The 72,089-nt window shown below is 40.4% G+C and overlaps 3 protein-coding genes across 5 annotated transcripts in view; all 3 read right to left on the bottom strand.

Annotated features, from left to right (window-relative positions):
- IL26 (interleukin 26) overlaps positions 1–3,464 on the bottom strand; it is a gene marked incomplete at its 5' end in the record, with an annotated part of 7,448 nt that extends 3,984 nt beyond the window's left edge. Inside the window, 3 exons of the mRNA XM_082076364.1 lie at positions 1,279–1,410; positions 2,839–2,895; positions 3,294–3,464. Coding sequence (XP_081932490.1) covers positions 1,279–1,410; positions 2,839–2,895; positions 3,294–3,464 — 360 coding nt within the window. The remainder of the gene's footprint in view (positions 1–1,278; positions 1,411–2,838; positions 2,896–3,293) is intronic.
- Positions 3,465–18,136: 14,672 nt separating this feature from the next.
- On the bottom strand, positions 18,137–20,229 carry IL22 (interleukin 22; the record flags this gene model as incomplete). The annotated part of the gene is made up of 5 exons (XM_082057859.1): positions 18,137–18,250; positions 18,638–18,703; positions 18,923–19,066; positions 19,163–19,228; positions 20,029–20,229. 5 exons carry the CDS (start codon positions 20,227–20,229, stop codon positions 18,137–18,139), a joined length of 591 nt encoding a protein of 196 aa, XP_081913985.1.
- Positions 20,230–32,814: 12,585 nt separating this feature from the next.
- MDM1 (Mdm1 nuclear protein) lies at positions 32,815–59,098 on the bottom strand. Of its 3 annotated transcripts, none has more exons than XM_082055557.1 (15): positions 58,749–59,098; positions 58,142–58,247; positions 55,472–55,830; positions 54,897–55,031; positions 52,717–52,860; positions 50,554–50,687; positions 48,342–48,441; positions 43,578–43,616; positions 43,031–43,206; positions 41,333–41,611; positions 38,944–39,092; positions 38,694–38,824; positions 37,512–37,770; positions 36,391–36,459; positions 32,815–34,148 (listed from the first exon to the last, which is right to left on the bottom strand). In XM_082055557.1, exons 1-15 carry the CDS (start codon positions 58,764–58,766, stop codon positions 34,042–34,044), a joined length of 2,205 nt encoding a protein of 734 aa, XP_081911683.1. In that variant the 5' UTR covers positions 58,767–59,098; the 3' UTR covers positions 32,815–34,041. The 3 variants fall into 3 exon arrangements, with proteins under 3 accessions (XP_081911683.1, XP_081911682.1, XP_081911684.1); XM_082055556.1 differs by having other exon boundaries at positions 52,705–52,860; positions 58,749–59,097; XM_082055558.1 differs by lacking the exon at positions 43,578–43,616 and having other exon boundaries at positions 52,705–52,860.
- Between the last annotated feature and the right edge of the window lie 12,991 nt (positions 59,099–72,089).

Genomic DNA, 72,089 nt, shown 5'->3' on the forward strand with positions numbered 1-72,089 from the left:
GCATACAATATTTGGAATTTTGACAGACACAGGTAACCACAGCGATGTCTTACTGCTGTGAATAATGACCGCAAATTGTGACTGTTTAGCGTGATTTTAAATGCAGAATCCTGAAAGCTGGTGGAGCTTTCTCCCACTGAGATTTGAATCTTTTTACATTATACAAATATTCCATACATTATACAAATATTCTAGTTGTGTTCTGAGCTATAGCACTGCAAAGAGTTCCCTGAAGCTGCTTGGTTTTGCATTGCAAATATTTGTGTGCATGTAGAAACCATACAATTCAGATTAGAAAAAGTTTTAATTCATTAACATTCCATTGACTGCTCATACAGCCCTTACTTTTCAAAATTACTGTAGACATTCACCTGGATATCCAGGGCTATATTTCACCCTAAGTCATGCTTTACTTTATGGTTCATTGTGACTTGTGAGAACTGCAGGTTTAGGGGAGAAAAAAAACAGCCATAGAACATGAAGTTTTAAGGCACACCCTGTTGTTATTCATCTATCCTTAAAACTAAGAGGAGAAATAACCCACAAGGGACAATGCTGCTTTAGTACCATAATATGTTAATATGCATAATTGGATGGGCAAAAGTACGCTTTAACTGCTGTCCTGTTGTTATTTACAGGGTGGGATGATGACATGGTGTTGGTAAAATTGATTCTTCCCTAGGACACCTGGATGCCTTGTAGGAACATTTTGCCAGTGGGCAGTGTCACTCCCTGACAAACTGCTCCGACTGTGGGCATAGCCAACACGTGGAAACTGCTCCGATGTGTTTCGTTATTGCAGTTCCTGATTACTGATGAGGCACCACCAGCTCTTTCAAAATTTGTTATGGAGGAGCAGAGGTGACATGTGAGTAAAGATTACACACGTCCAGTGGTTGCACTGTTGAAGAATGAAAGTGTAACCAGTGTTACACTGCTGAAACTTGAGGAGCCACATTTCTCCCTGTGATTACCCTGTCTCGTTGCAGCTTTGGTGCTGAAAGAGCAGCACAAGGTGACATCATCAGCAGGGAAGTGGCTTGTCTCCATGGTATCTCCAGCATTTTGCCCACTACCCACAAGCTCATTCTGGAAGGAAATGAGTGGTATTACACTCCCTCATTCCCAGAGGGGAAGCCTTTGGGAACTTGGGTCCTTTGTAATGTGGGGCACACCATGAGTCTGAATACCCTCTCTGTCTGCAGAAAAACTGTGAAGGAGACTTTCCCTAAAATGTCGACTGGACAAAGTTAGTTTGTCTCTCAGGAATATACTTACACAGGCATTCATGTTTGCTTGCAGGACCTGGAAGGCACTAGTAATGTACAACCTGTCACGTGCTGCTCCAAGATGACTGAAAACATTTTTCACATAGAAGGAGAGGAGCTGATGTCGAACACTGCAGTTTGTCTGAAAACAAAACAGGTAAAGAATTTCCTTGCAAATCATCTTTGGCCAAAATCTTCAGCCTTACAAAAATATGTGTGTTTAGAAAGCGTACAATCAATAAAAACATTTTTGTGAATTTGATTTTCCCATTGGATTGCTTCCTTTCTTTAAAACAGCTCAAAGTACCCCCGTGGTTTCTGAAGGAAAGGCAGGAGGATGCTGTCCTGTCAGCCAAATGAGTATTGGTAAGATCAACCATGAACAGAAGTGACAGCAACAAATCCATTTAACACATGAAGAATAAATGGAAGATAAATTGAGGGGTTGTCAGTCCATCTTGGCCAAGTTTTAGGAGTCATTATGGGTGTCATTGTCCCATTCCTCCACATCAGTGTCCCATACCTTTTGAGATGCTGTAGGGTATCCCACCCACCCCCAGCTGCTGCTCCAGAAGCAGCCAATCATCCTGTACTCACTGTGTCATATCTACCTGTCCTGTGGGATCTCTTGGATACCCAAAGGTATTTCAAATGGCTATATGCCTGGTTTTAGGCAATGGAACCAAGTTTCAGGTTCCATTCCAACCAATTATCACCAGGAGGGTAATACAGCTACAGATTAAGCCACCCAGATGCAGGTTTCCATTTGTAGATCCCACAGACAAACAAGGAGTCTTCACTTCCAGGGTAATCAATGAGATCCAGGGGAGTTCAAAGGACAGTAGATCTCTGCTTAGGGATAAACTGACTCAGCTAGCCCTGCTGACTAGATCTCTGCATTAGGAAAGCTAAAATATCTCTCACATTTATTAGTCACAAACAGACACCCCCAGTTTAGTCTCACTCCCATGCTGAATCGCACTGAGGAACTCTCATCTCCCTCAAAGCCCAAAACAGGTCCTTGGGTGTCCTGGCTGCTCTGCAGCACCCCTGGACTACCTTTGGTGACACGCACCATCAGCAGGAAGTGTCTCAAGTGCTGGGACAACAGTGGCCCTGGCACTCATGTGAATGGGCTGGTGCCTGGAGAGCATTGCTGCGGAGGGAGACACGCAGCCAAGCGCTGGCAGGAGGAGCAAATGCTACCACGAGCACACTCCTCCCTGAAACGGCAAACACCCTTAACCCAAATCTCCTGGCAGAACACCACTGCAACCACCTAGAAAGAAGTGCATCCAGACAGGCTTCACAAATCCACCTCTTTCTCCCCATACCATGCTCAAAACCCCCCTCATGTCTCAGAGGAAAATCCCTTCTATGGGGCAGAGATAACACTCTTCCTCTAAGCAAAAGACTTCATTAAATGCATGGGTCTCATAAATTTAATGTCCTTCCCAATTAAATATAAGTTATATTTGTGTCAACTGTCATTCCTTTTGATCACGCATTCCTATCTCTGCTGACCAAAGGGAAATCAAAGAAAAGGGAAAACCAGTAGTATAAATCTTACCATGAACAGCATTTTTGTTGTCTTTTTAAGCAATCTTGTGTTCTTGATGAGATCCTTCTGTAAAATATAATGTGCTAGTATTAATTAACCTAAGCAGAGGAAGGAAAACAGAGTTTTAAGTCTGCTATGTACAAACCTCAGTAGTAATGATAATAATCATCATCATCATCACCACCATCATCATCTTACTCAGATGTAGGATGAGGACTTAGCAAACCTGTATTCCAATCCAAGTCTAGCTACAAACTCTTTCCATGGCAAACTCCGTGGCAAACTCATCCCACCTCTCTGTGCATCTTCTTTATTCCCATCTTTACAGAAGGAGTAGCAGCATTACCCTATTGCTCTCAGGACTGTAGAGATCATTCTGCTTATTGAAGTTTCCAGGTGCTCAGTAATGAAGCTGGTACAGAAGCATCTATAAATAAACTTTTCAACTAGTGGGGTGAACTTACAGGAACAGATGATTTTAAACTAGTTGCCTTGATATACAGGTTCTCTGTCACTTGGTAGAGGAGTCCTTTTCGGCAAGTATGCTTTCCTGTAGGCGACTTTTTGCCTTCCGCAGCAAAAAGACAAAGCAGAACTAAAAAACGCCCAGAGCTGAAAATAGAATATACTTTCATCTTCGCTCCCAAATCTTCGTGCCTTTATAGTCACGGCAGCATACGTGATACAGCAAGACTGGTTAGATGATAGAGGTTAACCTAATTTTGTTAACCCTCAAAGCAGCTTCTGTGCTGAGATGCTCATGTAGATAACCTATTGCTTGTGTGCTGGCTGATCAGTATTGTTGCTGTGCTTTTTTATACATCTTGCTCCACTTTCAACAAATTTGACCACAGTCATCTGTGACGTTTTTCTAAATGATATCTCCATATTTACTGGCAGCAGGGTCAAGGTTTCCAAGAAAGAACTTCCCTCTCATGTGAGAAGTCTTCTTTCATTAAAGTGGTGGTCAAGTAAGGAAAAAGTAGTTGAGTTGGTTAATTTGGTTTCTTAACAAAGTATGCCAAATGTGTGATTTTTTAATTTTCTATTTTTTTTCCCACAAAACCTTATGGTTGCACTTTTCTGAAAGGTAATGGCCCGGAGAGAAAAAAATCTTTGCTAATTTACTCTAAGCTGCGTAGTTATCTATAAAGAAGTTGGACTGTACTGCCTTTAAAACTTCACTGTCTGGCCTTTGAGAAGTGTTTCATTTCAGGGGTACAGCAGGTAGTAACAAAGGAGATTGCTGCCTACTTTGATTTCTGTAATTAGTTTTTTGCCGGGGAAGGATTTGCCCCTGTAGAAGCAGCAGGCTGTTTAGAGGGTCTCAGGAAGGGCTCTGCTCAAGGACTGGGACATGCCTCGGCTGACAACTTTCCTCATGAGCCAGCTAATAGCCACAGGCACTGGGCAATAATGTTCAAGGTCCCAGCATACCCACCATCAGTGTACTAAGAGTAAAACCATGTAGTCAGATGGTCACTCTTCTACAGAGTTGCTCAAACAGACATTGGGCAGTCTACATCTCTGACCTGTTTCTGAGACATCCAAATGCTGAGGGTTTCTCAGGTACTACTCCAGACATGCAAGGAATATCACACCAAGGGTAGACTTGGAAACGCTGAAGTTACACCAGCAATGTGAGGCTGTTAAACCAAGGACAGATGTGAGTCAAATGTCAAGACCCTTGGGACTGGCTGAGGTGCGTGCAAGAAGAGGGTGAAAACAGTTTTTGTCCTAGCATAGCGATACTTCAGCCTACAGTGATACCATTTTTGTTGAAAGCAAAAGCAAGCTCTTGAAATGTTAACCCAGGACAGAGATTTTTACTCTTTTAATGTTTCAAGAGCAAAACAGAAAAGCCTAAGCAGATCAGAGAAAATTATTTAAACGACAACTGATACCACTCAAGGGGGCCTTGAGGTGCTAGACCCAGCAGAAGAGCTGCATGTCCCTCTATGGCACCACCAGCATATCCATGCCAGGGGCATGAGCTGGCTTTAGGAGGAAGAATGGTGAGATGAGGTGGTTAACAAACTCACTTGGCCTTGATCCCACTGGCCATTTACACAAACATGCATGCAGCCTCTGGGCCAAACTGGACTGGATCAAACTTCAAGGATCCCACCTGTAACAGCCCTGGGAAATGCGTTTTCCCATAGGACCATCCACACATACCAGTAACTTCACCAGCAGTCCAAGGACAAAGAGAACCAACAAAGGAAAGAGAGCTTAGACTTTTGGAAAGTAGAGATGATGAAGACCTGGGGCCCTATGTGCATTTTAGTGCTCATTAGAACTGTGATCTGTCCTTAAACTCTCTAAATGCTACCAGGCTTGCCAGATGAGGTACACCAAACCTCAGCATACAAGGTATGTGGACAGCAGATTACCTGCTTACTCCTAGTTTGTTCTTAGAAGGGGATCTCAGGCGATAGCAATAGAGTCAAAATGCAAAACTGCCTTGGGTTCCCCAAGGTGTGGTACTCCCTTGTCAACAGTTTTCCTCTGAATGAAAGAAATGGGTCGTGTAGCCAGTCTGTAATGGCTTTTCACAAGAAAATCAATAATTTTAAACATCTCTGAAACTTCTGATGTTGCTGGAAAGCCCTTGAGCCCACAGGTTTCATTTTGTCTGTTCTGTGAGCTCTTATCGCCATGCCTTGAGGGTTGTAGCAGTGACACTGTTGTGTTGGGCTCTAGAGATGTCTACACATGGAGCAGCAAACATCTTACCAAATTAGCTAGCTGCCTAACTAAATGGTCTAAAAGGGTGAAGATGGATGCAGATGCATGGCGACCATATTAAAATATATAAATAGATAGATAACAGAAAGAGGGTTTGCTTATTTTTCCTGTCATAAAAGGTTGGTGGGTAACATCTAATATCCAGTCTTGTAAAATCAGTTACACTTCCACCTTTATTGATATGCTAACTTAATTCTTCTTAGACAACAGCCAATATTCTTTAAGTTTCTCATCTGCCCCTTGTTCAGAACAAAAATGGTATTTTCTTTTGAGGTCTCATGTAGTGCTTTGTACACTGGATTTTAATGCCACTTTGGTACTCAGATGTAATTATAGTATAAATAACACAAAATACCAAAGAACTGGTATTATTCAGTATTTTAAAGTTACACAAAGCAGAGTAAGAAATTAATTCATGGATTCCAGCTCTTTCAGTGATGAAGACAGAAAATACCTGCAAAGCTCTGTATGGCCAGTGAAATTCATATATCCAGAGCCAGTCTGAGGACAATAACAAAATACACCATCAAGCTTCTTGACCTAGGCTGAGAACCATGGGAGTTCAAGGAGTCTACCCCAAAGGAAATGGGCTCTCTCCACACAAAAGATTTTAGATGCACAGTGCATACTTAAGGAGGAATACAATACTGATAATACATGTAAAGTTCGTGTGTTCCATTAATACAAAATGTGTAAAGTTTGTAATCATGACAATGAAAGAAAATAACTAAGAAAAAACAATAAGAAAAACTAACAGAGTAGCCAACTTGGAGAAGAAAATCTTGCCTGGTTTACCCTGGCTAGGGACTAAGTTTCAAAGAAGGCTGCATGTGCACATGAATGCATGAGACCACCAGTCTGAAGAAGATAGTTTCTTCTTGTGAACTATGAAATTGTCTTGATCTATATGAGTTCAATAAATATTATTAATAATAGATTCTTGATCTATGTAGCATGAACAGATCCATCTACCACTGCTGCAAAGTTCCGTTAGTCTATTTAAGGAAACAATCACATCTACTGGTTGTTTTGCAGCTTAATTGACTTTCTGATCTCCATCCACAAAAAGCTTTCTCTAGTTTCTGACTTCTGAATCTTCTCACCTTTCACATTTTCTGTTTATTTTATTTCCTGTTAGTATAACTAGAACTTAGTCGTGTACTTCCTATAAATGTTACTCATATTTGCTTAGTTGCTGCTAATGCTGTTTTCTCTTAAGAGAATTCTCTACTATTTTCTACTATTTTGTTCCCTTATCCTGTTTAATTGACTTTGATCTCTGAAAAATGGTAGGTCTACATCAAGAGATGCAGTATTTGTGCTCAGAAACATGATTTGATGAGTAACAATGAAGTCTAGTGAGATTTTCCAAAAAATGAAGGTGATGATACTACTGTAGGACATAAAAACTTAAGATATCCTAGTGCCTCTGTTGTAAAGAGAAGTTTGTAGCAGAGCAGCTCCTAGCATCCAAAACTCATTCTGCAATTATCTGAGCATAACTGTAATAAACACAGGCACATAGGTAAGCACAAAATACCCACTAGAGTCTAAACACTGTTGTTTGTAACCTTCTGTTATTACAATAGGAAGCTTTGGAGCTGCTATAGGTTTTGTACACTTACTGAACAATTATGACCCAATTTTTCAGACAGAGGGACCTAAATTACCCTTGCAAACTCAACACATAGACACTCAATGTTTCACTGCCTTCAGCTTCAATACTTGTAAAAGGCAGGGGAACAACAGAATAACATGAACAGATGGTACTAGCAGCTCCTGCTTAAATATTGTACATACACTCCTCTTGTTAGGAAAAAACTCTACATAACTGAAATTGGAACAGTATAAAGAAAGCTAAAAACATTGTATGCCTAGGACTAGGTGTCAGCCTGTTGCCTTTCTCATCCCTAAATATGAAATCACTACACTTGTTCCCATGACACATTCACACCACATGGTGCCTGTCCAGGTGTTCCTCAACTGCATTTGTTGAAGAGCAACAAAGGTTGAAGTTGGAAGTGTCCTCTGGAGGTCATCTTGTCCAACCCTCCTGCTCAAGCAGGGCCACCTAGAGCCAGTTGCGCAGGGTTGTGTCAGGTCAGGTTTTGCGTATCTCCAAAGATGGGACTCCACAACTTCTCTGGGCAATTTGTGCCAATGTTCAGTCACCCTCACAGTAAAAACAAAACAAAACAAAAAAATCTTATTGTGTTCAGATGGAATTTCATGCATTTTAATTTGTTCCTATTGCCTCTTGTCCTGTCACTGGGCACCACTGAGAGGAGGTGGCTCTCTTCTTTACCCTCCCCCCTCTGACCTTTCCCTTCTCCAGGCTGAATAGTCCCAGCTCTCACTGCTTCTCCTCAGATGAAAGATGATCCAGTACCTTAATTATCTCTGTATCCCTCCACCACCGGGGCCACATAGCCACCACACTCAGAAATTTTTCACTCTATGACTTAGATAAACTTCAAAAAAAATGTAAAGCCTAAAGCAGAAATCAGACTCAAATCTAGATGAAGAAGACAAACCAAACCAAAAAAAAAAAAAAACCAAACCCAAACCCAATTACATTTCCTCTGGGCATTTGCATCTCTTTGCACTTTATGAGTAACAGTTTTTGAGTAAGCCTCAAATGTCAATTGCCATAAAACATACTGTTAATCTCCTTGGTTCTTCAAGAAATGGCACAGACTGGTTCACGTGGTGGATCTCCCTGTGCCGGAGGCCTGGTTCTGTGTTTTGGTTTGGTCACAGATGTCCAAGACAGTTGTCTGTCAAGATAAGTTTACTCCAGCCATTTGATCATAAGGTCTCAGCACATTCAGGCTTTTAAGAGACAAATTACAAAGTATATTCAGGGTCCAGTTTGAAATCACCAAGGTACTAAAACTAAAATATTCCCTCTGTGCACAGAAAATAGACAAGTGTTCAAGTTTTCAAAGCAGTAGTAGTTTTTATGGCCAACTATTAGCTACTTTGTAAGAATGTTCAGCATTCCCTGATTATCTTCAAATGTCTCCAGCTGTGTAATTAAAATCATTAATCACTTCAAGGCTAGACAGGGAGCAGAATTTGACATAACACCTTTACGTCTATAGCCTTAGCTAGTCACATTCTTGTAGTCTGATGAGTAAGCTACTTTTTGAGAAAAGAGATTATGGAAGAAGGAGATACAAAAAAGTATTCGAGCATATTCACATTGTTGCCATCAACCAGTCAAGTGATGCCACTTAATGGCAGTGATTCAGTCCCCAAACTCTGTAGAAAACATTTGTGTGCTACCACTAAACTCACACTAGGAAATCCCTGTACAGCGATATTACTGCAGAGTGTACAGACGTTCTCGGCAATATCAGACAGCCCAGCTCGCCCATGCAGGCAGGTGGCTATTCCAAGCTCTTAATTTTCTCTTGTGACATAGATGAGTGTTCAAGAGTCTATGACTTGCATTCTCCTGTAATTTCATCATGGCTTTATAAAAAGGTTGTACTAAAATCATGAAAGGAAAAAACCAATCTGGATGGAAACCTGGGCCTGATTCTGGGGGAGGAGGATGTCCACAGCTGCTAGGCTAGTAGAAGTGGGTCACTTTGCATGGCACCACTCTTCTACTGAAAAGCTCATCTCTCCTTCTACCTTTGTGCATCATTTTTCAATTTTGTCTCTCTCCCTGAATTTTTTAGCCTTCTTACTTGCTTCTCTTTTCAAATCTAATTTTTGAAGGTTTTTCCACTCTGTTCTCTCAACCCAGGACATCCCTGAGCATCTTGGCAATGCTGACACAGGGTGCCCATCTAGGTCTATGAGTAACATCAGATGGGAGCTGAGCTAGAAGATTGTGAAGCTGCAGAAACTACAGAGTCCACCATGGAAAGAATTCTTGGTGTTGGAAAAGGACTTTGTTTAACACATGAATTGAGCAGACCACTCAGAGACAGATGTGTCACTAATGCAAAATCCTGTGAGAAACAAACTTTGAGATGTAATTTAAAATAGTAATGACATAGAATTTCTGGACAATATTCAGAAACTCCAGGTATATGTTAGGACATACAGAGATATAAGTAACCTAGCCGTATGCTGGTGAACAATACTGGCATTGAATCTTTCAGCTGGCATGGCCATGTTAATGGCAAGCAGCAAAGCAAACTACATTAGAAAGATCATTAGTTGATCACAACATCACCACCAACAACAAAACACAAACAAACAACAACAATCACCAAACAAACAAACAAACAAATAAAACACCTATGGTCAGAAATGATGGCAGTGTATTTCCATAGTTAGACTGATGGCCACAGAGTGTCTGTGACACTGATTCTCCAACAGTAGCACCAGAGAATGAAAATGAGGGAAGCAAGAGCGCTGTGAGCAGCAAGATGATGTTCCAGAGTATTTTTCCATTATGAGCTTAAACCTATCAGTAATAAAGGGGCTTGCCTCAGTTACATTTCCCTCAGCAGTGGCCCTCAAGCCATGAGAAGTCTGTGACCTTCAGTCAGAGATTGCTGCCATGGTGCTATCTCCCCAGCTTTCATTCAGCAGCCCCTTCATGCCTCTGGACTTCTCTGATTCACACTGTGCATCTACCTTCTTTATGAAGTTGTACTTCCAACGAATCTCATCAATAGGGGCATTTTGTGTGGAAAATTTACTAATTTGATTGTTGGATATCATTATGTCTGGCACTCTTTTCCTAGAGAAGATAATAGGACCCAAATAACAAATTACTTGTGAGAAGTTCGTTTTCCAAAGCATGTGAAATCCTGTGGCATGGGCCGCATAAATGAGCACTAGAGAAATACTTGAGGGTGGAGTAAAATCTGTGTTTCTTGTTGGCAGTAATTATAAAATAGAGATTGTATTGTAAAGATGCCTAAAAGTTAGAGAAAAGCAAAATACCACAAAATATAAGTAGCACTTGGAGAGAAAGAACAGATGCCATATGTCAAAATATACATGGAGATTTTTCATTTCAGATCAGTTAAATTTCAAGGGTTTTTTCCAATTAAAACAATGGGGTTTGTGTTACCATCTAAAAGACAGCATTGCTTGTTGCAATTAATATAATTGAATCTAATTCAGCAGACGATAGTACTTAGATCTAAAAGCTAACTGCTTAGATCCAAAAACTAAGGAGATAATAATGAAGTTCACTTTTCCTACATTATTTGTGATTTATTTTAGAACCTTAGGGAAAAGTAAAATACTGGTTATACCTAACTTTGGATAGCTTGCTTGTCTGAAGTTTCACTCTTTAGCCTATTTCAGGCTTTACTCTTAGTCTATAATGCAATATGTAAAACCATGAAAAATGCTTTAAATTATGGAAGAGATGTTTTAACAAACACCTTCTTTGAGAGCTTCTTAAACAGATCAGAAATATTCCATCTCTTAATATTTATAAATTTAGTAGAGTTTTTAGGGAATCTTTATGTGCAGAATTACAATTAGACACCTGAGCACTGATTTTACAGACTCCCATACATTTGCTTAATTTTGTAACTGTGACAAGTTTAAACCATCTAATATGCATGTAGGAGTGAAGTGAAACTAATTAGAAAGTTGTTGATGGTATCCATATGAAAATGGCTACTTTTCATCTTTTAAAACACAGACCTATAGCTTCCAGTGAAAAACCAATAAAAACTATTTTTTTTTTCATCTGTACTGGGCATTCCAATTTTTGACTTTCCAGAAGTCAAGAAGTAAGAACTGGGAAAAATCACATGACAGTCTCAATTGTAATAACTATTTTCCCATCTCTAATCAAAAAATTCTGTACTCGTACCGATTTGGGAAGAAGCTTTTATCAGTCTCATTGTGAAATTTAGCGAATTTTGACCCAATACCAGACAGCAAATAACCTCTTCAGGTGTTGCAAAATATTTCTTCACATTTCCAGGTTTAGATCAGGTTATTTGAAAGCAAATTTTTCCACATGAATATTCCTTTACGTGGGAAGGATCATTTTTCTAGCACATTTCCCTTCATTCAGCTTAGTTTTTCCGTAAATATCAGAAGAATTTTTGCCTTGATAGTCAGCCAATCTGTCTGAAAACTTGCAGGTGAGCCCTGAAAAGTATTCCAGGTTTGAAGTGTTTGCCCAAAGCTTTGAATATACTGAAGTTTATTTTTACTAATCTATCACTTCTGAAAATCAAATATTTAATTTATTCTATACTCCTGTAACCACACAGCAGAGAAAAGGAGATAATTTATCAATTTGCAACCGCTTTCTTATCTCAGTTCTGATAATGAGATCGCGGTATAAACCTAACCCTCCCAGACAAAATTTCATACTGCAGCTCAAAGAAATTGTCTGTTTTACTTTCCAGTAGTGTAGAAAAGATGAGTTGCTCCCTTCTTCCTATTTTCAGAGAAACCTCACACGTTCCTCCACCTAAACACATTATTTATTCATTTCCAATGTCACTGGGTTACCAACATAAACTGAAGTTCAAAACTGCAAGTAGTGTAAGAAGTACCAATGGAAAACAGTTAAGAAATGAAAAACAAAATCGAAATTTACATTCTTGCCATTTTACATTCACTGCCAAAAGGTTTCCAAAGTAAAACGGCATAGACAAAGCTTCTTGTTTCTGGTTCTTTCTCTTGCCAGTAGCTTGACCCCTGAGCAACACAACACCCTGAAGTCTGTGCCTGGGATTCATCAGACCTAACCATAGACCACTGGAGTTTGCATGTGTCAGCCTGTGCTCATCAGCCAGGGTTGATGGAGGGGACCAGGCTCTCAGAGGACACCTCCCCTCATCTGCCCAACATCTTTGCTGCTGATGGAGCTAAAGAAGGGCTCTGCACAGACCTGTAGACAGCACCTCAGAATTTGCTAGATGGTTTTCTGGCACCGAAGCTAGGGCAGATGACTCATACAAGACTAGTATCAAAATGAGGAAAAATTGTGGTGTTTCACCAATTTGCAGGATCAGAATCTTGGTCGTTGATTTGTTTGGTGTTCGCTTGCCATGTAACAACTGAATCATTGACAGATTAAAAATGAGAGCAGTAAACCAAGGTTGAGCAGCTCCCTGTTTTGGAGGCTTCTACCTCACATGTCAAGTTAAACCAGACATTTCATGTGCAAATAACTGCCTTGCATTTTCTGAGACACACGTGGGTCTCGTCAAACCAAGATACTTTTCTGAACTTAATGAAACTTCCGTCATATTCAGGAGCAATGATTACTGTGTTGAAGTTGACAAGTTAATGCCTACAAAATAATCATATTGGCTGCCAAATGCTGTGCTTGCCAAACAAGTATTCTCCATTTTCAAGTTACCAGAGTAAAAATGAGCATTTAATCCTTAAATCTGAAATTATTTACCTAATATCTCAGTTATCCATTTTGTGTGTGTGTGTGTGTGTGATAAAATATGAAAAAAAAAAATAAAAAGAGCTAATTTGAATTTTCTTCTGTTACTCAAGACTGGCAGGAATCACATTATGAAGGATTACTAAAGGAGAAAGATTGGTCAAAAAGAGAGACATATTTGATAAGAAGTATTAACCTAAGACAAAGTCGGGATAGTTTTAGACAAAAAAAAAAAAAAAAAAACAAAAAACAGTTACTGCAGTGACAAGCAGTGTCCAATCTCCAATCTTTATTTTGGAACCTCTGCTTCACAAATCAGTGTCAATACATTGGACTTTCCAGACCAAGCCTTTCATTAGAGCAGTCTAATTCATCACTTCAATCTTAACATCTGTTTTGAAATAATTCATCTTATCTTTGTAGTATAATTAACTTGATACATGCACAAACTACAAGCCTGATCTTATACATGTTGAAGTCAAAATGAGTTTTCTTTCTATCTTCTGTGGAGCAGGACTGTATACATGATGAGCTAATCCACTGAACAGCCCTTACATGTCAAAGCTTAATGCAAAAGACAAATCAGAAAGTCAGTCTTCATTATTTCATAGATTTTAGGCTTTACCACAGATAAATGGCTGCCCCATTCCTTTCATAGTTTAATGAACATCATCACCGCTCCTTAAATGTGCTGCAGGAGTCAGAAGTGACCCTCTTTTGGGAAACTACAGGACAAAATGAACTTTAAATCAGTGCAGTTTTGCAGTTTTTGGAAAACAATATCGTTTTGTGTTCAGTCTTTCGAAAGCAGAGCTACAATTTCCATTTAAGAACCTTACTGGTTCTTGCAGAAACACACATACTAGTTTCAAGTCAGGTAGTCAAAGAGAGTTTTCAGTCTATTTTTTGAAAATATTTCAATGCATGTTGCCCTGAGTAAAACAGAAGGTTATTTTAGTTTAGAAGATTTGCCATTTCTCTTTATTCAATCCTAGAGAATAAAAATGGCCTAATCTTGGAAATATTTAATACTGTGCCTTCAACCTTCATACTCTAAAAATGTTTACATTTGGGTCTCATGAGTCAATTTGCTGAAGATAAACGGACAGTTCTTCTCAAAATATTTTTAAAAATTTCTCCTCAGAAGAGGACAGATGTAGGAATATCTTATTTTCTAAACCATTCATCAGTTAATTCCAGACTAAATTATAGCAATTGATATCTGTGAATTTGGTCAGGGATTTGGAATTCAAAGGTTAAACAGAGAGTGATTTCCTAGACTTCAGAAGAGATCTTTTCCTTTACATAGCTGTTTAACACTTTCACTAGTAGTAAAATTCATACGGTTCATTTGATAAGATCTGCAGCTGCATGCTAACCAAGAAAAGGGTGCTACAAATGGATATGGCTTGTATAACCCCAGAAATACCATCAACCTTAGCATAGTTTGTTCTTTGTAATTTCCCTAAATAAAAATTCTTAACAAATTCTTACACGACATAGAATCCTGGTCTGGATCACCCAAGAGGTTACATCGTTGGGTAGTGGACTGCCAAAAATAGTCTGGCTTCCACATTGTAGGTTTTTCTTCTTTCCATGGTCATTACCCTCTTCCTGGCAGAATCATTCATAAGCCTGAGACTGTAATGTCTCTGCCAATCCTGCTTCACATTAGCAGGCCAGTTCTGCTCCAGATTACACCAATTTTACAAACATCCATTTGATACTGATGATGGCTGTGACTGAAAAGTTTCCCAGGCACTTGATGTTGTTCAATACAGTCCATGTCTTCTTCAAAGCAGCTAACTGTTTAGCTGATTGTGCTTTAAAGCACAGACTGACATAATCACATGCTGCTGGTTTGCCATCAAGACAGCTTCAGCTCTTTGCATTATCTAGAATATACTTCCAGCAGCAAATTGGAAATATCAACCGTTTATTGTTCTAGGTTGCTAAGGAGTATATATTCAGACATTGAATATGTAAATCTTACAAATGAGTAACACTCCATGCAATGTATTTAAGAGACATTTCTTAAACTGTCACCAATACTTACTCAGCAGGATGTGGAAATTTCTATTCATGCTTTGGGTTCCTCTGTCTTCACAATGTGAAGTTTCAGAGGTAGCTTAAGTGTCTTATAATGATCTATGTAGGAAAAAAGAGTGCCTGTTGTGATCATGTAATATAAGCGGAGAAAGAGCCAATGAAATGCAAATTTGGCAGTAGGTAGCTCTGTTAATTTTTGCTCAGGAAGCGTTCCTCCAGCCTCTACAATAGAGGTGTCCTCAGTGAAGGATGTGGAGCAAGTGCCTTCTCTAACAATGCTAGGTTGAAAGAAAATGTACATAAAATTCTACACCAAACCATTTTGAAAATGGAAATATTTTATTTAGAAAATATCAGAACAAAATATTTCAGCATGGTTTTCCTTTTTTGAGATGTAACTACTGACTAAATTGAAACCCACTTTGCCTGACTGAAACTATGTCTTTATTTGATTTTGGTCAGCAATTGTTTGACCCAGAAATTTCCCCTGGTTGCAAGGGAAACCTCCTCCAACCTCTACTTCCTTTATCTGTTCAAAACTGACCATCACCCACCATCCTTCATGCACTCAAAAGTCACATGTGTCCTGTAAGAAAACCTATAAAGGAAATTCTTCAAAATGTGCTGTGTGGCATTTCCAAGGCTCAAGCTCTGAAGTTTCCATGGTAGAGTCCTCCAGCTGGTGGTTTTCAGAGTTAGAAAAGTTAATAAATAATTGAGTTGGTTTTTACACTTTTGTGGACAAAGGAGTCTTCTTCTGGATTTAGCCCCAGTATGGAAAGCTTGAGAGATTGATTTGACATTTCTGGGTAGGGCAGTTCAACAAGGACAATGTGAAAGTGGACTAAAGGAAGTAGAAGAAGGAAATAAGTTAATTATCCATTTGTCAAGAGATTATATCAACAAGGAAGAGCATGTGCGGTTCATGGTCTGGTCTCCATTTATAAGCAAGGAAAAAAAGAAGTGATTTTAGGGTGAAGTAATATTATTCTGTCCAAAGGCACAATCTTTACAAACCTCTAATGTAGATTAGATAAATGACACCTTCATAATTCCTATTACCCTCCACTGACTATAAAGGGAGCCTCATGTAGCTTAGGATAGGCTGTGTCTGTCAAAGGTCAGTGAGATGAACTCCCCATTTGGTTCTTCCCTCCCTTTGCTGTCAGTCGTCGCAAGTTTGAGTGATAAGAGAAAGGATGTGGGCCAATGGCTTTTGACAACATCATTGCTTGTCCCACAAGAAATAAAATAAATATCTTGCTGGTTAAACCCCTAACACTGCAATGTGGTACCAAACCCTGGATGGCTGTCACTGTTTGGTCACTTCTGCCTTGACTGTGAACAGGCATGTATAATAATTCATGTCTTGTGAGAGGCAAATAAGAGTGTGGAGCAAAGTAAACCATGTTTATAGCATCTAGCTTGACAAATAAAGGCACCCATCCCCAAACAGATCGTAAGCCAGTCTACCATGAGAGTTCCCACAAGAAAGTGTTATAATTTCCATTCACATAAACCTTGTTCAAATTGGGTACAGGTGGATGTTTTTATCTCAAAATTGCTCTGGTTCAGGACCAACATGGGATAGTTTAATCCCACTTCAATGCTGTCTAAATTCAACAACTAATGTAAGACATGTTGAGACTACTCTTAGACTAACTTTAATTTCTCTTTGAATTTAATTGACAAAGCTGTCAAGGAAGATCAAGGTAGATTAAGGTAGATTTCCTGCTAACATTATTCCTATATTACAGTATCTCTTCATTGACTGTGTTCTAGATATCCTTTTAGCAAGATTTTTTCATATGAATATCCCTGATATGCTGTGTTTGCAAAATTTCAGCCTCCTCACCTGCACTGCTACTCCGAGTCTTTTATTTGAGGCCATACTTTTTTTTCTTTTTTTTTTTTCTTTTTTTTTTTTTCTTTTTAAGATGTGGACAAGATGCCTGTTGCCATTATGAAGAAATGGTAAAGTCTCGCTCAAGAAGCCATCACCAGTTGCTGACAATCCACTGTTATGTATTTCTTCTGGCTTTTTCACTATTTGAATCATTTTTACGCTTAACCTTGGTCCAGCCACCAGTGTCACTGGCTGAACCAGAGCAGCTCCTGTGTCTTTGCCCAGGGGATGTTGCTGAAGGACCTGAAAATGATGGATTAAACTGTTCTTCAGTGACACTGGTATTCATTTTTTTTTATGTCTGGGAGCTTGCATTCACAGTAGGCACCAAGCACTTCTTTTCTGAGGAGCTCTCAAATCCCTGATGCTGCAGAGTGCCACTTGTGTTCAGTGTGCCTATGGGGCAGCAAGGACATAGTGCTCTGAAGAACCATGTCCCCACAGCAAGCTGCGTCTTTTCTGCATGCAAGAATACAGTCACTGGACCAGCAATGCCACAGACATAATATGTGTAATCTCCTTTGCATTTAAGTAAAAAAGAAAAGCTCTGTAAATGGCAATATTTGAGCACCAAAATATTTATTATAATAAATTAAAGGGTAAGCATTTATATAATGATTCATTTGCATATAAATATCAGCCATCAGATTCAATTTCATAGTTCATTTAAAAGCCTCTAGTACATAAATACATTTCCTTGCATATTTTTCGATCAATCTATATAAATAAAAATACTGTATAATTATTACCTTAAAATAAGTTACCATTAAATATGAATGACAAAAATAATTTCTGAAATAATCTGAAACACCAGCTTTTCAGGTAAAGGTCAGAAGGGGGCAACATATTCAAGAGAGATTTCCAAGTAAAAGGCTTAAAACAGCCTGGCTGCGCATCACTGTCTACCTCAACAAAGCTGATTCACAGGTGTCAAATCTCAGCCTATAAAACAAAGAAGTGGTTGCTTTATTCCAATGGAGATGAGAAGGACAGGAGCATGCCTTTGAAAAATAACTAATGCCTTGTGTTGAAATGGAGCTGCAAACACTGTCCTGGGGTATTCATTTTCAAAGGTGGCAGCAATATACTTCCTGTCTATGCCCACTTTGTTTGCTGGTTTTGGTATGGGTGAAACATATACTCCATTGAGGCAGGGCTGGGGAATGGGAGGAGATGGGGATCGTCATCCACAATAATTAATCAATTTGAGCTATAGCAAGTTTTTTTCAGAGACATCTCCTCAAGCCTGATCTAAAATTCTTTCAGTTTCTCTTCTTGTTCCCTCCCTTCTTTGGGGCATCAGTACAGGCATTTTCTGTGTAGTCAAACAGCAAATCCAGTTCTCCAATGGCTTTAGTCTTTCCATTCTCTCCCAACTAGAAAAGAGCAGAATATAAGTTTTAGCATCTCATTATTCCTCAGAAAATGGAAATTAGCCTTGTCATAGAAACCGAATTGAGAATTTACTCTCCTTATTCTCTCAAATCAGTTCTATTACAGTTGTTACACCATAATATATAAACTAGCTCACTCTAATCCAGTCTAGCATATAAAGTTACCTGCAACCTGATTTCCGAAGGACAATTTAAAATTACTATAACACGTGCAGAGAGAACAGGACAAGTGAAGGAGAGCTTTAATACCCCTGAAGGTTTCATCTTCTAAATAATCTCCAGAGTTTGTTTCTTAATTAGGTCAGCCTTAATCCAAGTCAATGACTGGGATTTGGAACTGCTCTTTTTAAATGTTGGGAAAAAATCTACCTGTTTCATTTTGCTCTTCAGTTCTTCCAGGTTCCTTTCAATGCGTTCTCTGTTTCCTGAGAAATTCTAGAAAAAAAGAAAACATCCAGAAATAAGATTGACAGCTGTATGCAACAATGTGCCTTTTTTTTTTCTTTTTCGCACCTTTCTATCAACCTCGAGTTTGATATCTTTGATCTGAGGTTTCCTTTCATATCACTGCCTTTTGCCACTGTTTGCATCATTCTGAGATTCAGGAACAGTGACAAGAATTGCGAGAAGGGAAAGAAATCCAGTGCTACTCACACATCTACTCAGCTCCGAGTTCAAGGATGCAAAGAACTGTGCCACCTCCTCAACATATGGATACTGGTCCTTGACCTTGGTGAGAAGGACATCTGTCACTACTATCTCCACAATCCTCTTCATCATGTAGCAGCGGTTGTTTTCCTATGTATGCAAATAAGAGGTCATGTTAAATCACAGCAAGAGATCTACAAATCCTGGAGAAGGGTGCAAAGAGCAGCCTTCTGCTGTAAGACTTACTTTGATGTTAGCATAGAGCTGCTGCCCAATGAGCCTGTTGTCTGTGTCCTGGTCCGAGACCCTGGCCTGAGAGGAAAAAAAGGAAATGTCAGGTGGGGATGGGGACCTGATCTAAAAACTAATAATAAAACCCTAAGGTTTTCATCAATAATAGTGCATGTGAGATGAGTGAGTGGACACTATAGACAGTCTGTTACAGGTAGAAAAGCTTGGACATTGTGTCTATTTGTCCCCTTAATTGGGTGAGATTCAAGGTTAGTATCACTGGAAAATAAATAAGCAGAAATCTGAATTCCTGTCCCCCTCTTAAACATCAGATGTTGTAGTGGTTATGATGACTAAACCATATGCTGCAGGTGGCCAACCTCACGGCAGCCCACAGCACTGCTGGGAGGTGCTGCAGTACTCGATGGCGCATGCTAAGGGGGACCCACCCAGGGTAGGAGCAGCCAAAAAACCTGCCTAAGCAGAGCACTGTAAGATGCCTGAGGAGCTCCTGGCCATGACTGAAGTCACAGGCAGGCCCAGCTCCAAATGGACTGGGCAAACCGAGGTGTTTAAGCTCATGTTTCACAATTTTCCCAGTCTAGCAGAAGTCATTCTAGAGAAGGAGCTATGCTGTGGCAGGGGTTGCCTTTCCCTTGGGGAGCAGGAGAAGAGAGGCAGCAGCTTCTTCCAGCTACACAACCAGAGGGCAACAGACCCACTTCATTTGTCCAAGCTCTTCCTTAATGTAAATGCTTGGTTTTTTTTTTTCTGGAGAAAGGCATGAGAAAGAGAGAGGAATGCCAAACGTGAGAAGCCAGGGCACTGACAGAGGAGGAGGTCCTCAGATCCCACCATGAAGGACACATGAGTTACTGTACCATTTTAGCCAAAGTGTAGGTGCGATTCCTGATGTAGGTCTGCTGGAAGTTGATCTTCCTGAGCCTGCAGGCATGATGGGCAGTAGAAGTCAACCCTGGCCCTCTCAGAGGCAGAGGGCTGCTGAGAAGAAGAGGGAGACAACAACAGCAGCAGATGACCCATCCTGCAAAGCTCTTGGTCAAGGTCTTCAGGGAGGCCATGGCTCACGATCCAAAGTTGTCTGTCCCAGCAGGTTGCAGTTACAGCACTTGGCACTGATGAGAGAGAGTAGTGTCAGCATCAGGGAGAGTGGGCAAGGCAAAGAGAGAGAGGCACAAAGGCTACGAGTCTTACCTTTGCTGTGATTCTAGATGTGCTCTGCAGGAGGTGAGGTGCACCTTATATAGGGCCATCAACATCTCTCTCAGCTTTTTTTTTTTTGTGTGCTGGTGATGAATTAAAAATGACATCAGCAAGTCTCTTACTTTCCAGTATCCTCTTCTGAGAACTACCTAACCACTACAAAACCCACAAATACAACTTCAAGGCCATTGCCATCTTTAGTTTCTTATAAAATAAACAAAATTTTAATGCAGAGCAAAGCAGGGGCTTTTACCAGGGCAGGATACCTGAATTCTTTTTACAAAAAAATATTTGAGAAGTTTAGGAGTTTGTGCCTTCTGTCCTGATTGTAACACACTAATTGAATTAGAAATTTGGTGGCAGATATACTAATTTATATTAATTTTTGTTCATCTTCTGTGGTAAAAGACTGGTGCTCCACTGGTACTGACTGGTATACACAGGCGGTCAGAAACAGCACCAGAACCAAAGCACTGACCACCCACAGTTCCTATCACACAGAGTGTTCCACTGAAGTCACCAGCCATCTGCCCATCTCTGTGCAATTATCTCTGAGAGACAGGAAACAGAGTAAGACCAACACTGCACTTATCACATCCCTGATCTCCAAAATCCCATTTAAAAAAAAAATTATCCATATTCCGGGCTGTAGCTGGGAATAATGACCAGAGCTGTGGTCATGCACCTACTTCTCCAGATGATTTCTACGTTCCTGACCCTGTTCCGCAAATGTAAAGACAGCACTGCACTTTCAGTCTGAAATATTATGCAGGGTGCTGAAGGCAAACTGTGCTCTCTTTAGAGGGTAATTTGCAAGCCAGCTGAGGTTGTAATGCATGACGACACAGAACTGATACGAATGCAAACTCCTTGTTGCCTAATGTCCACAGGGCACATAGGTAACAAATGTGAAAAATTGGACCTGAAAAATCAAGGCTATGGCTCTGCCTCTGAAAGTGAACAGGGACATCCCTGGGGCTGGGCTGCATTCCTCATGGCTGACGTTCTCAGGACAAGAGCCATAATCAGCCTTACTTCATGGGCTGAAATACCCACGTCTTTTGCTTATGCCTGAAACGAAGCAGTTGAAAGCTGGCTGGCACCAGGTTTACATTTTAGCCTCTCCTGATGCGTCCCCACCACGAATCTGTCTCTCCATGCCTCGGTCCTGCCTCAGTTGTCCTTGGACACCTGCCACATCAGCTATGTACAGCTCTGCACCCTTGAAGCTGCACCCTATTGCCCTGGAGCCATCATCATCACCCTGTCTCTCTCCATGTCCCTCTCAGGGCACCCACTCCCATGCTTGGCCTCCACTGCACCACTGCAGTGGGCAGCAGAAAGCAACACTGGACCCAAGATTTCCACAACCTAGTTCACACACCACACGTACCACAAAGCTATTCAAAATCATATTTATAAATTATTTTCCATAAGTTTTTCATTTACCAGGCTAATAGTCCCAGTGGGGAAGCAGGATGATGAGAAGATGGGAGGCTGAGTTATACTTAGTGAAAAGGCAGATATTAAAGACCAAACTGGGAGAAATCTGGACAGATAAGCTGTTTTGAAGGATTCATGTCCCCTGAAGTTCAATCCCACAAACTCCTCTCCAGGTGTTGAACACAGTCTGATAACCAAAGTCTGCTTCTAACTGAGGTTTCTTGCACCTCTCCACCTGCTCATCCAGTAGAAGTCCCAACCCCAGAACAAAACCATTGAATGTGCATTTGGACCCTCCCTGAGGGGGGAATGCTGCCCCCCTCCTGGCCCAGACCGCCTGCCCTCCCACCTTTCTGGATCCCACCTCTCCATCCCTTTCATCATCTGCTCTTGTCAGAAAGGGATCCAGCTTGCTTGATCTCTTCTTGTAGCTCCAATCCCATGGGAAGGATTTGTGATATGGGTAAGCAGGAGCTATGCCACTCACATCTGTTCAAACTAGTGTGAGGAACCCACACGGTTTCCAACACGTGCTGATGGATATTTAGACAACATCAGACAGAGAGATGAATTAGATGCTGAATCTTTCTTCTGTCCTCTTTTATGCAGTGATTACAGGATCTCTCTCTCTTCTCTAGTGTTAGAAACCATACACTGAGACATACTTTCATAGAAAACATTAAGTTAATCTTGATAAAGCTCTCTTTTATCTATGTTGTCAGCCACCTCTCTCAGTCATAGTACTTTTTGGCTGTGCCATGATGTTCTCCTTGTGATACTCTAAAAAAGCTTGATTTCACTTGTTTAGTTTACCTCCCTACCTCTGATATGACACCGAAATGCTGAAATGCCTGTTGTGAGGTTGTTAATTCGTATTTCACAAATTCCCTTTCCATAACATTCCTAAAGCCTTCACATTATTTAATATCTTGTTTCCAGTTGTGAGCTGGAACAACCTATCTTCCATCCCTCTAGCTTGCTGTGAGTAAGGTCCAGCCCAAAAATGAATGTTCCCAATCTCACCGGACACTAAGTTTAGCTGAATGTATGGCTCCCCTACTCATCAATCCACTCCTGACCTCTTCCCAACCACCCTCCAATAGATGAATGCTGGTTCTGGATGTACCACTGTGTTACGGTATAGCCACAGTCACAGCTGCAGTTATTCCCTATAAGATGTCAGGAGAATTTCTTTGGAAGTGGAAATACACCTCCCATTCCCAGGGTTTGCTATTCCTGTTATGAGGTTGCATTGAACAAGGATGTGACTAGTCACTGCTATCACGTTTTCTAGCTCACCACACCCTGGACAGGAGATACATGTCTGGCATTACATCCTATGGAAAGATGGAGCTAAAACTCTGCACAGTCCTACCACTGGATCTTACTCTGGTCCTCAGCTGAAGTCCAGAGAAGGAAGAAGGAATCAGAGGCTTTTCTGCTGCAGTCTTGTTTGAGGAGGAAATAAACTTCTGAAAGATAAGGGCTTAAGCCAGCCCTGGAGGTGAACCTTGGAGAAGTTGCTTACCTAGACACCCCTCTCTGAACAGGCTGCTCTGAACTGCAGAGCTGGCAGAAGAGATTAGTGGAAGGAAAGATGCATTTCATTTAAAATGTGGTTCCCTGACTGAAACCATCACCGGTGGGTCTTACTTTGGGGAGAAATAATGAAGTGGGAAAAAAAAAAACGTGTCTGAAGAACACATCTTAAAAGAGCAGCCTTCCTCACTAATAATTTCCTATGTTAACATTGTCAAGTAATCTAGCCAGTGGTATGGGAACTGGTAATGTAGTAATTTCTGTTTGAGCCTGAACTACTGATGTCTTATGATATGTCACAGTCCCAAACTTTTATTTATAAAAGAATGTTCTCTTGGGAAAACAAACCACCCCAACCCAACCAACCAACCAACCAAAAAAAACCCACCACACACCTGAAAAAAAACAAATAAACACCCCTCTTCCTCCCCCCAACTCCCCCTCCAAAAGACCTCTCCAAGCTCAGGGCAGGAGGCAGAAGAAGAGGCGGGGGGGGGAAGATAATTTTCCTTTTTTATTTTGTGACTTTTTGTAGGTTTAATGTTATTTTTAATGTTTGAGGCTAGTAGCACTGTTTAAAATGCAAAATTCTTACAAGAAAATATACACGTTACTTTTATTTTAATTAAAAACTACCAAAGACCTCTGAACTTCTATAACATATCCTCTACATTATTTATGTTTAATAATTTTTAAAAATTCTGAAATTGTTCACAAATCGTATTTTCTCCCCAGTGCTGTCCCAGGAGATAAATGTCTATCCTATCATTGGCCTCACCAATAAACTTTTACAGTGTAATCACATGGAGTTTCCCTAATTCAGTAAGAAACCATAGCGGTTTAATATTCTCGACAATGACTTCTTGACCCATATTGAGGACAGAGGATTTCTTTGAGGAGGACTGGAACACTACATCACATCTGCCTCAAAAGCCACAGACATTTCCTTCTTACTTTGAATGAGGCCACAGGTGAGTAATGAATACTGTACTTCGATGTTCAGCTGCTCTGTATCGTCACCAGGATGCTGGCATACAGGAATTTTCTTGAGTTTTAGTACGTTTTCAGTCAGCTAGGATTATATTGCATTATTAGAAACATCCTCAGTATCAGATACTGGGCTAGAAACATTGTCAAGAAGAGGCATGTGGCAGAACAAGCCTGCGTACTGTCCTCTTGCATCATGTACCTGGCAATTAAATTCTCCCCCCTTAAATATCTGTTCAAATGGACCTAAAACCAAACAGTCAATCTATGTGAAGACATCCTCAACTTTCAAGTCACATTCATCCCCCTCACTTTGTTACGGCTCAATTTTGAGCTAGTTCATTGTGTTTTGTCTCAGTTCGTCTCTGCTTTTGCCTAGGCTTTCAAGCTTGGAAAGATTAAAAGAGACTTAAAAAAAATGTTTCTAATCAAGCTCCAGTAAAGCCTTATTTTAGTCAGCTGTCTGTACAGCCATGGAGCATCAATAACAGAAGTTGACTCTTACTTAGAAAAACTTGAAAATAAGATTTTCTATAATTCAGCCATTCATTATGGAAACATCCTGGTACACAGGCAAGTGTCTTCTGGGCATGATCATTAGGAATGGCACAAGGGATCAGTTTTATATGGAGGAAATTATATCAACAGAATCATAGAATCACAGAATAGTTGAGGCTGGAAGGGACCTCTGGAAATCATCTAGTCCAACCATAACCTAGCAGAGTCACTAAACCATGTCCCTGAAAATCTCACCTATGTTTTTTTAATCACGTTCAGGGACGGTGACTCAACCACTTCCCCGGGCAGCCTGTTCCAATGCCTGACAACCCTTCCCATGAAGAAATGTTTCCTAATATCCCATCTGAACCTTCCCTGAGGCCACTTCCTCTCATTCTATCACTTGCTACTTGGGAGAAGAGACCAACACCCTCCATGCTACAACCTTCTTTCAGGTAGTTGTAGAGAGCGATCAGGTCTCCCCTCACGCTCCTTTTCTCCAGTCTGAACAGTTCCAGTTCCCTCAGCTGCTCCTCATCAGACTTGTGCTTCAGACACTTCACCAGCTTCGTTGCCCTCCTCTGAACTCGCTCCAGCACCTCAATGATTTTCCTATAGTGAGGGGCCCAAAACTGAACACAGTATTCAAGGTGGAGGCTCACCAGTGCCAAGTACAGGGGGATGATCACTTCTCTAGTCCTGCTGGCCACACTATTTCTGGTACAAGCCAGGATGCTGTTGGCCTGCATGGCCACCTGGACAAACTGCTGGCTCATGTTCAGCCATCTGTTGACCACCACACCCATTTCCTTTTCTGCCAGGCAGCTTTACAGCCACTCTTCCCCAAGCCTGTAGTGCTGCTTAGGGTTGTTGTGACCCAAGTGCAGGACCTGGCACTTGGCCTTGTTGAACCTCATACTGTTGGCCTCAGCTCATCAGTCCAGCCGGTCCAGATCCCTCTATAGAGCCTTCCTACCCTCCAGCAGATCAACACTCCCACCCAATTTGGTGTCATCTGCAAACTTACTGAAGGTGCACTCGATACCCTCATCCAGATAATTGATAAAAAGATTAAACAGAACTGGCCCCAGTACTGAGCCCTGGGGAAGACCACTCGTGACTGGTCACCAACTGGATTTGACACCGTTCACCACAACTCCTTGGGCCTAGTTCTTTACCCAGCGAAGAGCACACCTGTCCAAACCATCAGCTGCCAGTTTCTGCAGCAAAATGCTGTGGGATACATTGTCAAAGGCTTTACTGAAGTCTTAGTTCACAACATCCATAGAAGAGAGACTGAGAGAAGAAGACATACAGCATTTGACTGCTATATTTTTCCCTTTTTCATGAAACGTTTAATGTTGTGTAAGACACTGTGAATCTTTTGAAAGGAGGAGGAGGAGTACTATTAAAACTGCTTAGCCTGGGAGTGTTACATGAGTTTGGAAAAGACTCTTGTGTCAGACGGTGCAGACAGTGCTGACTCAGGTTTCTTGCAGAGGACGTGCGATTCACCTACCTCCCCTGACAGTAACACTTTTGCTACACATTGAGTAACACATTTCCTCTCACAGTAACACTTTTGCTTATATGTCTGATTTTTCACCAAACACCTTTGTTTCTGAGCTTCACTTGTTTCTGTTACATAGTTTGTGGGTCTCCTAAGTATAATAAACATCATAAGGTTTGTATTTCATATCATAAAAACTCCAAGTGGGAGGGCACTAATAGTTCATTGTGGTCTCAATTTTAAATTACATTCCCGGACAAGAAAAACGTGCTTCAAATAACTTTATTCTCATCTCAGAAACAGTAATGTAGTGAAGCTCCAAGAGAAAGTCACCCAGAGACACATTGAGACAACACTATACAGCTGCCACCAATGTTATTACTGGTACCGCAGGACCACTGATGTGGTAACTTTTATTGCAGTGCCAGAAGGATTCAGTGATTAATATGGGAAAAAACAGGAAAAAAAGAGTGTCAATGGAAGTGCAATAGATGTTAGTCCAGTGGTCCTGCCTATGCAGACAACTGCTATTGACATCAGTAAAGCATAAGCAAAAGTTTCAATAAGATTTGCCGTTAGGAGCCATCACTTAGCTCACACAGAAAACGGAATTCAGCACATGCAGCTTTATGCCCCAAAAAGCACCACTATTTACCCTTCCACCAGATGGCTAGTTCTTTTAATTTGGAGTGTAAAATCACTCACATATTACGAGAGTCTGTCACTTTATATAGTGACCTACATATATCCAGCTATGTCTTGCAAATAGTTAGATCAGGTGAAATGAAACTTCTGGGCTTCCTGTTAATGTGGTGTGGTTGCACAGCAGTGACTCAGTGACATGGCAAAGTGGAATTACTGACAATGTGTCTCAAAGAAAATCCCTCTAACTGGGAACAGAATTTTGAAAGCTGGTTTATAATCAAAAATTCAGTGATTAAACAGTTACTCAGGTTAAGAAATAGCACCAGCATTATGCACCTTGATTTACCAAGTATCATCAGTTATATAATGGAATAAATCCATACCATCTTAAGTAAAACTATTTAAGGTGCCCAGACAGGGTCCATACACCAGCACTTCCACTGAGGCTCTGAGCTCAGTATCATCTCCTGAAGGTGAGGCCCCAGATGTTCTGTTGTTCTGTGTGTCAGAGCTGCTAGAGAAGGAGGTGACAGTTTCCGTGTTGTTAACAGCAGTCTCCTAGTTAGTGTCTATCCCTAGAAAGTCAACAGCCCACACCCCAGGCCTTCCTCAGCCCAGATTATGCTATTGCCCGTCCCCCAGGAGAGCCTCTGAGTCAGTGAATTTCCTGTTGAAATGGGACTACTGTCAAGGATGTGAGATTTATGGGGCCAAAAGGAGACCAAACAAAATAGCTGTAGCCTAGCAATGAGGATGCCGTTTTCCTGGGTTGTCTGTTTTTAGCTACATGCCGTGTAAGCTGAAACATGTAAACAGGCTGGAACCAGCTTCCTACTGGAAACACAAAGAGCACACTCCTCATGAGAGCACTGTTCTGGGAACTCAGGGACCTTCTCCAGCCAGGAGGCACTGAGCCTCAGCAGGTTCCCCCCGCCTGCATGAGAGACCTTGGGGTGAGCACTGGGCACTCAGCTCTCCAGAACAGGGTGCACCTGCAGATGCCTGTACATGTATGTCACAGCAACCCAGGGACCAGAAAATGACCTAGGAAAGGAGAAATCCGGAAGTATGGGCTTTCTGTGTCCCATCAGCCATTCCTATTCTACTTTAAGTATTGAGGTAGGTACTTTGGAGAGACCCCAGCACATGACAGCACTAAATAAAGTCACCTCGAGCAAAAAAATATTTTTTATATATATACACAGAGATACATACAATATGTGTGTATACACAATTAAAAGGAAAAGCTTCGAGACCCGCTTGAAATCTTCACAGGTCACTGCCATAGTTACCTCAGGAAAGGTAAACTGGCATAAATGTAAATCAGTCATATTTACAAAGCTGACACATGGTTTACCAGGAGAGTTTATCAGGACCCCTAAAGAAAGCAGGGAGTGAGAAGCTTCAGTTTTTCTTTTCCCCTTCATTGAAGAATGATCTTCATGAAGGAGGATTTGCTGCCATGACTCTACCACCAAATTCCCTGCAAAGAGCAAGCTCATACCAGCAAATGAGTGCTTTTGCTCATACACTTTTAATCCAGTTCCATGAATGGAATAAATGATCCAACAAAAGGTGTGTAAGCTGTAGACACTATCAGGCCCTGCTCATCTTCACAAAGAACTGCCAGCCTCCAGGTGAATCTTCTGCAGTTCTCAGTCCTCCACCCTAACAAGATGCTGCAGGACCACCAAGCACCATCCTTCAGAGTTTCTTAGGACTCTTCCCACGCTCAGCACGTTTGGTGTGCTGAGTTCAGATCTGCTAGGCAGGGCTCAGTCGCTTCACGAGCCTCTACAGAACACAGCCTGCAAAACAGAAACCTCACAAGGTCAGGTCGCATCAGACACAGATAAGCTGAAGTAAATAGCAGAATATTTAGGAAGCTCATTCACATCTTTAACATGGAAGTCCAGATGTCCTTCTTCAACACAATACTAAACTGAGATCAAAAAGTGAAACAAAACTTGTATTTCTATGAAACTGGAGTTTTCTGGTTAGCTACCATCCACTGTCCTCTCTCCAGGTTTTGCTTTTGGTGTGATCACTGCAAACTGATTAACACTTTCCCACTGGGTTTCAGTGCGGAGCAAAGCCAAAGAACTGACTGCACCCCAAAGAGTTAACTGCAGCTCCACTGTCCTCCCCTCTCTTCTCAAGGCTCCTGTCTGCAAAGGCTTGAATAACTGCTGGAATCAAGACATTAATTTAGGCCACTTAAAATGAAAATTACCCTTCGGTTTGTTTTCTTTGTCACACATTTATGTGTGTCTGTGTAACGGAACAATTTTGCTTCAGGCTATGTTAAAAATTGGTCAACAAGGGCATAGCAAAACTTCCGCTTGCATCAAATAGTGATGGGGATCTTTGCTGACAAATTTTATGAGACGGTAAGAACTGCTCTGATACCAGAACATTAAGTGCCAGCTCAGCCTTGCAGGAACAGGCAGATGTAATGAAGCAATATGGCATTATGCAAATAAGCACCCACTAAATTGTTCAAAGAAGTTGTGCTTCCTGCCCCATCTTCAAGTACTACAAATTTGCTCATCGAGTACTACAGGTAGTATTTGGAAATCCCTTTTTCCCCCACTGTCTGCCAGAAAGTGATGATACCAAAGAGTCAGATAAGGAAAACACCTTAGTATGTGGACTCGAAGACTTTGTGAGTGAAGGAGCAAGCTGGTGGCTGCTAAGTTACTTCGTTTCCTTTCACCCTCCTGCAGGTCACGCTGGATTTCAGGCAAACCTGTTTTCAGCACATAGGGATCCACATGAGCAATAGAGATATACAGATCTATTAATTGAAAAAGGCTGAAAAATCTATGTACAACACCATACCCATAGTGATTTAAGCAGCACTAGAAGAGCACTGGGAAACCTTGGGACTTAAACCAGACTGTGTGTCCCCAAGAATATACCTTGTTGCCTACACCTTCATTAAAAGTAATCTAGCTCTGATGGTTAAACTACTACTTAAATTTGTAAGGTTAATGACATTTAAATACTTCACATTACCTTTTAGAACTCACCTCAGTAAGGCATTAAAATTTGAAAGTAACCTCAAAACATTATTGCAAAACTAACATATTTTAGCAGGATTTTTTTAATTGGATGATATTATCCACAATTCCAGATTTTCTCCCAAACTTACCTGCATAGCTGGTTCTTCTCCAACTGTTCAATCCAGGATTTCAGGGGTAATTTCAGCATTTTAAGCAGAGAAGGCTGATGCATCGTGAAAAGCACTGGAAATTGAGACTCTGAAAAGAAATGAAAACCCTGAGCCATAAAATGATGCAAGGATAAAAGGATGCATTCCTAAATACTACCTTGCTGCTACAGTAAGCGTTTAGCTAAATCCTCAGAAATCTCCTCATGCCCAGGGTCATGCAAACCTCCCTGGAGCAATGGCCTAAGTGCTGAGAAAGGTGCTTCATCCCTCTTACTGAAGTCATTCCACTCCAAATGATTTGGCCAGAAAGAGGAGGACACTAGATTGAGCACAGCTGTGGGAAAAGGAAGATCTTTGTTCTAACCCCTAATTTAATATAAAAAAGCTGAGAGCTCCCTCTTGCCACTGACAGGCAACAGGCTTATTATCGGGCAAGACATGGAGGCTTTTGAGAAGAGACAGAATCAAGTCTCCTCTTTGTGGGCTTAGCAGGAATACTGGGTAAAGGCCTTTTCCCAGCTGGCAGTGCCCAGTAAGGAAAAGATAGTTTATTTACTTCTTTACTTATTTACTTCTACAGCAAAATTCACCCAGCAGGCATAGCCAACTCAGGAACAGAGCCAAAGACATTAAATTCAACACTTATTGACTGGGTCTATTATTGATGTGCTGGTTTTGCAAATCTTGACCTTAAGTTGACAAGATCTCAAAACTGTTTATTCCTTAAACATATCTCCTATTGGCAACTGCCTTCCTCTTTGTTTATCTATTTGGTCTCTCCACTTCAAGGCTTCTAAGATTTCCTTGACAGAAAACAATACACATTTACTGTACAGCTCGCATTTGTAATTATTAATAAAGGGTGCACTTATGAACCTTTTTTCCATACTCAGTATGTTGGAAAACACAACAGGAAACATGTTCGAAGGTTGGTCTGAAACATTCAGAAAAACAAAACAAAAAGCCCTCTTGAAGTACATAAACAACAATAGCAGAAAGAAGGCACAAAGAATTTCATATCTGCCTTGACAACTACAGAAGAGCATCCTTCAGAAGCTTTGCACTAGCATTACAAAAAAAAGGTGTTTTGTCTACATTTCCTTTAAATACTTGTGTCCAAAAGTAAATTCAGTTAGAACATTTCAGGCAAAAGCTAAGATTTGTTCAGATGAGAAATAATGTCATGATGATGTATGGAACACCAGGAACTTCTGTTCTTATCTCTAAATTGGGTTTGTACCTACATGCAACAAAAAGGTCTCCCTCCTTTACCACTTCTGTTGTCTCCCTGGCAGAAGTCAATATACATGTACCATACAGCACACAGGTAACGAAATCAGACTCACCCAAACACACCAGACTCACAGTGCAATACTGTAAGCAAAACTGGCTCATATGCCGTTAAGGTATCTATGACTTGCAGACCTCAAAATCAGGTCTGCACAAAAAATGACAGTTTAAAAAGAGGACACCGTTCATAAAACTTGAATTGCAAGTACCACGGAGGAAAAGTAATGGGCGATGAGAGCTCTTTGCCATGAGAATCATGAGAATGTGTTGAACATGAAGAATGTAGACAGAAGACACACAAGATCACCTACCTGCAATATATTGCAGCAACATTCCCTCCTAAACAAAAATTTTCAATTTTTTAGTAATTAAATTTTCCCCTGTAAAAATGCCATTTTAGAGGAAAACTGGCAATTTCCATAAAGGCTGTTGCACACAGTTTCTCTTTCAGCAGAAACTTTCTGACCAATTATAACTTGCATATTAAGTGCATGTCACAGAATAATCCCAGAAGCCGAAGGGAAAGGGACCTGGGGGTCCTGGTGGACAGCAGGATGACCATGAGCCAGCACTGTGCCCTTGTGGCCAAGAAGGCCAATGGCATCCTGGGGTGTATTAGAACGGGCGTGGTTTGTAGGTCGAGAGAGGTCTTCCTTCCCCTCTACTCTGCCCTGGTGAGACCACATCTGGAATATTGTGTCCAGTTCTGGGCCCCTCAGTTCAAGAAGGACAGGGTACTGCTGGAGAGAGTCCAGTGCAGGGCTACAAAGATGATTAAGGAAGTGGAACATCTCCCTTGTGAGGAAAGGCTGAGGGAGCTGGGGCTCTTTAGCTTGGAGGAGACTGAGGGGCGACAGTGACAACCAATGGTAAGACAAGGGGTAATGGGTGCAAACTGGAACACAGGAGGCTCCACTTAAATATGAGAAGAAATGTCTTCTCAGTGAGGGTGACACACACTGGAACACACTGCCGAGGGAGGTTGTGGAGTCTCCTTCTCTGGACACGTTCAAAACCCGCCTGGACACTTCACTGTGTAGCGTCATCTAGGTGTTCCTGCTCCGGCAGGGGGATTGGACTGGATCATCTTCCGAGGTCCCTTCCAATCCTTAACATTCTGTGATTCTGTGATAAAATAACATACCTAGATTTGTTTTAAACATCTTCACTGGTAGGAAGCTACTGCAATGCACAATTTCTGGAAGAAGTCGATGCTGTTTTCTAACATCAGTGCTGGATTGCACTCATTCAACACCTCATGTGTTGGGGACTGGGCACTGCAGCCTCACAGCCCACGTAGCACCTACCTGCACTGGGTCATGATTCCAAGTATCTGTAGACAGTCAGGACTACAAGTGTAAACACATCTAGGTTTAGTGACTTATTCTTTCTAAAGACCAGTTCTGAGCTAACATCTTGTCTTTCAAAAGTCCACAGGTGTTCCAGCTAACCAGGTGAAACAAAGAACTAAACATCAAGTGCCAACATAACAGGTTCTACCAATTTATCTGACATAACTTGAATAGAAACAAATCGAACAACCTTTTTTTTTAATTTTCAGCAAACATATACATAATTGTATACAAAATTGAAATGTAAGCAAACGTGTACAAAATTCAAATTGTTCTTGTATAAAATTTACAAATGAAATAATATTAAAACTTGAAGCCACACAAGAAGAATCAAACTGGGTGCTAGCCACCTATTTCCTCTACTTCACCTCAACTTGTTTGCATTGCTTGGAAAGATAAAATCAGCTGTCAGCATAAATCACAAACATTTTTCACTGTGACAATCATAACAGTGCTCAAGTCTCCCAGAAACAGGCAACTAGAAGGAGATATAATTAAAATGTCAAAGTCAAGAAAAAACATTCTTCTGAGTTTAAGAGATCAACTATGCCTGAATACCTGAGTTTGAAGTGGGACCGGGGAAAGCCACTGGTTAACGTGGCTGAGGTTGCTTTATCTAGAGAAGTTGAAATTAACACTAAACATGGGTCTTACCCACAAAATGTTCACATAAGTACATCTGACAAACTTCATTAAGAAATAGTAAGAATTTTTGGTAACAGGTTAAAAGCAGTAACTAGTACAAGTAACCTTTTGTTACAGCACTGTGTTGTACTGACACTTCATACAGTAACAAGCAAATATACCACAGCTGCCTTTAAGATAGGTGGGTAAAATCAGGCAGCTGAGGTGGCTGGTGAATGATGATGTTGCCCCTGAATACTGTCCCCAGGTCACACCGTACGACTACAGCAGAATACTTTCAAAAGTAACACACAGGTTGCATAAAAAAAAAATTAATCACCTCAGTTTCAAGAAATGCCACTGTAAAAAAAAATAACAAACCCACGTGGCTGTTGTGACATAGTGAATTAAGACATAACTCTCAGATATAAAGGACATTTTCAACACTGGTTTAAATATTAACATTTTAAATTGGGATGACAAGTCCTGAAATTTGGGACACAACAGTGATAAGTGAAAAGATGCTGCTTGATATCTACAATCACTTTTTTTACAAACTATAAAAAATCATTTTACAGCACTGTTTCTATACAACAGGTGGTAGTGACTATGTCTTGCCCCAGAAATCCTTCCTCTTCTGAGCACGTTCCAGTATCTGAGATGCAAGTGAGCTAGATGCTGCTGAGCGGGCAGAAATCTGAGACAGCCTGTCATCTGTGGGGAAAGCAATAAGGGAGAAAGTAAATAGGAAGATTAAATATGCACTTCAAAACATAGTTGATGTTCATGGCAGACTATGAAAGTGCAAATGTTTTTAATGCCCTCTTTCACAGTGGATTCTAAAATAGTACCACAATACACTTTAATTCTGTTACTTGGTGACTGACATGCTGGAAAAGAATCTCACTAGAAAGCTACTGGGATGCTAGGTAAGTTTAGGTGAGTTACATACTCCAGAATGAGATCACTACTGTCACCTGGGAATCGCCCAACTCTCCAAGACATCTTTGCATTTATGCTCCTGTGTCAGAAGACCTCAGAAATTGTTCCTCTGCCACTGAACTCTGCACAGACTAGGCTCTGATAATCTCAAATTCATGAAAGCCACACACCACTTCTAGCAAAGTGGTCAACCTTAGAATAACATGACTTAAATATCAGTATCTGTGTTGCCGAAAGAGCCCTTCTGAGCCAAAACCAGCTAGCGTGTCACAAGCTGTTAAAAGAAATGTGTTTTCTGAAGAAAACAGGAAGTTTAACACAAAGACAGCATGGAGCATGCTTTGAAAATGTACTTTTGAAAGGTCTACCTTTTGAATACAGGGTCTACTTCACATCCAGCTGCACTCTTAAAATTAAGCAGCCTGGATTCTGCTTCTCTGGTAAAGCATAACATTCTATGTCTTTAACATCATTATTAAAATGTTGCTACAGCTCTGTCAAGATGCTGTCTAAGAAAAATAACCTTAATTACACCCATGTTACTGCAATAAATTAAAAAGTACTGTGCCACTACTTTCCAGCCCCCTCTACCAACAACAACAACAAAGTTCCACAACTCAATCTCAACAGAACCTGTACTTTGTCAGTGTTTCAATTAACTTTTCAGCATTAAATTCTTGAAATACAGTGCCCATAACAGGCTCACCCTCTATGCATAATTACTATATTCCCATGTATGAGAAAACTGCTAACTGCACTTCTGCACACATGCATGTCATTGGAATAACTCCCAGGTTTGTATGTACGTGAACAAATATGGGTATACAAAAAATCTGTGAGCTGGCACATTGCACCTGTTTCTAAAAGGTCACCACTCATCATCATCACTCAGCTCATAGGAAAAAAAAGAAAAAGAAACAGCAGCTACAGCATTTAATCTGTGTGCAGCAAGCTCATGTGAAGCTGCAGAGTACTATAGGATTTTGCATGTTTTATGTAGACAAACAGATGCTTGGCTGAGCCATCTGCACAACCCACACATTTTCCAGCCAACTGCAATGAGTAAAACAGAGAATCGGCCTGAACCTTGGTTAAAACCAAGGAGCAAACAAGCCTAAGAGGTACAGGAAAAAAAGCTTTTGGTTGCTTTGGGGTATATCTATAAATAAATTGCCATCAGATAGAGGCTTGCTCTGCCCATACTCTAATCTAAGCCAAATACAGGTGATTGCAACTAGCGCAGCAACACTCCAAGCTCAACTTCATATATCATGCTAAGAAACAATGTATAGCAGCTCAAGCTAGTGAGACTACAGTGCCTTTGACTGACTCACATTACTGAAAGACTTCATTTGTGTCTTGCCCACAAAGGACCAAGAAGACGCACTGGTGGGCTGTGCACTGGCTGCTCCCCCAGAGTAACTTTACAGTAAACAAAAAAAAGGCCAAAAGAGCAATCAGAACAACAGGATGCCATAAGTACCCTCAATACAATGAGCAGAGGAACAAGTTTAACAAAACTAAATTCAGATAAATCATTTTATGCTGCAGATCTGGTGCCAAAGTCTCACAAGCAAAATCTTTAGCTTAACATTTTTGGTAACTTTTTAAATTGCATCCAAAGCTACTGCAGCTGCAACCTGGGCTGTGACTATTTTGGACTTTGCTTCTCTTGCTATCAACACAAAGGTTTAAAGAATGTATGGGGAGGAAACAATTTTAGGTATAGAACTTAGCAAGCTATAGTAGCCACACTGAGCCACAATGGTGTATTCTATTTTCAGATGCATTTAAGGGTTTATTCCTAATAGACTATACCTTCAGAATCGTACTTCAGATTACTAGGATACACATTTTCAAATTGTTTTGAGGAAACAATGCAGCAGTTATTTATGCAAACACATAAACCAGTATTACTTACCACATTCAGAAACCTCTCCCATTAGTGCAAAAGTTAAAATTAATCTACCTAATATACCCATGATATACAATAATACTTTGGGACAAGAAATACCTTCATCATTATGGTTTCTTTCCTGAAGGGGTAACTGGAAAGATCTTGGTTTCGGATTGCCAACATTCCCTAAGACAAAAAGTCAAAGGCACAGGTTTGAAACATTTCAAAATACACAAGGATAATATTTCATTTCAGAACATTTTAAAATGTTTCAACATTATTTCCAAAACATGAATCTTATAAATAGCAAAAATACCAAAAGCTCCAGGAGGCTCCTTACACTACACTTAGGTAAACTTACTCCACTGTATGCTTCTCAAGGCACCTTCCTTTGGCAGATGCTACAAGTTGCTTAGTGAACTGCACTCAAGGCCCAGCACCGACTCTAACCTCTTTCCAAGCAAATCTCTGGATTTCACCATCCCACTTAACCTGACAACTACTTATTCCATTCTAGAATAGAAATACTACTTTAGTGTAGCTAATCTTTATAGTAAAAGGACCAAGAATGGTAGGACCTTAAGCACCTACAGAAAGTCTTTCTGGAATGGAGACTTAAGAACATAAACTTCGACTAAGGGGGGAAGGATTCTTTTCTTTATCAAATTCATGACCCAGTGCCCCTAAACACTGTTAAAAATATTTGAAATGCTCCAGCGCAAATTCCTCCTCAGCCAAGAAATGGCTTTTCTCGGTATCCAATAATATTTTACAGATGATTTTTGTTTCCATATCCTGCAGAAATATTTAAGGAGTTTATCTCTCAGAAATCCACAACTCCTGCAAAGTAATAGCACATTATAAAGGTCCCCAGTTACACATCACGGTTGGTAATTCCTGGTGGAAAAGTGTCACAGCATCCAGTTATAACCTAAAGATTAAAAATCACAACTGTTCATGCTAAACCAAATTATCCTCATAATGAATAAATACTTATTGAAATTAATAAGGCAGAATTAGACAACAGACCACTAGAATACAACGATATTAGTGGAATCTGAAACTAAGGTGAAGAGTTGTGCACATTTCCTCAGTGAGACTAAACACTTAGTAGAAAACCCTTTGTTTACAAACAACACATTCTTTGTAGAGCCTGTAAGGCAGCAAGCTCAGCACTGCACAGTAGCCATTTCCATCCTGCAGCACTCTAACATAGACAGTTTATACACAAAACCCACTATTATGCTGGAATTCTGGATCCTTGAGAGTCCCTTGAATACGACGAGAGCGACTCCAGCAAGGCACGGAGCAGCTTCTGGCTGACTTCAGCACAGGAGGTGTAGAGGAACGCTCTTGATGGGCTGGAGCAAGAGGAACTTGCCCATCGGAAACTTTGTTTGGAGGCCACTGATCCTGCCTAAGTGGCAGAGGATCTAAAGTTCCCAGCCCAGCAGGTGGAGAGGTAAGGAGTGAAACTGCTTCCACTTCCGCATCAGGCTAAAACACAATAGAAAGGAAAAACACACAAAACCACAACATCTAATATACAGCCTTCAAGTACAGATCCTCACATACACAGCAAATGTTGGCTTTACACTGCTACACTTCTCACGAGCGTACCAGAGAATAAGTATTTCAAGCTTGTGAGACAGTTTAAATAAAACCTATTCCTAATAACAAGTGTTTAACATGGTCTGAAAGTAAAATAATGAAGTCAAACCAAAAGTTTATTTTCTTCACAGCAAAACACTGTGATCTTAAATTTTAAACCAACAAAACCAACTTCTCATGCAATTGTGTCTGCTTCTATTACAGAACTTAATATAGTATGTATGTATGCAGTCAAATGCTAGACTGTATTCATAGAGCACAGACAAAGCATGACTTGACATAAAAACCGCAATTTTGAGAGGAAGACAGTTAAACAACTCCTAAATGTTTCTACTTTTCTTTTAGTATTATAACTGTGCAAGCTGCAAAGTAAAGGAAACACAAAATAAAGGGAGAATGAAACTATTACAGCACATTTGCCTGTCTTGTACATAGGCACCCAACCTCTCCTTCTCAAACTTCTTTCAAGTCAAGGAATCTGGAGTTGTGCCCTATGTCAGTGGCAAGCTACAGTAAATGTTGATGGGGAAACCAACAGCTCCTGACTGCGTTTTTTTTAAACAGATTCTGTGCATTTAGCATAAAAAGACAAAATTGAGCTCATCCAATCTCACTCCAATAGTCTCGTCTCCTTTGCTTGATACCCCCCAAAAAATTATATATTCAGAAATCAGCCTTTTTTAGTCACAGATGATGAAAATTTTATAATGGTAAATGACAACTCAAGAAAAAGAATTATTAAATTATTCACAACTACTTAAAAAGCACATTCCTAAAAGGCATAATGGTAAGTCTCTTCTCTGGCTCACCCTGAATGACCTTCTTTTTGAAGATTCTCTTGCACCTTGCTTAGCTGAAGAAAGGTCTGTTCCTAAACCTCGCGTTCTCTGTGGTGAAGATGAAGACTTGAATTTAGGGGGAGACACAAGAACCGCACCTCCTGTTGTAGCAGAGAAGATGAAAAATGCTTTACTACCTTAAATAACCTACTAAATTAATGCATACATGTATTTTTTTCTTTAGTTCTTGAAATACTGCTTTGCATTTAGAAGTTTTTACCAACAGCTGGGGTAGTGAGATCATGATGAGTTCTCCGAGCTCCACCAAGCGCCCTCAGCTTTGGAGTAGGAAGTCTGCCACCTGTCCTCGAGGACACAGAAGAAGAATCTGACACAGCTGCAGAAGAATTCAATACTAAGGCATCTTCACTGCAAAAAATAAGAAATGATTAAAGTATTAGCTAAGGACCCAGGAGTCTTGCACTCAAGCTTTTTGTTTCTACTACATTCCTACAAAGATGCCTAAGGCAAGACAGTTAAGGCCATAAAACACCAACACCCTGTAGCTAAAACATCTGCTTGCAATATGGAGTCCTGGATTCCAGCCCCCAAGCCTCAGTTTCTGTATTCTTTTATGTAACTGGATAAAATGCATAAACAATCTCAAGCTGCAAATTCAGGCTCACTCTGTTCCAACAAACCTTGACTGTATTGTTGCACAGTAGCAGAGACCCAACAGGAGGGTTGCAAATGATACTCATCCAAAAAAACTTTGAACCTGGTTACCACCTCAGAGGTGGTTTGACTCTTTTCAGTCAATGTGGCAGAACTGAAACCAAGTATCCCACATTTATGTAACCGCTTTAGCGCCCAGGTTATCAAATAAATCAGCACCGCTACTTCTGTCTTCTTCCTCCAGATGCACTTCTAAAGGAGGTGGTGGCAGCGTACCCACATACCCACACTGTGCAAGGCGTCCTGTCAGTGCAGACTGGACGTGCGCTGTGGACACCTGGACATTTCTAGCTCTCAAGGAGGCTTAGGTAACGTGTCATTCTTAAGCTGCTCTGCACTCTGCATGGCCAAGTCCAGAGCAGATCTCAGGACACACGAAGCCACATTGCAGGATGACAGAAAATCTTCAGCGTCAGAGATGCATCTATGAACTAGATCTCTAGAATTAGACAGAAACTTAAGAAGGTTTTCAGGATGACAGTTTTGAAAGCCTGCATTTAATTTCTATTTGAGCCTAGCATCTCAACCTTTCTTTGACTGGGTTTTGCATCCAGGATATTATCCCCAAAAGAGACAATTACAGTTCCTCACCTTAGATTTGTGCTGCAGCACCAAATATAAAACCCAATGAGGAATACAAAATGCTTAGATGGTATGGTAACAAGGGCCAAAGTTATTCAGATTTAAATCTCTATCAAACTAAAATATCATTCTACCAAAAACAGTATGCCAAATGTGCATGGTAAAAAGCCAGATACTTCTGTAACTAAATATAATTTGGATCTTTCAACTGTCAAATGCAGTATTATACACAAACTGAATTGATCTGTCATTCTTTCTGAATACCCCTCCACCTTTTTCCTACCTGTGCTCAGTAACATAGTCACCAATGATTACTGGATGCTAGTTACTTTTTCTCTCAAGTCCTTTATCTTGGCCCATGATTTTTTTTAAGGAAAGCAGGTGCTTAAGCACAAGATTAGCACGTATTCTGTCCCTTCAGTCATATCAATCCTACGCTGACCATTTGGAGTAAATCCTGAGTTTTAATTTTCACTACACTTGGCTGCTGTGTAATGAACAGTCTGTTCTGAGAGGAACATATTGCAAATTTTAAAGTTTGGGAAAAAAAACATTAGAATTGTTCGTGCTTCTACAAACTTCTGTCTTACAAGTTAGAAATACAGTATTCTTAATGATACATCCATTTCCATCAATCAGTTCAAGGTCTTAAACTTTCTCATTCCTTATCATACTGTTAAAAACAAAAGCAGTGTCACACCACAGAATCACAGAATGTTAGGGAGTGGAAGGGACCTCAAAAGATCATCCAGTCCAATTCCCCTGACGGAGCAGGAACACCTACATGAGGCTACACAGGAAGGTGTCCAGGCAGGTTTCGAATGTCTCCAGAGTAGGAGACTCCACAACCCCCCTGGGCAGCCTGTTCCAGTGTTCTGTCACCCTCACTGAGAAGCTTCTTCTGACATTTAAGTGGAACCTTCTGTGTTCCAGTTTGTACCCACTGCTCCATGTCCTATCATTGGTTGTCACTGCGAAGAGCCTGGCTCCATCCTCCTGACACTCACCCTTTATATATCTGTAAACATTAATGAGGTCACCCTTCAGTCTCCTCTTCTCCAAGCTAAAGAGACCCAGCTCCCTCAGCCTTTCCTCACAAGGGAGATGCTCCACTCCCTTAATCATCTTTGTTGCCTTGCACTGGACTCTCTCCAGTAGTTCCCTGTCCTTCTTGAACTGAGGGGCCCAAAACTGCACCCAATATTCCAGATGCTGTCTCAAAACAGACCACCTTAGACCCTCTTAGGTAAATCTGCTTTAAAACAAAAATTAGTTAACCTATAAATTTCTGAAATGTTAGAGAAAAGAGTCATTTGTATACATATATATATAACAAGAATGTTGAGTTTTACCCTTCAATTTTCTTATCTTCCTTGGCATGCTTATTGTTTTCTTCTAACTCCTGAGCCACAACTGTAACCTGTTCATTTTGTTTTTCTTCCTCTTCTGTTGCTTGCTGATTCTCTCTTTCTTCAGTTCCTTCCTGTTCACCCCAAGCTAAACGCCTTTTGACTGGAACAGTTAAAGCATCTGACATGTCTTTCTTCTCAGTGCTGTCCTGCTGTGTCTGTTCTCTGGAGTCAAGCTGCTGCAGCATTTTGGGGCTTGGTGCAGTCTCTTTTTCAGAAACTCTAGGTAACAAAGCAAGCAGTGTTTCATACCATTGATTTGCATGATATACTTGTGTCTATATAGAACATATTCATTCAGTTCAGCCCTCTGCCAAAAGTACAGTTCAGGTACTAAAAAGTGTCAGTCAACATGTTGTATGGTTAAATTTCTATTGAAGTTTTAACTGATGTTCATGCACAACCCATTTTCATACTAGATTCTATGAAAACTCCTTCTGGATTACCATTTCCAAAAATGTAATGTAAAATTAGAGCTCTACTTCCAATTTAAATAACAAGTTAGATTATCAGAAGTGCTCAAAAATAACAAGCTCCGTGCATAGAGACTGTCTGATGGCACAATTTTGAAAGCCGAGCAGTTAGAAGATTCGTATTTAGTCACAAGTCTTGATAGTCTTAAACTTTCAACTGCTCACATAAATCAATGCAAATTTGCCTGGAGCACAGAAATTAGATCAGTAAGAGGATCTCTATTTCACAGGCAAAATAACCACAAACTAGTAAACAAAAAAATTTACGCCGTACTTAATATCACACTTTATAGTGTAATAAATACTCTTTTCTGTGTCATTCTCTAACACTCATTAGAGTCACAGTCATGCAAATGGGTAGATCTCTCTCACACACACAAGACTAGTAGTGCGCACACAGCAGTCGAAACGGACTGCAGAGGCATCCAAGGCACTGGTTTTAAATACCAGATAGATCTCAGAGAAGACACAAATTACTTTTTAATTTTTTTTAACTTCTTGCTTCAGCAACAGCTGTCTGTACATTTCACTAAAACACTAATTCTGGATTTTCCTAGCAAAGGATTTAATATCTCCCAATTCTGATGGCCTTCAAAGAAAGGAGAAAATGGATGTACACCATTCCAGTTCCTAAGTTCAGAACTAAACAGTGTCTAAGACTCAACCACAAGATTATTAATCCTGACAAGAACACAGATAAAAATCTGAGTGAGCAAAACATATTTCCTATCACTCCAGTGCAAAGAACACTACTTCAGTAAGACTCAGTGCAAAATTCCTCTAGACTTGATGAGACTAAAGTTGTCATAGTAAATATGCATTTGTGGAGAATTACAATGGAGTAACATTTCTTTCAGAAGACTTGACCCCTACCAGGCCTCATTTTCAATTTGAGCACATATCAAATGATGAATCTGTGAAAGGTAAATGCCCTCATCTGTTCCAGAGAATTTACACTCATGGAACTGCAGAACAGCCCAGGGTGGAAGGGTCATCTGGTCCAAACTTTCATGGGGAAAGGGAGCCTAGATGAGATTATTGAGCACTATGTCTAATGACATCTTGAATACAGTCAAATGTCCAAGATCTCACAGCTATGCTAAGCATATATTCAGCATTTTGCTCTGTTTCAAAGCTGCAGAATAATAGGCAGGAACGTCAACCTTACCCAGCAAGATCTAGTGCTCTGATGTTGTTGCTGATGCCTTCTTCTGAACTGGAATTTGAAGACACATCCCAAAGACTGTTATTATCAGACAGGATCTGATTGAGATGGTATCGGGAGAAGTGTGTTCCCTCTACTTGTTGCCTGTAAGCTTTTGCTCTTTCTCGAAGTTCTCTCACCTGCATATCAAGGTTTCATAAGTTGTATGTCAATTTAAAGTCCACTAATAGGCTACAATATTATAATGTATTTGCATTAGCTAGTGGTAGCTAAAGGAGAAAGGCAAGTTACTAATAATCCAGGGCCACCCACAGCACAAACATTGCATGCCGCAGTAAGTGCAACAAAAGCAAAGCAAAAATAACGAAAGTGTGTATTTAGTAAGCATGTCTGAGCCATGAAGCCAAAGCAAAATTGTCAATTACTTATTCAAAGAGCACAAAAACTTATGCAGCCACTATGAATAATTTTACAGCTGGATTCTAGTTTTTCCATCAGCACTCAGCCACAGTGCTTCAAACACTTAAACAGAAACTTAGATGCAACCAACCTCCATATACCACATGGAATTTAGGGTGTTTTGAGATGCCTAAAGAGAGGAATACAGAATTATTTTAAAATTTCTCACTTTTCTCTCAGCAATGTATTGTTATTATCACCCTTCTAAATTCATTTCAGTCCAAGTAAGAAATTTAATATTCAAAACCTGTCAACATAGCTCTGTGCTGCCTCCCTGAGATTCAATAAAAACCTGTTAAACAAATAAATCAGCACTGGTATTTCACCAGTTTTTGCAAGACTTGAGGAAATTAATTCCCACTTCTGAGCCTTAACACTCAAAAATACATTCACCACACACTCACTTATAATTATTTCAAGTCAACAGATCTATGTGCATGAATAACACCAAGCTTGCATGCTATGAACACTGCAACTATCTCTAGCTATTTTAATCTTATCTCAGTGAGGAGCTGATGATTACATGAGAACTCTTGGTGCTACTATATCTAAGACATAATATCAAAATCATTCCTTCTAGGCAATCAGTCACTGTAAGAATGAGATATCAGGTTTAGCCTTAAAAAAACCTGATAAGCCCTCTCATGGTTAAAACTATTTCAACACTCACATTCTCGTGTCCTTGACCCAAACACCAAGTGCAGGAGGAAAAAGCAACAACTCCTATGCTTAAATGTTCAAAAATAACTTTGTAATATTGTTGTGTGAATTCTGGCTCACTAAAAAATGGTTCACAGGAAACAAGTATTTTGTCAAAGCACAGGAAATTAATACTGACACCTCCTTTGGCACATTTTCATAAGTTTTCTTATTTAGTCTTCTTTCATGCTAGACTTCCTATCATTCTTTCTGTAAGGAACAGAGTTAAGTGGGCCAAATTCTGCTAAATCCACTAAAAGCATCTAGATGTGGCAGATGGAAATCTACTTAGCCCACATGAGCTAATATCCCACAATTTGACCCGCTAAACTTCCAACTAATAGCCCATTAAAAGTATATACTTGTCATTTTAAGAGGAGAGTTTAAAGTTTGAGGTGTAAGTGATCTACTGGATTATTCACTTTGAGTAGAAGAATGAAAAATTAATTATGATAGTCACATCAGAAAGAATATAAATCCAGAGCAACAGGACACTGCAGGGGAAGGAAGAATACTATGTCTCCAGTGAATTGTAAAGAAGTACAAAGGACAACTGAATCCTTCAGCGACTCAGCAGGCAGCATTATCTCAGCAGGACAAAGGCCCCAGAGAGTCCTACTGTGATTATGAACTGCCCGCATTAATTTTTCAAAACCATAATTCAAAGAGATTTTTTCATTAGACTGCTGAAAAGCAACCCTTAATAATATATTATTGTAGGGTAGCAGCCTAGGAGTAGTCACTCAGGCTAAGGTCATATCAGGATTCTATTATGGTCTTCACTTGTTTGGGCTCAGAACTTCAGAAAGTCTGCTTTGGACCTAAAGTTACCCATGTGTGGTCCCAGCTAAGGGAGAAACCAGACTGAATCAGCAGAGCTTATCGAATAATCAGATACACAAAAGATGTTCTGTAGACACCTTCAGCAGGGTTGAGTTTCAACAACCCATCAGAGGCAGAGGTTTGAACAGCATTTCTCCTCATGTCAGTGCATTAGTATGAGAACAGCTATGGAATCATGTAGAAACCAAAAGGACTGTTGGGCAGCCTCTACTGTGAATGGACAAAGTACCTTTGTTGTTCTACAATAAAACAAAGGAGCCTGACAGTTTTTTCAAGTTATGCATACTTGCATTACTCTACTATTAACATATTTCTCAAATGGCCAGATTCTTCCTATGTGTCAACCATGAATGAAATATTTCATTCAGTCCTACTATTCTAGCCATGCTGGATGCTATCCTGTAGTTCTCAGAACAAAGATATTGATGGATGCTTAAAAAAAAACACAAACCAACCCAAAAAAAAAGTGGGGCCAAGGATCAGGCCTATCAGGAGTTTTATTCTTGTAGTAACAGAGGTTTAAAGAATTACCCTTGGTTTTCTTCCAGCTTGTCTTGAAAACTGGAAAATTCCAAGCTTTGTTATTGCTCTTTGTTTTCACTACACCCACATAAACTTCTTTTTGAAAAGTTATAACCCTCAATGATATATATGAAAACATTAACAAGACAACAAGAAATTTAAAAAAACTCCGTACAGAACAAATCCCGCACAGCATCACATTTACACAAACTAAATATTATTTTTTGTCTACTAGCAGAATTAGCTTGATATACTATATTCGTTTTGGCTGGGATAGAGTTAAATTTCTTCAGAGTAGCTTGTACTGGGCTATGTTTTAGATTTGTGCTGGAAACAGTGTTGATAACACAGATGTTTTGGTTACTGCTGAGCAGTGCTTACACAGTCAAGGCCTTTTCTGCTTCTCACCCCACCCCACCAGGGAGTGGGCTGGGTATGCACAAGAAGTTGGAAGGGGACACAGCTGGGACAGCTGACCCCAAGTGACCATGTAACACCATGCTCAGTGTATAAAGCCGGGGAAAGAAGAGGGAAGTGCAGCACATTCAGAGTGATGGTGTTTGTCTCCCCAAATCACCATTACACGTGAGGGAGCCTGGCTTTCCTGGAGACAGCTGAACACCTTCGCCCTTCACCCATGGGAAGAGGTGAATGAAACCCTTGTTTTGCTTTGCTTGCGCACACAGCTTTTGCTTTACCTATTAGACTGTCCTTATGCTAGCCCATAGATTTTCTCACTTTCACCCTTCTGATTCTCTCCCCCATCCCACCAGGGGAGTGGAGTGAGCGAGCCGCTGTGTGGGGCTTAGTTGCTGGCGGGGTTAAACTATGACACATGGTCACAGCCATGTGATTTAAAGTCTAATAGAAGGAGAAGAAATTCAGGTAATTCCAATTATAACAGTCTGTTCTACATGAACTCATACTAGTATCTAGTGTAGGTATGCATACATAAAAATGTGTACATAATCTAGGCACATTTGTAAGCAATACAACATTCGTTATTATAGTCTTGAAATGAATTTGGCTCTTCCAGCTACTTCATTTAGAAGGCCCTAAAAATCCTAATAATTCTTTTTTGAATTCTCCATGCCTACTCCCAAGTGACTACTTTCTAGTTTCCTCTGCAATTCCCTTGTCAGCAAGAAAATCTCCATGGAAAAGTCAGATGCATCCAAAACACATCTCTACAGTGTGGGAATGTCTTGGTTTCTCATACGCTCTAATTAAATGCAGCATATATGTCCTTCCTGCATCTCTCAAACACAAACCAAAAAGGATCCTGCCTGGTAAAGCAGAACACCCATCCTCCCCTTGCAGCCTCCTCATTCCCTCCCTTGACTCCACCGCAGCAACTCCTCCCTGTGCTGTTTGCCTGTGCTGCAAACAAAACCTACTCAGAGGCAACGTGTCCTGTTCCCTTTATTTGCCTCCCAGTCAGCTCCTCTTGAAACTGAGCACTGCTCCCAGCTGTTTCCAATGCTACTCATGCAACATCCAGTCTCCAGACAAAAGCCTTACACACCAAAAAATGACATAATATTCCATGGATACATTCTGTACACTGCTTACAGTCAGACTGCGTGCAAGAGTTTAGATCACAGCCTTAGTGATGGTAAGACTAAGTCTAATACATGCATCAATACATGTAAAAATAAAAATATTGCTTGTTTTAGTCCACTAATATCCTCATGAGGAGGTATTCACAGAATGGATTATCTCATGCATGCATACACAAAACCTGATTAATTATCTCAAACTAAGATATACTTTAAACTTTGAGACATAGTTCACATTCACTATTTCATATATATTAATTTCTTTTTGCCTAAAAAGAGACATAAAATAACTTGCTAGATTAAGTCCAGTAAGAAAACAGAAAACTGCTACCACACTACTCCTGCAATTCCCAGAGAACATCATTTGCAAGATCTCAAAGCCCAATAGACCCTAGGGCCATACATATTTCCAAGTATTTGCCACAAATTTAGCAACACAAAGTGTCTCGTGAAGGCTCCCTTTCTCAGCTGGGAGAAGCCTAAGTCACTTCAGTGAAATCTGGCAGTTGCAAAACTAGCTCCAGCAGTTTCTTAGCACACTGTTAATGGTTTTGATTTACTTGACTAACTTAGGAAACCATACTCAATAATCCTGCTCAGAAATGCTATGGTCCTGAAGCTGGTCAGCATTTTCAGAGTTCTGTCAAATGAATTCCTATACAGTATAATACTTTTCACAGTTACTGTATAAACTACATGAAAATAATTAGATTGGCTGAAAGTTCCAAGAGAAACTCTTATTTTTGTACTGTGTATGACTGAATTCAGCTTACTGCTTTGAATGGATTCAGCACAGCAAGCTAATAAACTGATCTCAGCTATCAAGCTGACCTGGTCTTTTCCTTTTATCTCCTTGGAATCTTCTGTCACCCAATTCCACATTTTGAAAAATATGCTTGTTACAACTCAGCTGAACATCAGCGCTATGTTTATCTGCTCTAAGAGACTGTTTTGGATTATTCTGATTTGTAAGGGGAGCAAAGCTCCTCTCTCACTTTGCATGTCACATTAGTATATTGTAAGTCATACTGTCTCTTTTTTTTTCCTTAATATATATTACACTGGCTTGTCAGAATGTAATCTTCTTTGTATACTCACCTTTGGGAGCTTGAGTCATCAGCATTACAATCTCAAACCTGTATCTTATAAACAACCACAAGTCAAAGTTGTTTTTAATATAAAAATCAAAATATAATGCATACTCAGGCTTCAGGTTTTTTAAGACCACTAACCTGGTTGGGAACTTTACTCCTGATACGAGACCAAACTCCATCTTTGTAGAAATACTGGGCTGGAGACAAAAATTTTGACCTATATTCAGTGTTCATCTTCCTAAGAAATCAAGAATGAGGAGAGGAAAAAAAAAGACAGAAAGAACAAAGCTTGATAACCAGAATACTTTTTAAGAGCACTTTTAAAGTTGTATCAACAATGATACTTGTACTCAAATGCCAGGCTGAGATGTGAAAAACACATGCTTTGAAACACAGCTCATCCATACCAACACAACTAGGCAAGCTGTGAAAAAGCTCATTCACAGCTGGTGGTTCTTCAAGTAGTTACTCCTGTTGCTTTTTCCTCACAACTCTTCTGCTAGAAGCTTTTGCCCTGACAACCAAATGAGCAGACCACAATACACATAAGCCTCAATTACTTCAGTGCAAAGTGAAGCACCCTGGTTTAAGTCATTGATGAAGCTGTGTTTAAGTAAAAATGCCTGGTTTGGCACCAATATGTCCAAGACATTTCCTCCTATGAACTTCTCTCTAAAGGTGCTCTGCATACGGGTGGGGTGAACTTTTGGGGCCAGAAACATCTGATTGCTAGAACAACAGTCAGTAAAATACATCTAACTATGTCCTACTCCTTTTGACCTTCAAAAGGCCTCAGTACTCAAAAAGATGGATTCATTTCCCCTTCTGCCACACACATACATACACAGAAAAATTAACATCATCTAACATAAAGCAGGCAATAAGCAATACTTCAAGTCCTTAAGCACTGAATTTTGGATTTATCAGCTTAAATCTAAAGAGGTTTTTGATTTTAATCTTGCTTCAGAACACTACTAACTTGATTTTCATGCATTCAGCATTGGGCGAAAAAGCCCTCTTTTTCAGCCCTTCTTCAGAAATAGATCATAAAAGCCTGAAGTCAGAGAATAAAATACACCTTGTAAAAAGAAAAATACCAAGGCAAAAAAACCTCTTTATATTCAAAATTTCTTTCCATATGGTCCTTTCTTTGATAGAATTCCTCCAGTTTTGGTTGTAAAACTAATGGATTAGTTCAAAACCCAAATCACTGCTGTGTCTTGATCCTAGTCATTCTGCTGCAAAAACAGGCCATGCAATGCTGGTTGCACACAAAGTGACAGTTCTGTCTGCATATTGAGAACTTGCACCTTTTGACAGTTATTTGCCCAGTGACTGTATTGGAATCTTTTGCCTTGTGATAACACACTGAAGGCATAAGAGGCAAAAATTTGTCCTTGAATGAAAAAAGTCATAGCAAATTATCAAGAATTTTACTCACTGCAAAATTGACTAAAATCTACTACAAAGAGTTATGAAAACCAAAGAGTTAAAGGTTTTAACTACATTATATCCACTCGCTTTTTCATAAAGCAATTTTATTTCATAGTACTTTGGGTGATCACTTTCTAATTATCTCCCAATATCCAACAGCATTCAGACCTAGCTAAGTCTCCTCTCCCACCTTTAATCTAATAGGTTAATACACTGCCAGAAAGTCATGTGAATGAAAGCAATCACTGGGACATACATTAAACACAAAGACAACAGAAATGGATTAATTTATGAATTCTAAAACCTACATCCATTCTAAACCTTTATTTCTCTTGGCACATCTCAGATGTGTAGAAAATGAAAACATGAGTTCAGTTCCTGCAATGTTAGGTACATGGCAGAAGAAAAAGACACTTGGAGAGCCCTCAGTAACACAGAACTTCATTTCAAGCTTTTCAGGTTACCCTAAATGGGACAGATTCACTTCCCTTTAACTCACACGTTTGTTTTTGCTACTCTTGGAGAGATGGTGGTACGGAGTAGAAAAAACAGACATCAAGTACAATCATCACAGTTTTAACACAGGGATTAAGCACACAGGAGAGCAGTTTGAGAGTAGACTGCAACTTCCAAAGCACTCACTGAGCACTTAGTAGGAGCACTCCATCAATTTAATTCCATTCACATTAAATTTATTAATAATATTATTATTGCATCAGAAGGTTCAACTGGAGAAGTGTGGTAACAAAGCTTCCACTTCTGCTGCCCAGAGAAGGGGATGGAAATTAACACCAGGTTTAGATGCACCCATAGGAAGCTCAATTCCAGGGCTGCCATGGTGTGGTTAAAGGTCTGTGGTCCACCATTCTACATATTAGGTACACCTATTCACGAGGTTTTCCTATTTTATACATACCCACGACTTGTATGTAAAGAGAGGGGCTTTGGACTGATATGTTGCTTATTTTTTTGTTTAGGATGTTTCTGTTCTGATCTCCCTTGTTTTGCTGCATCTTCTGCTGGCTTTTGAAATGGTTCTTCCCTCTTATTCTAAGGCAAAAATAATTTTAAAAATACCACATTAGCTAACAATCTGACAATTGACATCAAATTTTTGCAAAAAGTTAATTTTATTTTAGTGTTAACTGTTTCGTATATTTAATACAAACCAGAATATTACACTCCTTTGTTAATACAAAAATAAACTAGCAAAAAGCCCAACCTAAGATTCTGAGTGCAACATTCAGTTAGTTAGATGATTCATTTCGTATGCTTTACAAAATGAATTCAATGTGAAACACAGAAATAAAATAATACAATATCTGTGCATTCTAACCTGAGTTGTGCAAGATCTAACACATATATTTCTGGAATTAGTAATAAATAAAAAAAATTAAAACTCTTAGCTTTACACTCAAGCAATATAAACCAGTTTATAATAAACCAAAAGGGAATTTTTTAATTTGCTGCCACTATGGCTTATAAAGGGTCGCAATGACTTGTTCATTTTTCACATCAAAGATATTTTTCCCACTTATTTTGTCCTCTCAGAAACTGCATCCATGATTTCTGATTCTGCTATAAATCTTCACAGATATTACTCGAATTCAAGAAAAAAAGGAAAGAAAAAAATAGCCCACCAAAACCCCCAAAACCTTTTCAAGATATTAATCAGAGATGTCAGTATAACCAAAAAGTGGTTTAGACACTTTCACAAAAATTCCCTTCTCATGCCTTCTCTTCCATCACTCTATTAGCTCCCTTGGGATAACATAACCTGAATTTCCAACATTAAAAACAAAGAAATGCTTCCTGAAAGCCTCATGCCTTTCAGGCTTTCTTTACATCTGCTAAAAGAGGCAAAAGGGGACATAAAATTCCTCATTCCCAGATGAGATTTAAAGCACTGGGCAGCTGTGAGTTCTAAATTATAAAGCCTCCAAGCCAACAATCATCTTTAAGAACCTCAAAAGTCCCAATGGCTCAAACTGAGCTGCAGGGTCTCCATGTTAAGTATGCATTTTGCTCAGTAATGGTCCTAGTGAACGTGTTGTCTGACAACGGCTCCTTCTGTTTTATCAAGGAACCAAAATGGGTACTGACAGCCTCATATGCAGTCCTTCTATCTGAAGGAAGGTTAGCTAACCTGGAGGAATTGAGACAACACTACACTTGGCAGCTTGCTATAAAAATAGACATTCATACATCCACCTTGCAAAATAGGTTAGCTGTCATGTGGTCTAAATTGCTCTCATCTATTTTTAGAAGGTCTCAGCCTGAAACAATTCCATTTCATTATGCGTATCTGGTAACATGGCCATAGCCATGTTTCCTAAAAATCCACTTAACTTTGTTCAAGCAATAGCAAGACCAAAGTTCAGATAGCCAAATAACTTTCATAAAATACATTGTAATGTTTTGAACGAAGAGTCTACACAGGCTACACAACGCCCTGTTACAGCCCTGTGCTAAATACAATTACTTACCTTTCAACTTATCAAGGCAAAAGGAAATGAATTGTAACCCTTCTTCCATATTTCTTCAAATAACAACTATTGGCTGAAAATCAATTCCAACTGTGGCATCCATACATCAAATTAGGTTTTTTTTAATTCACACTATATCTGATTTATGAGATCCAAAAAGCTCCACACCTCCCATCCAGCCCTCCTGCACACCAAAAGACTACAGTGGTACCAATGAGAATACAAATTGGAGATTCAGATTTCAGAAACTATCCTAATGCCTAAAAGCAAAGTTTCAATCTAAGAAGGAAAAAAAAGCAAAAAAACACAACAACAAACAAACCCCACACTTAAGATGTCACTGTAAACTGAACAAATCCACACAGAAACTACAGAACTCACTACAGAATGCCCTAAGATCAAAGAGAGCATATAGTTATTTTCAGTCTTTTATACCAAAACCACTACTGAGTCCAGTGTCATCAGTAACAACTCTGAAATATAACTAAAAAATTTCAAAATAAACATACCTCTGTATTACAGACAAGAATAATAACAATTATAGAAGTATACTAATGCTCTTCTTTTAGGGAAATATTTACTTGTTCACAAACCGGAAATTCTTTCTCTTCCAAACCATCTCTCTCTTGTGGATCCTTAACAGGAGGAGAACCTTTGAAATTTCTCTCATATGCAGTTTCAGAAGTAATTGCAGAAGATTTAAATGGCGGTATGGATTTGCTTGTGTTGCAAATAACCTTGAGTGGAAGAAAACAAAAAAAGAGAGTGTGATTTGCCTACCTTGAGGCTTAATATTCAAAATCAGTTAACCAATTCATGCAAATACACTCACCTATGAGCAGAAAGACAAATGTGTACAAATAAAGCATGTGCAGACTAATTAACTTCTAGAACAAATTGAAGAGAAACATAATCTGACAAAAATACATTTGTAAGTAACAGAGTCGGACACAGTTCAATCTGTCATCAAACACTGTTCTTACTGAAGTTCACTAACAGAGTCTTTGTTTACTTGGGAAGACAGTTCACCTTCAGAGTTGCACATAGGATCATATTTTCTAACATGTATGCCATAAAACTTCCCTATGAGTCCTCAGTATGTGTCCATGACATAAATAACAGATAACTCTTCTGTGTTTCAGAACTGGATGCTTAGAGCTTGGCTAATTTGAGCTATCCGCTATTTTCCGATCAATACTGCACTATAAACCAAGGTAGAGAATTTGCCTAATATGTGGTCAGGTATCATCTCCTCATGGGGGTCTGAACTAAAAGACCATGCCATGTGTCACAGGCAAATTCTCCAGCTTTGCTATGAGAGTTTAGGTCTGACTTATAACCTAACTTGGATAACTTCAATATTTTCACAGAATCTCTTCAATTGAAGGGTATTGTCCATCATATCCACAGCAATCAAAAGAACATCAGTTTATTAATGTAACTTTTATGATGAAATTCTAATCTTAGTTTAGAAGTGCAAACGTTTATACACCTGTAGATTTTTCTCTATTTCTCTGAGGATTTATATTGCCTGTAGACTTATTCTTATCCCTTCTTATTCTGTATAAGCTGCAAAAAAAAAAAAGTTTTTTATTTTAGATTTCACAGTCTTTCTTCTGAAATAGCACAACGTTCACAAGCATCAATACTTAAATTATCAAACTGATTTCTATTAGTATCAAATTGAATTCTCCATGAAAATTTCCATAAGGTGACTTTCTGGGACCCGCCTCTTCCTCAAATGGTTCTTTAGCTTCTGTACTCTTATCACACATATCAGTGAATTTTCACTGGATGAGGGACTGCTGGGAAACAAATATCTTGCAGTAAGTCACCTGTTGGCATTCCAACAGAAAAATATGCAATAGTGTTTGATCCTAGTTATCAACATTTATTGCCTCTGAAACCTATTACTGAACAAATCAGCTACCTGTGTGTGAAAACAGAGAGTGCATCATCTGTACTCATCCCAGTAACATCTATGCTTCTAGTGAAGACAAAATAAAAGCAGAAGTGCCTATTTTTTTCCTGTGAAATGACCAAAAGATGGACCGAGTGTCCCAAGTCCTGATCCCAGTAACAATGAATTGAAAACACAAAGCTGTCTCAAAGAGTTACTCTTTATAGTCTGATTAAAAACAGCATTTCTAATCCTACAAAGTCCAAAAACTCATGAGATGTATTAAAATGCCACAAAAGTATCTTAAAATCAGAAGACTCCACTTTCAAATATAAGCAGTTCTCATCAAAGAAAACACACTACAGAGATGCACCTTAGGGCTCAGAAGAACGCACAGAGACGGAGACTACGAAATTGTGGTAACCCATAAAAGATCATGAGAATAAATAGTGAAACCTGAATGATTTCAGTGGCAAGACATGTTGTTACAATACAGAACACCTGAACATTCATCTGTTGATTAGCTATATACTAGATAACATAAAAATGATAAAAATGAAAAGTAACATTGAGCAGGATCTTACAGCTCCTACGGAAAATTAATGCAAACAGAAGAAAATGGTCCAGTTAGAAAGGACGGAATACAACCAGGGATAAGGAGAACGAGTAATTAGACCTGACCAAACTAATCACAGGGGAAACAAATCTAATTACACTGAGTTTTGTATATTGAGAGAAAAAAAAATCACGTAACAACCTTCAAGTTTGTCACTCTACCATCAAAAGAGGAAGAAAGGAAATCTTGGAAGGTAAGCAATCGTACTGACACATAAAAGAAAGTATTCATTTACTTTTTGGATTCTTTAAAGTTACCTGTTCAGCTGCAAGTATTGGTGACTTTTCATGAGGACTCTTCCAAACAAATTGGCTTTGATATTCAGAATTTCTGAGGAAAGTATTTGAACGTGAAATATTCATGCCTGTTTTCTTCTGAATGACTCTGTGAAGCTGACAACATAAAAAATAAATTTAAAAAAAAATTAAAAACCAACAATTTTTCCCTTTCCTACAATGTTTTGCAAGTCAGATATTTTTCAATGCACACTTTCAGACTAATGGTTTGGGTTTTGGTTGTATGAATTAAATGAATGCATTTTCTCATTACAGCAAACAACCCCCAAAAGTCTATATATTATTGGCTAAATCCTCCTTTTACTGAAATCAATAGTAATGGCACATGAAGGACAAATTCCTGTTGACCAAGTGGAACCAAAATCTGGTCTCAAAAGTGCTGTTCTCCTAACAGAGAAGCTAAAATAATAGAATATCAAAACACAGAACTAAGGACAGAAATAGACATCAGAGGCTGATGTATGTGCATTAAATTACTCCAAGTATCAGATCAGTAATTTTTATAGTGGTCAATTAAAAAAAAAATCTTCCCTTACCCCATTACCCATTTTTTCTAATTCCTTTTTTGGAGATGTAAATGCTTTACTTTGATTTAGTGGTGCTGCAGAGGTTGATCTCTTCATGCTGTTTTCTGCAAGGGCAAGAGCTGTTTCACCTACAGAATCTACTGAATGTGACCGAACTTTTGGGGGGAGTCTGGGTTCTGATGTTTCAAGTTTTTCCTGATTCACATCATTGTTGTTGTGGTCTGTGTGCAACTCTGCAGTCCTAAGAGCTTCAGTTTCAAGTGCGTCATTCAAATCACAATCTGCTGTCCATTCAAAGGATTTTGAAATCTGTGGATGATGGTGAGGCACCCTTCTCTTGGAAATGAAATTTGGTTCTCTTGTGATTCCTGAAAAAGACATATTAGGTTTACCAAAACATCCTACTGAAGACATACTATCATGCTATTACAAGAACAGACTGCAAGCTTATCATACAACTGATCATTAGAAAAAACTATTTCAGAATATTTGAGCAATGGCAAGCTACGAATTATGGCCACAGCTATGAAACCCTGTCTTCTATCTGCAAATGCCTTACATTTCCACTAAAGAAAGATGGAAACATAGTGCTCCAGGACCATGTTGGATAAAACCCTATAAAGCAAATATGGCCACGGGACAATCTTTTGCAACTTGATTCTGGGAGATTAACAACAACAACAGAATCAACACAGTGAAAAGACTGTGGTTAACAGAGATACAGAATAACCAATCTGCAGTTGGTTATGCCACAAACACTTTTCATCACACACACAACACACCTTGCTGAACAGGTTCTCACCGATTGTGACAGGACAGTGACAGATCCCTATCCATCTAATACAACTGTGATTTAAAATCAGCTCAGATAGCTGGTGACCTTTTAGTGTGCGAACACCAAAACATTTCCCAAATTGTAAAAAGACTATGTAATAAAACCAAGTATTCAGTTATTTTAAAGAATTGCTGGCCTTTACACATGCAAATGGAAATAAAATTACCTCACCATTTTAAGAAGAGGACTGAATGACTGAACACATTTAAAGCAGGAAATTCTAATCTAATTGCAAAGTGCTCAACTGCAACAGAAAAATAAGTGAAGGCCCCTGACTGGCTGAAAGAAACACTTTCTAGGAGAGAGAATCTCCTATCTCATGAAAAAAGGCAAAGTAGAAAGACAGAACAATCTATGGGGAAAGGTACACCGAATGTCTGGATGTCCAACTACACATACAGATGACAGGAAATAATTCCAGTGGAAAAACACTGGAAAAGTAGCAGAAAGGAACTCCAAGCATCAGCAGCTATTAAATTTTTGTGGTGATTTTTCAAGTCATTCTTAAAACTACCAATTATGTATTTCAACAGGAAGAACCATAAGTGAATTATCAATAACAATCTGCAAGTCCTATGAGGTGTCAAGAGCAACATTTGAAGATGTTGGTGGTTAAATGGCCAGAAAACTGGTGGGAGTGAAAATAAACACAAAGATGTAGGTAAACTACACCAAGCACGCACACAAACACTGCTACAACGTGAGGAGAAGGAGAAACTGCTCTACTGCTAACTCGTGACTTTATTGCAAGTCTTGTAAAATTTGCAGTTTAGTTTGACTGGAAAAGATGCATAGGTTACAATTTTTAAAGTAAGTTAACATGTTTGGATGTTTGAGTGTTTAGTCTTCAGTACAGGTACCCATACACAGATCCATGTGTTAGGAAAAACAAGGTTAAAGAAATATATATTTGGCAGTAATGGAAGAAAGCAGTAATATATATAAAGCATAATCTTTAGCAAGATTAAATTATTTATTAAAATGTCTAGCACCTCAGCCAAAAACAAATCCTTCTCCCAGTGGCCTGTGCTTAATTATTAGACTGTAATTTAGAACACTTATCATATTGTAGGAATATAATGAATATACTGGACTCTTAATTACGCAGACTGCATAGCGTGGTTGTACTGAATTGCACCATTTTGTTAATCTACCTTGTGCCACTACAATAATTCCTATTTTATACTGCTCCTTTTCAAAGCACTGCAGTTGTCATTGCACTCCAGCTTACTCCTCAACTTCCTATGGACCTTTCAATCCAGATGATATTTCCTTTGTCTTCTACTTCCCAACCCCACATTTTCCTGCCATGATAATGTCTACAACCCCTAACTCCTAGACTATAGCACCAAAAACTTTTCCATTTAATGCTTATCTTTTTTTTTCAGCTAGCTCTCCCTGTTAGTTAAACCTTGCCCAAGTCTCTTAAATACGGAATTTTACTTACCGTTTCCATCCACCACAGGTAACCTAATGGCTCCTTTTTACACATCCTGTAGGGCTTAACACTGCATCTGTGCCTCGTGTTTGGGACTCAGCTTATGCCACATGTCAGACACCACATATTTTTCAGGTTTTATATACATACCACTAGCGTTAGAAGAAAGTTTCAGTGTAGCCAGAAAGAATACGGCATTCAAAAACATACTCTAAATGATGACCAGCAATATAACTTTAACTGTATAAAGCACACGAACAGCAAACATTACCAATTCACTGTGGCCATATACTCAATCACAGCAAAACTCTCTAGGCATAATGCTGCCCAGGCTCATCCTTACCAGGGACAGCTTGGACAGCGCTGAGGTTTGCAATCAAAGGGAGCAGCTTTCAGGAATGCTTACCTAACTGATCCGACCGAAGTCCTGCCCACAAGGATTTCTGCTGTGGGGACGGGCTACAAAACTCTGGGGTTTTCCATTTGAAGTTTCTCTTATATTCACTCAGCCCCTGCAGCAAACAGAGAGGTGTGTGTCAAATGACGGGTGCTCGTCCTGCTCCTGTTGGTAACAGGTCTCCAAGGGGACAAACACCAACAAGGAGTTGGCTGGGCTGGCAGGTTGCTCTGCATCTTCCAAACCCACCCCCAGCAAAGAGCAAAAGCTACTTGACTGCTAAGCACGGAGTAAGATCATGCACCAAAAAAATATGCAAAAGGACTTTATATATTTAAGTGTATAAAGTTTCAGGAACGAACACAGCCTGAACCCTGTCACCCACACGAGTGAACTCCTTTTTGTGTTTATTAGCCGGTGCTCCTCAGCACAAAGGTCTCCCTTTTCCAGCTTCGCCGCTGGCACCCCACAAACGGCGCATCCCCCCCTCCTGCCGGCTGCAGGGGCCGGCCGGGCCCGCCGCCCCCAGGCCCGGGGCTCCGCCCGCTCAGCGCCCGGCCCACCGGGGCACACACCCCCCGCCCCGCCGCGGCCCCGCAGCCCAGCGCCGCCTCACCCTGAAGCGCACGGGCATGGCGGAGCGCGGGCTGCCGGGCCCCGGCCGTCAACGCCGTCGCTGCCCTAGCAGAGCGGCCGGACCGGCCCGCCTCAGCCCGGGCCGCCTCCTCTCGCCTCACCAGGCGCCTGCGCGGCGGCCGCCCAGCGGGGGCGGGAGGGGCTGCCGCCGCTTCCCCTCACGGCCGTGCCCGCGGGGGCCATGTTGAGCGGCCGGCGCTGCCGCGTTATCCGAATTAGGCGGCTTTTCCCCGCCCTGTGGTAGGGTAGCGGCACTGTGTCGGTGGTGCAGTGTATATGGGGAGGGACGGCGGGGAGGTGTGTGAATCCCTCTCAGTCAGTGGTGCGGGCCACTTGGTGCTAATGGAGCATAAGGCCAGGGGAATACTGGACACCTGGTTAAAAAAACAAAACCCACCACACGGCCGCACTCACAGCTTTAAGTTAGTACAAAACCAGTTTACAGAAAGGAAAAAAAAAAGCTCTCTTGCCTGTCTGGAGCGTGTCCGATGGTGTGGCAGCTGCCGGTCCTCCTTTGCCACCTCACCCGACCTCGCCGTGAGGTCAGGAGATCCTAATCCACCGTCTCCTCCAGATCTTCCCTTGGGGATTGCTGTTTTGACTGCCCTCCCACCGCCAACCTCCATCCCGACTCTTTTGGACAGTATCAAATCCAAAAGAACTGAGAGGGTGGTAAAATAAAAAGGAGTAAAATAGATATACTAGACAAAATGGCTCAGGCAATCCATGCTCCCTTTGCCTGTGGCTGCTGACCCTCCATCTTCTTTCCCAGCAGGGCCCGTTGCTGGTGGCTGATGCCTCTAGTGCAGTGTAAGCTTCTTGAGCAGGGGCTTTGTCACCTCTGTGTCTGCACAGCACCCTGCCAGACGCTGGAGGAATGATTCCGTGCCAGTCCCACTGACTTGTGTGCAGTTTAGGTCCAGTCAGATCCTGTGTAAAAGGTGAGCAACAATTTTTTACGGTTGATGGGAGGGAGGAGAGAGAACCAATCTGCAATGAAAGGAGGAAATGTGCTGCATTGATGGTGTTTCCAAGTTTGACACGTCTATATTAATTAATTTAAAGAGCAAGACAATTTTGTTATGATTTGCTTGCTGATTACACTTGAAACGGCTAGGTCCACCAAATAAAGTAGTTTGTTTTGTTATTACAATGGTTTATTTCATGTTAATTCGGTCTAGGTCAGTACATTTTCTAAAGCAATGCGCAAACTTGTTACAGAACATGAAAAGCCAGCTGGCAATGGAACTCCTTGTTCAAAATACAGATTCCATGATTCCATGTTGGCTGGGAATCTCTCTACTTTGATATGTATGGAAGCCAGGCCAAACATAATTTCAGTGTGTTTTTATGGTGTTTTACAATTAACCAAACTATAATAATGCATTTATAGATGGTTTGGGGCTGTCTGGATTGGGAGATGGGTTCGATTCTTTAATGCAGAAACTTAACATGACAAAACACCATGCTGAAATGCAGAGTATTATTTTTCTTAACAATGTCTTTCCCTTTGTTTAAGATAAAGCAAAATAAATTATCCTGAAACAATAGAATTCACATTCGTCTATATGCACTGATTGATTTAAATTGCATTTTAAGTCTTCTCTTTATAGCTTAGAGGTTGGAATAGCTGATGTGGAGGAAGCACTTCAGTAAATATGTCAACCACTGAACTACTAAGATCTTTATCTCCTGCTCTTTATCACTGCTGATATATACTAGTTACTTCAATGTATACCCATTACTGAACACACAGTTATTCGAGGTAATATAACGTAAGAATGCTAAAATGCTTAGGCTGGTAACAGTATTTTCATATGACTGCTGAATAAATAATGAAATCATAAAAATGGATTCATGTGTAGAAAAAGTTACAGTGCATTCACAAACTCATGGTCTTAAAAAGAAGGAAAAGGTCATTTCCAGTTTTCTGGAAAATAATCTATTTGGGACTGATGTAAATGTGCATCCCTTGGTAACTGGTCTGTATTATTTATTGGATCCCATTGTTAAAAAAAATATATTTAAAGCTTGTGTTGCTACATAACACATTTACATAGTTTTGAGTTCAAGTCACTTCCCATTTCTGTAACACTTGAGAGGTTGACCATCTTCCTCCTGTATTTCCTATAAAGCAAATACAAGTATTTTATTTTGCCTTGCTGATACTTACTCCAGATTTAGGTCTTCTTGTTGCTGTTCTTCAAATTAATCAACAGATGTGGTTTCTCTTGCTAAACCACATTAAAAGTATTTTAATTTTTCATGTGTGTAATTTCAAATGGATAATTTGTGACCCATATTTTTTCTTTTCACATTGTTTGCCTGTTATGTTCACTACATCTTGCTCCGTATCCAGACCTTTATCTTTGACCTTCTCTGTCTCTTGACCCCAGCCCTCTTGAGTCCTGACTTCAAGTGCTTGATTAACTTACATTTTCTTGAGCACCTTTCACTTGAACTTCAGCCTGTGAATAGCTGTCAGTTACATCTAACTAAATAGGGACCTTTTTATGACCTGTCTCTCATGCTGCTTGTAAACATGTATACCGCAGGCAACCTGCCTTAAAGAGTCAGTAACCTAAAGTCTCTTTTGTTTTACTTTAACATCCACGGTCTCTCCTGCCAAAACTCAAAGCATGATGTATCAGCAATCCTCCCTCCAGCCAAAGAAGGCTAGACACAGCTTGCTGTGGAGCCTGTCAACTCCATTCCATGTGTCAGCCTGAGGGAATCGAATGAGAGCAATGAAACATGTTTTCTTCCTCCAGAGTCTGTAGCCTCTGGCACCTACTGGTACTGGAGCAAAGGAGGAGCAGTAGCACAGCTGGCCTGGCTCAGGTCCCATGGTTTTCCTCTTAATAGCAAATATTTCTCATGCAAACTTGTCCATGCTTGTTTTACAACTCATTTAGAAACTGCAGTGGTAAAGCTACTTTAATTTTAGTACTCATTTCAATCCTTTTTTCAAGTGTCATAGCTGATCCAGCAGTCATTAAAGGGCAGCATTTTGTTCCTTACAGGGGTCTGGATTCAAAGATATCCTGGCTTCATGTGTCAGTAGTGGTTCTTGAGTTTGGCAAAAGTATTAACTTATCATCTTAAACTAGTCTGTCTCTCTGATACTATTTCATTCTGAATTGCAGAGAAGCCTGTGTAATTCATCTTTCTAACCATAAAACAGGTCGTAAAATGAACATGAAATGTGGATAGACAGGTCCAACTCTCAGCCCACCATCCCCCTTTTTGTGCATCGTGCACTATCTCTTAGGGCAAAACACTGTCAAAAGTGACTGCTGCCTTTGAGAACTTCATCTTCTGCCCACCCAAGGCCAGGCACATACAGCAGAGCTTTTCATAACCAAGGGCTGTCAGCCTCCGTGGCAACCCAGAGTGATCTCAAAACTCAAAAATGTCTCAGATCAGACTGCTTTTGAAATCAGCATCCTTAGCCTTCCTGTCATTCCTTCCTCTCTAAAGTGAGAAAAACATGAGATTCTTAACCATAGTTTGGTATCTGCTAATCATGAGCTTATTTTGATTATAAAAGAACAAGGTATTTTTTTAAAAGTGTAGAATTCAGGTTCAGAAACAGAACAAAGTATCTCAAATGTGTGTAGCTGATGCAAGGCCAACAGTGGCTAACTTCATTTCTTACATTAGAAGAAACAGGAAAGTAGGTGAGCATGTGTCTGTTTGATCTAATTTTGATCTAATGTTTGCCTGGAGAGCACAGTGAAACCACAGCTGCTCATCCTTTTGCAAAGCGGCATACCCCCAACTTGTAGCTATAAACAATAGCGATCTCTGTTTCTATAGGAAGCACAGGGCGTTACTATGTGATATTTGCACAGCTCTACACGCTCGGTCATTACCAGTCTACATGACTGTTCGTAATGTAGAAGTAATCTCCTTTCTCTTTTTAAGGGTGCGTAAGATTTACACGCTGCGGCAGCGAAATTGTGCAATGCTGGCATAAATAATCTGTTATGACAACCCCTCTGGGAGCAGCTCCTGTTGGCAGGATGTGTGTAATTCTGGGATTGTCTGATGCGTTGGTAACTGCACCGTAACAATGGAAACATGAGCTTGGCCTCGGGTATTTCACGGCTTGGGTTGGCGGGCTCAGCTGTGTTGGCAAGGTAATGCAGTTCAACTTCAAAAGGGAAGGTGAAGAGGCTAATAGTCACTGCAGAGGGCCATCTGCTAGACAGCCAAAACTCCCTATGTTGTATTAAGAAAAGCTTTTATAAGAGACTGTGGTGGGTTGACCCTGGCTGAACACCAGGTGCCCACCAAAGCTGCTCCGCCAGACCCCTCCTCAGCTGGACAGGAGAGAGAAAATACAATGAAAGGCTCATGGGTCAAGATAAGAACAGGGAGCGATCACTCACCAATCACCATTGTGGGCAAAACAGACTCAACTTGGGGAAAATTAATTTAATTACCAATCAAATCAGAGTAGGGTAAGGAGAAATAAAAACTAAATCGTAAAACAAATTTCTCTCACCTCAGCTTCACTCCTGATTTTCTATACCTCCTCCCCATCAGCAGTGCAAAGGAAAGGGGAATGGGGGTTGCGGTCAGTTCATCACATGTTGTCTCTGCTGTTTCTTCCTCCTGGTGAGGAGGACTCCTCACACTCTTCCCTTGCTCTAGCATAGGGTCCTCCATGGGAGGCAGTTCTCCATGAACTTTGCCAACGTGGGTCCTTCCCATGGGCTGCTGTTCTTCATGAACTGTTCCATCATGGGTGCCTTCCATGGGGTGCAGTCCTTCAAGAACAGACTGCTCCAGCATGGGTCCCTCATGGAGTCACAAGTCCTGCCAGCAAACCTGTTCTAGCGTGTGCTCCTTTCTGCATGGTCCCACAGGTCCTGCCAGGAGCCTGCTCCCGCATGGGCTTCCCAGGGGTCACATTCTCCTTTGGGCATCCACCTGCTCTGCAGTGGGGTGTTGCATGGGCTGCAGGTGGATCTCTGCTCCACCATGGACCTCCATGGACTGCAAGGGGACAGCTGGTCTCACCATGGTCTGCACCACAGGCTGCAGGGGAATCTCTGTTCTGACGCATGGTGTACCTCCTGCCCTCCTTCTTCACTGGCGTTGGTGTCTGCAGAGTTGTTGCTCTCACATATTCTCACTCCTCTTTTTGGCTGTTGTTGCTGTTGAGCAGGTTTTTATTCCATTTCTTAACTATGTTATCGCAGAGGTGCTACCACCATCACTGATGGGCTCAACCTTGGCCAGCCGTGGGTTCATCTTGGAGCTGCCTGGCATTGGCTCTATCGGACACAGGGAAGTTTCTAGCAACTTCTCACAGAAGGCAACTCTGGAGCTCCCCAGCTACCACAACCTTGCCATGCAAACCCAATATAGAGACATGCTGAACTTTCTTTTAAAATAAACTTTGGTCATTTTTCTTTTAATATCTTCCTTTGCTCTGCATGGTGTCTGTTAATAATGTGCTATCACACTATTGGTGCTGTATACATACATCAGTAAGAAGTCACACTTCTGTGATGCTGACTCATAATCATTTAGAAGGGAAGGCTCATTAAGGGAATTGGAATTAGCCACACTGTCCAAAGGAGATTGTTCTTTACCTTTTGGAATCCAAACATGAGCAGCTCTCCCTCTTCCCTGGCGCTTCTGGCTCTGTCCTTCAGGAGGTGAACAGACAGACAGAAGTATATTTCAACAGACCTGTAGGACAGAGTGAAAACATTCAAACAGATTCAGGTTTTATATGTCTTGGTCAACATTTCATCTGGCAACACTGTGCTAAAGGACTATCTAAAAAATTGTTCTTGCTCTGGTAATAATGATTTATCTATTTGCCACAGCATCTGTCATCTGTGCTGATATCTGCATCTTATCTGTCCTCTGTCCGAAAGATGATAATGTAATAGGATCATGTTTTGAAAAAAATGTATGTAAAACTGCTGTGTTTCATGGTACAAATATTGAAAGAGATGTTATTAATAGCTTGAAATACACTGTACCGGTAGCTGGAACAGTGTTGAGGACAGACTAGGAAGGGGACAATATGATCAAAGGGGAAACAATGTCAGCACTCAGCTGCAGGAAGAGCCATTAGTGGTATTTGCATAGATCATATATTCCCCCTCGTTATCAGGAGCTCATTCACTGTAGTTACCAGGGGTAGCCGGCTGCAGACAGATAATGTGTTACTCCCTTTCTCCCTTACTGATGGCATCTGGAGAAGAAGTTGCATGTTCCACTGTAGTATGCATTTCTTTTGTCACCACAGCAGCTTGTGGTGATGGTTTTCTGTCACAGAGACACACAGAATTATTTTTATGAAGTGGCAGCAGTTCTCAAGATCCCGAGTCATATCAATTTTTTGGTCTGCCATTTTATCCATTAACCCTCCAGTAACTGCAATGCAAATGTCCTTATTCTTCTTGTTTTCGCTTTTTGTTAAACAAAACATCAGCAGATGGCAAGCCTTCACTGGTACAGCTTGATCATATACCTATAGTAAAAACAGACCAGCCTTTTTCAATGGGTACCTCTTCCCTCCTGACTCCTACCAGCCCAAAGAACTGAGAATAATGCTCCAGCAGTGACATAAATAAACCTACATTTATCCGCAAACTACAAAAATTGTTAGATATTACTGTGCTGACTACACCGTGTCTAGGAAAGCTAGATTTGATGCACACAATTACTTGACTAGCTCCAGTGCCCTCTAATAAGGTGATTTGAAAGCATTGCTTAGAGTAGCACAGCAGAGGTTCCCAAATTGTGTTCATGCATTTTCTTCAAGTATGTACACTTTACAGCCTTGTACAGGACCTGCTGTCACTAGCCATGGCCACCACCACTGCTGCCACTGGTGACCCTGCCAGTGATCGTACCTGGCTTTTAAAATTTCAGAATGGGTCTCCCCTCAACAAGTGCCATTAAATACAGTGAGCAGGACACCTGAACGAGCCCTGCTCTAGCTGCCCTCAGTAGATAGTCCAACACAAATCAGCAAGTAGGCAGGATCTCCTAGATCTGGCCTCCCACCAACCGGAACAGCTCCTTATTCTCCTGGCATTTCTCTGCACTAGGTATGCACAGCAGCTGATATACATATTAGCTGTATTTAGGTATTGAAAGGAATATATTTGACTGTATACCTGGTTCTGAAACATTGTTCTGCTGTTCACAAGAACGAGAGCTTCTGAACACTCTGTATAAGCCTTTGATTGCTGCAGCTCAACTTTTCCATTAGCAATTATCTTAGGCAATACACAAGAATATTTTGGGGCACTGAATACTGTACTAAAACACTGTAGCATTATTCTGCAAAGTACCACAGGAACATGATTTGAATGTGCTAAAAAATGCTCCAGTCTGTATTGGTTTGAGCGTTCTGTCCAGAACATGCTGGTTTTATGCCAGACTAGGTATTGCCAGTTTGCCCCAGACAATATGAAGCCAGTATAAATACCAAAGTGTGTATTATGGATAATTCACCAGAACTGCCATCATGTGCTCCTGCCCCATCCATTTGGACTGGTAGGGAATCCAGTACCACACAAATCAAACCTTAAATGGTCTTGTCAGCGTGTCCTTACTAAAACTGAAGTTTCTCAATTGTCTCAGCCTCTCTTCTGTCTGGCATGCATACGAGCATAAAGAAATCAAATATTTACCAGCACAGTTGTTTCCTACCTCCTTCCCCATCTGCAGCCCCCCAGGACACCATTCTAATAGAGTTTTGTGTAAACAGCAGTTGGCAAAAAAACTGAAGTCCCTTCTAAGGCAGATATGACATCACTGTGACATATGTATCTTGAGTTTCTTCAATAAACTATTTCCTCCAGATAATGCCCACCAGAGAAACAGCAAGCTGAGGGTGTTCCTGGAGGGCCTCATCCGTCTATGGCTGACGACAGCGTCAGGCTTTGGGTTGGCTGCAGGGGAAGCGGGTGTGGAGCTACAGGCTGAGGTGGCCCCCACTGCTGTTTGTGGACTTGCTAAGGGGGATTTGCCAAATACAAGATTTGTGCGGCTGATCCCAACTCTGCTCTTCCCCAGCTAAAGGAAAGCACGGGGAAGGGCCGAGGCCAGGTAGCGGCATGGTAGAACCATCACTTAGGTGGGGACCAAGCACCATGGCCTTGGCTGGAAGCAGCTCCTAGGGGACAAGGGTGGGTCCTGTTTGCAGCTTCACAGTGGCGCTGCCTGGGGACCTCTCCCTTGGCTGCACTGCCTGCCTTGTCCCCAAGCCCTGGCAGTCAGACCTCCCAGTGAGGGGGATGCTCTCAGGACCTTTACAAAGTGAGCACAGTGGGCCTTGCTGTGTTTACAGCTGGTCTGCACAAACACGATGCTTTCTACTATTTTCTTGCAACCTCTAGCAAAACCCAAAGTTCCCAATGTAGTTGGAAAGGAAAATGCCACCCAACCAGCAATCTGGTCCTTATCGCAGCTGCTCCGTCTCATTGCCCAAACGTCAAGTTTCAGTCAATTTTGTGTTGGATGCCTTTTCAGTTTCAGATAAACCAGATCCTTCAGTACTTAACAGCTTTTAGAAAATATATGCAATTAAATATGATATGTTGGATTTGTTTCAAAATACCTGACTTGCACTGGTATGATTCCAAAAACAATTTCATTAGAGTTTTTCTTTCCATAACAGTACCTGGAACCATATCCTGCAATTTCCTTCCTGTAAGTAGCTCCCACTGAAATCAGTGGAGCGACCTCAGAGGTACAGTCTGCTGAAGATGTCTCTTTTCTTTCCATAGACCAGATTAACTGCTTTGCAGGCTAAATCTAGCCATGGAGTCATTGGATGATCATCTCTGCTAAGAGATCAAAAGAGGATTATGTGTTATATCCTTTTATGTTCTAGTCAGTGGCTTGATGTCACTTATGGGAGCAGTCTGTAATTTGGAATTCTGGCAAAGCTTTTTCACAAGTGAATAGACTGTCCCAGGTAAAATCTGAATAAATGCTGTAGGTTTTTAATGTGAAATCTGGAATGGCAGTGAAAGGTTTTGTGATTGAAAATGTATACCTCCCCACCTGCAGATGTGCTGGGTCTCACTATCACCAGTTGGAGCAAGCTGTCAAAATCCAACCCTCGATTACAATATCTGGTGAAGAGATAAAGTTGTAACTATCATGTCCAAAAAGACCCATTGATGTAAGGAACAACATTCCCAATGACCTCAAGAGGTGGACGAGCTGTCCTTTTGTGAATACAGGGATGGTGAAAGCATTAAAGACCAATATCATAGTGAGTTAAAGCCAACAGTGGTGGTACTTAACTGTTTTTAAAGGTTAGTTCAGGCAGCTGTTCCACCACTTCTGGTAGCATAACCAAGTTGAAATGCTCTCAGCAGAACAAAGCAGTTCTTCGTCCCCACTGGGATGTAAAAGTTGCAGGAAAGAAACCATGTGAGTAGTAGGTAGATAAATATCAATTTTTAAATAGAAATGCGTAGGAAAAAAATAATTCTTTTGGCTGACTTATGCTGGAAGTTTCCATTTGGTTTTGGATTTGCACATACAAAAACATTTATTATTAACATTTTCAGAATATTTCATTGGTCCTCTATTTTGTGTGTGTGTCTGAATACCCCCCTGACTGCACAGTCTCTAGTGTAGCAGCATGGTGAAGACAGGCTATTTGTGACTACTTAACACCCATTTGCAAAACTGTTGGGGCCACCACCAAGGCACACAGAGAAAACTATATCCTACCTTATGTTTGGAGAAAAGTGTTGCTGAACAGTAGTAAATACTTAGCTATGTATCCACACGTAGCCTCTGGTGTGGCATTAAGCTCTCATGGAGTATTTTCTCTGGTGGATACAATATTATGTGGAAAAAATTGGAAGTTAAATATTTCATGTGCAATCACCTGATAAAAAAAGTCTAAATTTTCAATTGAAAATCTTCAAATTTTCCCCAAACTTTACTTTTTTGTTGTTCTTGTTGGCGAAAAATTAAAGAAGTAGGAGAGTTGCAATCTGCTTTGGTTTTATCAGAATTTAGGCTTTGTAGAAATAATATCAGAAAGGAGTTTGAAAATCATTTGACATGTTAATTGAACAGTAGCAACAGGATCCAAGAAGGCAGTCCAGCTTGACTGCATTATCACAGCTGATGTATTGGCCTTGCTTGAGAAAATTGATATTTTTGGTTTTCTCTCCATTTTAGGTCTCTCCTTTAAACATGGGTCATGCTGGCAGTTTCTGTGAAGTTGTTGCTTTTTCAAATTTAGAAAAACTATTTGAGAGTTAATTTTTGATTTTTTTTTCTGCTTGCAGCATTATCTCCCTCTCAAACATAGTCATCAGCAAATAATTTGCTGTTAAAGAAGATATTACATTGTTTCCTCTCATAACATGCTGCTTCCATCTGTACTTTAACTTGAAAATGTAACTCTAATGCAGCAGCTCTTCCATGTGATTTTCCTCCTAATCTTTTTACATCTGCTCTTGCTCCACCCCCAACACTCACTGCACACTGAAAGCATGGTATTGAGGCAGCTTAAAGAAGACACATTTATCACATTTCTTCTGTCTATAAAATGTTTAATCCTCAACAAATGATGCTTTTCTAATCCATTTTTTACATTCATTGAGAACCATGGCTCATCTCTCAGACATACGTCTCATTGTGTTTTGAACTGGATTATTTAAGAAGCGCTGACAAAATGCCTAAAAGCCTTTATTGGCATAGTATTACTTCTGTTAGAAATTGTATTTGCTTCCTGGGCACTTTGGCTAATCCCAATAGCAGAAAGGGTTGCTGGAAGAAGGATGCACAGCAGAAAGAGAGACTGGGGACCACACATCACACAGAGAGCAGGACCAACTCCTGAGGTGCTGGAGTAAAGGTTACCTGTTAAAAAGAGCTTTTATCAACAGGTTTTGTCAGAAAAGCTCACAGGGGATCCCAGTATTATTTTGAAGCAAATGTCCTCTGAGTTTCCGGAAAAGAGTGGCGGAAGCACCACATTTTTCTGTCCACATGGGGAGTGACTTGTGAAGCAGCTCAGGGTTGCTTCCTGCTGCCTCACCAGGGCAAACTGAATTTTCAGTTTCTGAATGGGGACAATGCAGATTTTATGGCATGGCAGTTTCTCTGAAGACTTGAGTGCTGACTTTCTTTCCAGTATTGGCCTGAATCCATTAAACTGCACATGAATGCACAACACTAGAAATTTTCCACTGCAATCTATTCATTAAAACTGCAGTCTGTTCTATGGCTTGCTCACTGCAGAAAGATTGAAGTCAACAATTTCTTCTGTTGTGTTTTGGTCGATAAATCTGCTGGTCCAGATTCATTTCTGGTACAATTCCAATGCTGCAATGTGGATGGATGTTGTCTTTTATCTCACTCACAGAATTAAATTGTACAATCAAAAAGATATGAAATCTTCAAAAGTACTTTGCTTAAGAAAGGGTGAAAATGTCATTGAACAAAGACAAATGGAGGAATTTTAATTTAAAATTTACTGCAGGTTTGCTGACAACTGGTTGTTAAGCCGATCTATTCCAGGTTAAGTTTAGACAATAATCATAAATCAAAATGAAATACACGATCAGTTAAATAAAGCTATTTAGAAACATTTATTTTTTAAGATACACTTTACAGGGCTTCCAGGCAATGCATGGACTGTTGACAACTGAATGATGACTTGGGCGGATGAAGAAGTAGCAGTGAGTGAGAACTGCCTGAGTGAAGCACATCTCTATTCTTCTGTTTTATTACTGTGTTGCCTCTGGCTTCCAGACCCAGGGAGAGGCCAGCTGGAGCAGGCAGGCAAATTTACAGATGTTAACGTTTGCCTTTGGCATTTTCTTTCACCGAAGTTCGGAATATCATCTGCAGTTTTCTGAGGACTGATGTACAGTTTGGAGGTGAAAGACAAAACTTACCTGATCATCCAGGGCATGGATCTATAACCTGGGACATGGTGCTTTCTCATTTAAAAGCATACTCTGATTATTATTGTTTTTTGTGAGCGATGTGAAAACCACCATCTGCGTTGCCGTTGGAACGCGGCACAGTGCGACTGTCACCACTAGGTGGCACGAACCTGATGCAGCAGAAAGCGTCTGAAAAAATGCTGAAACGTAATGCTTTGCTGAACAGCTGCCATCCGCTAAGTGAGAAGACTACCAGCACCACGCTAGCCATCAGCACAGGACTCGGCTGCAAAGCCCACTTCATTCTGGTTTGCACAACAGCCTTTTAGATAACAGGGGAGGGACGATGTGTTTGGAAAAGAACCTCTGTGTTGCTTCTTCCTCCCAGCCAAAATGAAAATCCATTGCTACTGTTTTTTTTTCTGTATTTCTGCAGTCAAGTATTTAAAGCACACACTTTTTTATCCCATTTGGAGCTACAGTAATGTGGACAGCTAGGACCACACCATAAAAACATCTAGCTGGCTGCTGTTGCTGTGCCATTCCCTCTGGCCACGGCCACGGAGCTCTCTGGGTGCAACCTGGTTTTAGACCTCAAAATTGTAAATTGAAGTGTCTAAGCAGTACTTTGCCTCCAGGCCAGCACCAACACTGCACTGCAGGTGTGGGCAGAGCTGCTCTCGCGGTGTCCTCTGAGTGGGATGTCAATCTGGAAGCCTTGGATCACTCTCCAAGTGGGTGTTAAAGACCCCAAGATACTTCCAGTTGAAGCAAGTGATCCTCGAGATTTCTTTAGGGATATACACTCTAATATACTGCTGGTTTTTTGTTTAGATTTGCTAATACCTAATCCATTGCTTAAAGCAACATTTTTATATAATTATGATAATTGATCCTTATTAAATACAGGAAAGCTGGCCTCGCTGTTTACAACATAGGGGGCTGATAGCTACAGAAATATGTTCTGGATAGTCTTACAACTCTTGGTTAAGCTTTTATAACGTTTGTTTGGTTTTTTTTTCTACAGCATGAGAGATGTGGAAAGCACTTTAAACAGGGAGAATATGTGCTTTAAATGTGGTATCATATGCAGAAGGCTCTCAAAATAAAGAAAATGGAAGGTCCTTGTACTAAAGCACCTATGCTTTAAATGAGATTAAGTGCAGGATAAGATAACAATAAACAAAGGGTTGGATGAAAGGCTGGCAATGGTGAACAGTCAGACTTTATAATACAACCATATCTTATTTCCTCCTCACATTTTTTTAATACAGTAAATTTATTGTAATAGGATTTCTGGACAGCATCCACTTTGAAAGCCTGTGCAGAGATTAGCAATAGAAGATTGGCTGAAAAAAAAAATTGAGGCATGTCAAAGAATTTTAAGGGAGTCGGAGGTTGCAGGAAGGAAAAGA

This window comes from Streptopelia decaocto, assembly GCF_964273445.1.
Source record: "Streptopelia decaocto genome assembly, chromosome: 1".
Lineage (NCBI taxonomy): Eukaryota > Metazoa > Chordata > Aves > Columbiformes > Columbidae > Streptopelia > Streptopelia decaocto.

Coding starts and splice junctions, on each gene's coding strand:
- MDM1 (XM_082055556.1), bottom strand. Junction 43,617..48,341: donor GGAGTAAAGTTCCCAACCAG/GTTAGTGGTCTT, acceptor TCCTCTCTTTAG/GCATCTCAAAACACCCTAAA. Junction 38,825..38,943: donor TCTCACTACCCCAGCTGTTG/GTAAAAACTTCT, acceptor CTGCTACAACAG/GAGGTGCGGTTCTTGTGTCT.